General features: G+C 34.1%; 2 protein-coding genes across 2 annotated transcripts; both read right to left on the bottom strand.

Annotated features, from left to right (window-relative positions):
* Positions 1-32,688: 32,688 nt before the first annotated feature.
* LOC125676751 (uncharacterized) lies at positions 32,689-34,031 on the bottom strand. The gene is made up of 3 exons (XM_048914575.2): positions 33,531-34,031; positions 33,009-33,149; positions 32,689-32,706 (listed from the first exon to the last, which is right to left on the bottom strand). Exons 1-3 carry the CDS (start codon positions 34,029-34,031, stop codon positions 32,689-32,691), a joined length of 660 nt encoding a protein of 219 aa, XP_048770532.1.
* Positions 34,032-52,011: 17,980 nt separating this feature from the next.
* LOC125676752 (protein PFC0760c-like) lies at positions 52,012-58,668 on the bottom strand. The gene is made up of 4 exons (XM_056159002.1): positions 58,168-58,668; positions 57,790-57,930; positions 52,279-52,473; positions 52,012-52,155 (listed from the first exon to the last, which is right to left on the bottom strand). The coding sequence occupies exons 1-4, from the start codon at positions 58,666-58,668 to the stop codon at positions 52,012-52,014; spliced, it is 981 nt and encodes a 326-aa protein (XP_056014977.1).
* Positions 58,669-72,089: the final 13,421 nt, after the last annotated feature.

The following is a 72,089-nucleotide window of genomic DNA, read 5'->3' as shown; positions in this document are numbered from 1 at the left end:
TTTATTCACTAGCTGCATTGTTGGAATCAATTACTTGTGATTGTCATTAAGACTGTATAAACTTAGCATAAAATGCCAGAGACAAATAATTATGACAAGTCTGATAATTCATAAGAAAAAAATTGGTATGAAAAATTGGTACCATGAGGTATTGGAATCATATATATACAATCTGGGCTTGTCCAAAACTTCAATGAGACTGTCGCTATACCACCTCGGCTATCCATTCCTTGAATAAGTCCCGAATTTCAAGCTATCTAAAGTCACCCATCGTGGACATACACATTTTCTTGATAATACGACAAAAGTTATTCACAAGAACTAAGTTTTTTTCGTAGAGTGGGTCAAGTTTCCATACTTTTATTTACAAAACATATTTAACCTGCACATGTATTAATATATTTTACTCAGTTCACAATGGAGACTTGGCCCACTCCATATGAAAATCTGCTTGGAAAAGTAAAATTTACTGTTATTTTGTGCGTTTTTCGCGTATACGTGATTCCAAATAGGATTTTTTTCAATGTTCCTTTGAAATGGGCACATCGAAAAAGCATTTTTTGGAAACTATGGATTGATTGTTTTAACTAGAATGCATTTTTTTTCTTTTTCTGAAGAGTTTCAATTTTAGCTTTGATATTTGTCCTTCTGTGGGTTTTCGGCTCGATAAAGTCACCCATCTTCTTTAAGGTAAATCATGGTCTCTTGTTTTGAAAAGTGTAAACGATAGAAGCAATAATTTCTTCCACTCGCAGAAAAATAAATGACAAAATCTTTCGATTTATTGAATAATTACTTTTATAGGGAGAGCTTCAAGTTTTTCCAAAACACCTTTAAGATTTGCTTCATTTTATTAATTTCACCTTATTAAGAATGGCAGAATATAATAAAAATAAGTACATAGAAGAGATATTTTAAGCTCTATGAAATCTGTAAAATCCAGAAGCTTCCGGGGGCTTCGCCCCTGGGCCCCCATCAAAGATGGACCTACTGTGGGCCTCAAGGCGGGCCACACACCTCCTGCCTCCTAAAGTTGCCCCCTCCCCAACTGGAATTTCCGAATCCGCCCCTGGTACTTGACGTTGTATTCATGGATCCGTGCCTGTTGTTGGAGTTCTAGTGTTATATATCTCCCACGAATCATCTCAAAAAGATTCTCCTTTAAAAAGAGGGCGATAATGGTAGACAGAGAGGAAAGGAAGAGAAAGTAGCGGCATTCCTTTGTGAACAAATGGAAATGTTTGCTCTAGATGAAAAAATCTTTCTATCCAATAAAACATGTTGTAAAGCAATAAAACATTGTTTTCATAATAGAAACTAAAACCTACATAACAGTTTTCGTTGTTTTGGAATACCATTAATAGTATATAGCGAAACTGGAATCTAATGCTGTAATGATGTGCAATCATGACATACTTCATGCATATTCATAATATAGGTCTGTACTTTACTCAGAGCATTGGGCATATGTGAAACTTAAAATTCAACTTGAATTTACGTCCGATAACCTTGCGACAAAGTTGACTTCAAATGTATCCGATTTATATTGTACTATCGATAGCACCACTAATTGATGAATGAAAAAAAAAAACATGGCAAATTGAAACACATGGTTATTTCTTCTAAACTCTCTGTCATATATATACGTTACTACGTTGATTGGTTAGGAAAATAGATAATTTTGACAATTTGCTAATTCTAGATGAAAGGTGAAAATAACGAACAGTGATCAATCTCATAACTCCTATGAGCAATACAAAATAGCTAGTTGGGCAAACACGGACCCCTGGACACACCAGAGCTGGGATCAGGTGCCTTGGAAGGGTAAGCATCCCCTGTCGACCGGTCACACCCACCGTGTTCCTATTCATTTGCGAGTAGATGAAAGAATCGGGTTTTTTTTTAAATACATGAAAGCAATTTACCCGATTAACTCCGACATCCTTGTATGCGTGAAGCCTTGTATTTCATGAACTCATGTTTTTGAGGAGGGATACTACACCATGGAAATTTGATATCGATTAAAATTTGAGATAAGTACAAAAATATTTTTGAAATTGAAAACATTCAAATCTGCTTCATTTAGTTTAAAAATTTACTTTTAGTAGACAATGATCTGAAAAAAAGTAAAACCCCTTCTCGACGCGACCTTTCGTTACACAGCTATGACGCATTCGACACGCTAACTTACTGTGCTACCAGTTAAGCATTTTAATCATTTTTGAAATCAGGAAGGAATAGACAAACCATTTCTGTCGAATTTCCCAGCCATTGAATAGACGTACTATGTTTATCAAGATTCGCATTCATAAGGAAATGGTTATCACTGGAATTTATAGAGATCATATCAAAGGCAAAAACATGGGAAATATGAATATTTGTGTATGTTTATGGACCTTGTTATATGTTTACTTGCTCATGCGAATAAATATCCTCGTAATCTTAGATATTAGTAACGATGACATGTCATAGATTGCATGTTATTACTGAGAAGGGTGTTTTAAAAAAAACCGGAACGTACATTTGCTTGTGTTCATTTATTAGACAGATTCATGCAACGAAAAAACAAAAGAACGTTTTTTATTATGTCAAATGTAGTTTGGTAATTGCCTTCGCTTTAGCTGCATGTGTCCTGGAAAGAAAGAATTATAAATAATTCATGCATTTTGAATTTCATAAATAAAGTATTTGGATGCTATTCCAGATTTATCTATGATTCCACATGATATATTTGACAAGTTCATCGAAATCAAATCCAGTGATGTTTATGTATATTTCGTTTGCCACATGAATAAATAAATGTTCATTATTGGTTTCTGAAGAAATATATTCCTACATGTATATTGAAGTGGCGACTTCGATAATCCAAAATCCGCATTGTGACAATTTTATTCGAAAAATATGCACTTACTCCTGATCAAAAATATCTGTAATATGCACGGAAACCCTTTCGGCCTTTCCCTGAGTAAGTCCTGAAAAGGACTAGCATGTCTCTCCCGGTAGATTCAAATACACCCACAGGTCGCTTAGAACAACAGAACCTGCAGATAAACATTAGTTATTATCAGTCCAAGTCTTTTTAATTCCATATTTTCAGAATATATATATAACCATTCTACAAGGTGGACTCACAGGAAACCATATCCGCACCTATCGACATATTCGAATCTAGCTTGAAGCTGAATAATGATCTCAATAATGTGTAATTTAAAAAGGCAAAGATAGCGAAAATTGATCAATCTCAAAACTCCTATAAAGAATACAAAATTACGCGTACGGCGAATACGGACCTCTGGACATACCAGAAATGGGATCAGGTGTAAAACACCCCCTGTTGACATTCCACCCGCCGTGACATCGGAAAAGACAGAATGTAGATAGAATACTTTTAGTTTTAAACCCCCAAACAATTATATATACGTATCTATCCTTGCTGCTACGATACACCGCATTCACAATATACCTTGGTCCTGTTACAGAGAGTCTTCTGTGGCGAAGCTCAACAAAGTCCAAACACCGCCTGTGACATTGAATATTGAAATTGGAAGAAAAATACAGCCTGACGCGTCGCCCAACAGGTGCCTATAAACGAAAAATCAATGCATTTCTTTCTCACTTGCATGTATCAGAGGCATATCGTTTTAAAAACAGAAATCTTGTTGATCAGATTAGATATAATTATCATTTTCCATGAGAAAGGTAGAAACTTCTAATATATAATGTTCTATTTTGCGACATTACGTTATGTACATGTAAAATTTGTATTTGGTACAAAATAACAGTGCACTGAAACAAATTTTTGGATGTATGCATAATCATATACTGTGGAATCATTATAATTCGTGGTGGCTCAATTTTCGTGGTTACAAAGACCCCCCCCCCTTACCCACGAATTTACATCCTCAACGAATAAAGACAACTAGTATACAAGAATCTTATGACCCATGGGTCGAGGCCTCTGCTGGTGAAATGTTAGTCCCCGATGGTCTCTACAGCCCAGTAACTAAGTACTTCGTTACTAGGTTGAAAATATGGATGTATATTTAATTGCTGTTACAAAATTTAGAAATTCCTTTCAAAATTAAGGATTATCTCTCTCACGCATAGCTCTTATCCTCAGACGAATTTGACTCCACTTTTTTGGCACACTGTTTTTCCCTCTAATAGCTCTTAAACTTCATTGTTATTTCGGATTTCAAAGATTTCGGTTCAGCATCAGAGGAGAGACATTATTTGCCGAAATGCGCATCTGGTGCATCAAAATTGGTACCGTATAAATTTTACATTATAAATATATAAATCCACGTAATTACGTCCCCACGAAGCCGTAAAATTTCAGCAATGCACGAAAATTGCCCCCCCCCCCCCCCCCCCCATGAATTTAAATGATTCTACAGTATGTGTTTACTGAAAACAAAATAGATCGAATAAATATTGTAATTTACTTCAACGAATAAATTCTCAAAGTTCTCACAAAATACATTTTAAACCAGTGCATTGACTTATCCGCCATTGATGAACATTGCCAATTTATAAGTGACTTTACTACATGCATATAACTAATATTTGTAGTAATAAAATATTCCTAAGTTCTATAAAATTTTAGCTTGCATTACGTAAGCCATTATTGGACGCCAGCTTTGCATGAAATAGTAGGATCCGGATCAAAACATTACGGGTACATAGTAACGTTATTGCATGATCAATAGATAAAGAGGACGGAGCAGCTTTCGTTTGGTAAGTCCTGGCAGACTGTTTCATTTTTATTTTCGTCTTTTTAAAAGTATGGATTACAATAAACTCTTGTAAAAGTTTGACCATGGATCAGCAAACACACGTATCGTTATTAACAGATACAATTGGTGAGCACTAAAAACGTGCTAACTGATATTGCGCGTATTTATATCAATACTAAGAACAGTTAAGCTTCTACAATTGATCACAGGCATCTGATGTGTGGATAGCTTGTATAGATCTTATGTACATACTCCCCATAGCATGAAATTATTCTATACAGAACCAAATGTACCATAAATATGTTATTTCCCCACCGATCACCCTCATAAGTCTTTCTGAGTAGTCAATTTATACCTCCTGTAAGCTTTTTAGATGACCACTTGTGATATTATAATGTATGTAACTGTCATATTAAATGAAAATATGGCCAATGGCTAGACGTACATCTAGCTGTAATGCCCTACCTCCGTGATATTGCTACCATCAGAATTGTTAATCTATCAATTGTTTTTAAGAGTAATATGTTTGAGTGGTCTTGGGCCCTCACTGTGACTGTTGAAACTCGTACTAATTTGCTGCGGATGTTCAAGACAGAATCACACCCAGTTTAAAAATATTCTGGAAATGTCCCATCCGGGATTTAAACTTTATGGTTCCGTAGTAGGTCAATAATAAACGAAAACATTATATTCACTATAAACACTAAGATTACCCTGATTCTCCATGAACACTTTGCTGCTGGTGTATATCCGGGAGAGGGATACCCAGGTGACTCCAGTGATTTATAACTCGGTGACGCATATCTATACCGATTTCCACATGACGTAGAGTCTACAATGCAAAAAATACTTTTGATGATATTATCATATCGTTAATATTATATGGAACTGTGGAGATTCAAAATTGGAATTATGCAAGTAAAACTCCTCTTAATTACAAATTATCAGTTAGCTATTACTTTTAAGACATACGACAAGGTAATAAACTCACGCGGCCTGGAGTAACTTAGTACAGTGCAATACTTTCCAGTCCAACCATCAGGACATTTACATCTTGTACACTTTTTAGGATTTCTGTATCCACCATTTTTGCACTTTGACCATTTCAGTCCTCCTTTGCACCTCTCTACAACATGGAATGCAACAGTATACACATTGAATCGATTTTCTTTCGATCAGACTTTCATTTCTTATATCACCAAACATATGAAGTAACTACTCTGTGTAAAGTATTTTGAATGTTAGACATACTCTGACAATAGTGAAAGTTGGCAGCTTTGATGTCGTCAAACGATAAACCAATTTGTTGTCCCATTGTCCGCCCATAATGACGTTGTTTGGAGATAATTGTTCTTGAACCACTTTTCTTGGCAAAGGCCTATTGAATATTGTGCAAACAGATTGAAAAATAGGAAATCGTTTAATTTAAACGTGAATCAAAAACCCATAAAAAGAACAGCATTATTTTCCTGCACCATAGCTTTAACACATAATTTAGTACAGGTTGTACTTGTTATTTCATTTTCTTACCGTTTCGCTATAGTGCATGATCGATCCATAGTCGTAATTAGTACCGTAGGTTCTAGATGGTCTGATGAGGAAATTTCTTAATTTTCCCTTTTGAATGTTTCCCTTCTTAATGATAACATATTTATTTCTGTCAGGTCTATTTTGTTCATGATAAAAACCAAGAGCGTGTCCTATTTCATGAAGAGCTATGCCCACCTAAAATGCAAAATGTGTGTCAGTATCAAGCATGTTTTGTATGTAACAATATAGGGAATATAATTTATTTATTATTATTGGTTATTTATACATAGGGGAATGTTACACTATTTACACGGTCATGTAATAAGCGGGTAAATTTCTTCTACACGTACAGTTAACAATATTTAAAATACGATATCATAGTCAGTTACTGCGTATCCCCCACGCGTAATGTTGGAAATGGAAAAATGCATGCTTAAAGACCCAACTTTAAGTTAACACCCCCAAATTGTTAGCCGTCTGTCAATCAAATAGTTAACAATAGATCTCAGGTGGAGTGACATCTGCAGCTAGAGCTACCCCAGAGAGGTGATTTGATAACAATAACAGCCAGTACCTACAAACATTCTTTAGATCTTGAAGAAGCTCTGTATTCTAAAGTTTTGATAGCACTGACATGCCCACAACTACTATTTTCTTGTAATTCAATTGTTTTTAAAAAGATCCCTAAACAACACAATTTTAATGTACTTGTAATTTCCCGCCTCTATATACATGTATTATAAATTAAACAATCAGAAATCAAACAATAATTTGCCTATTAATTTCTAAATCTTCTAACTTATTGAAATAATTTATATTATCAATTGATGATAGTTCTATATTTATAAAAGAAATTATTCATTGAGCCAATGACTGAGAGTAAAAGAGAGAAAGAGGGGGTGGTGTAGACTCTGTGTCCTCTAGCCATAGGGATACAACATTATACAAACACTATGACAACAGAAACACTGCAAACGGTCCTGAGACCCTTCTTGTGTACATCAAAAGTATACAGAGCACCCTGATCTCTTGGCCAGGTAAATAACAATGACCATAGGTGAGCTCCGCCCACATCCAGTGATCCATGAAGAGACCGTACGTTATTATTTTGGGGTCTTTAACCCCTACCGTAAATAACCACGTTTACAGTGTGCAGGTGATAATGGAATATTGCTACACAAATATGGGAAGCTATACCTTAATCATGAGAACCTGAATTCATCCCCTTTTTCATAAACTTGAGATTTTAGTTTGCCGTTAACTCATAGAGTTGAGTTGTTAGTTTGTCAATAATGCCAACATGTATGTTCAGAAAAAACTAAAATGATTTTGTTGAGTATATAGTAACATGTTTTTAAAATAAGTAGCTTCAGTATACATAACATAGAGAACTCTGGGCATGCATTTTATAAGTTAGCCAATGTAAATATGAAACAAAACGAAGAGTATGTCTCTCTCTGGGAGAAACTGCAAGTTTATTTTAATAAACCTTAATTTGTTTTCAGATCCTATGGATAGGAAAAATATCCACATGTAATGTGCTAATTTTATCTAATATATACACGAAGTTGAATTGAATTTAACAATTAAAATTACTACATGGTTTGTATTTGAAGTGAAAATATCAAGTTCACTATCTTCTGTAAGGGTAATGCCTTTCATGCAAGGCATGACACTGTTATTGAACGTAAATATGCAGCTCCCTTTACATCTCAAACAAATACGAAGACCTAAGATTGATATCCAAATTTCTAGGGATGAATATTAGTTCAATACTTTATGCCACATTTTTTTTAAATTGACAGGGTGAGAATCACTCATAGATGACACCTTTATATCGTTTTTAAAAGAGGATAGACCTCGGACAAAGAATTTGATGTTGCAAGGATTTCAACAGTATCGATTGAAATCAACAATTCGCAATTTCTACCTTCGGTGTAATGATCTTATTTACAAAAACTGTTGTTAGGTTGAATGCTGATTGACGTGTTTCATATCAATTGTTAGGCCGTTCTCTACATACTAATTTTGACGGCGGATTGCTCCATTTACCTGATCAGGATAACGGGCTCACGATGGGTGTGACTGGTTAACAAGGACTGTTTCATCACAATAGACACCTGATCCCACCTTTGTTATGCCCAGTTGTCCATGTTTGACCTACTCTTCATTTGGTATTCTTTATAGGAATTAAAAGATTTAGTTCTGTTCGTTAACTTCACCTTTGCATCTCTACCTCAAAAACATAAATTTTGATTTCAATCTCAAATTTTAAGATATAGTTATGTTAACTAATGAGTACCCGCTTCAGAAATTGAACTTGTTTTCCGTAAGACAGAGAATTTAGGTTTTAAAGTCATTGCCATTGTAAATGCAAACGTGCCATATAAAATTAAAATATATAGTATTATTTCATAGCTGGTACTCCTACATGTATGTATAATTCTACAATTTTGTTCTAAGTGTCAATGCATTAGATTCGAAAAAGTCAACGTTTTTGATAAGACACTTCTTATTTATCTCTATAGAAAGACGAAAATAACGAACAGTGATCTATCTCACAACTCCTATAAGCAATACAAAATAGATAGTTGGGCAAACATGGATCCCTAGACACACCAGAGGTGGTATCAGGTGCCTAGGAGCAGAAATCATCCCCTATCGACCGGTCACACCCACCGTCAGCCCTATATCTTGATCAGGTAAACGGAGTTATCCGTATCAAAATCCGTGTATCAAGAACGGCCTAAAATTGGAATGCAACATGTCAGCAGAAGCATTGAAATACCAAGACATCACTTTTAATCTGAAATGATTTAGTGGATATGGAACTAAATTATACAGAAATAATGTATCAACTATGCATGTATAAACTTTACGAAACTATGTGAAGATACTATACTTCAAAACTGTAGCAGTACAGGGTAATGCACGCGCAGATTGATGTATTTCAAGGCAAACCCTTATGAAATCTGTCTGACCAACCGTATCTGATCCCCCAAATCAAGCTCTTATTCCAATGTACGACAAAGAACCTTCATTGTTACGGCCCTGCATAGGTCATAAGGTATGACACTTCACCCCTGTATACACATCCAGATGAATAACTATTAAACAGATAATAACACTACCATCAAAGTACACTACTGCGCCTAGAATTGTAATTTGCATGATGACGTTTAATTTGTTGATATTAATATCCTTTTCCTACTTTAAAACTCATACGTAATAAACCCAGAATAGGACTTTCATCCCAAATTCTTACTATAGCATTGCTCTTTGAACCCGGTTTTGCATTCTGGGTATCTTAATCGAAATCAAATGATGGCGTATCTGCGTTGTAACGTTATATTTGTAGTAAAATATGACAGTGGATGTCAAGGACTAACATAAAGCTATGATACATATGAAAATAGGATTGTATTATTGCAAAGCGAAAAAGGCACACGTACGCTTTGACAACCCTTTCCAAGGTTAACTGTGTTTCCAAATGCCAATCTCCCAACATTTGCCCAGCATCTATAATATATATTTCATAATTATGAATAAAAGCTTTATGCTTTGGTTCTCGATTACAATCAATCTGTTATCTATTTGCATACAATATATATGTATTCGAAATAGAAAAAAGGGTTTTACACTGATTTCAACTTCTCTAATCAAAGGGCATCTTAAAAGACTTACCCTTTCCTGTTTCCTCTGAAGGTGATTTTTGGTGGCGAAACTATCCGTGATTTCTTTTCTTTAAATTGTATGCAAGTTTCCCGTTGCCAAATCCGTATTGCCTGTTTTATCACTGCCCCTGTTTAATATCATCGGTATTCACATAGGTATAGGATTAAGTATATCATTAAGTGATAGTTCATTTCTGATTTTTGACAGCTACTGATGCATTGATGCCATTAAATTCGTGATGTATGGTAATTAAGATATTGGCATATCTTACTGTTTTTTGATCCTGTTTTGTATTTGTATCTGATCGGCATTTTCCATTTTCGAAATCGTTTCTTGGTAACCTTTCTTTTATCCGTGGTATGTGGAAGCTACGCACATGATGAAATACCAAAATAAATCACAAAAGATAGATTTAGAATTTTTTTCTAATTTGAATACAAACTGTACCATATCTGCAAACTGTAGCCTTATCAGCCCAAAATAAAAGAAATCTGTCATATAATGCTTGGGCATTTTCAATCACCAAGGTATTTTCTAGTTTATATATACATTTGACATCTCTATATTTTCTGTCCTGCAACCTGCAACAATTAACAAAAGAAAACTTTGGTTTAAATTTGAAACATTTGTTGATATCTTAGAAAACATGTAGGAATTATGTAGTATTATGAAACCAAATAGAATGATTAACACAACCATTATAATGGACATGTTTTGGATAGGTAATGATTTTTGTTATTCTCCTGACTGTGTACCATCTAGTGTTTTAGATCATTTCAAACATCTTACTATCTTGCAGTGAGAGTTGGATAATATACTATATCATATACAATTGTAAACTTTTACGATGGTGGAGCTACACAAGACTGCGATTTTGTTTTCACCAAATATGTAGGATCGGAAAGATTATCAATTGGTTGCTTTTATACAACCAATTCATATCAGAATTACATGTAAGTGCTTCTCAGTTTTAGATAAAGAAATGTTTATAAGTTACAATGTATTAGACCTTGGATTTTTGGCCACTCAGATAGCAGTAAATTATACATTCATACTATATCGTCCCTTGATTCAAGTATTGTGCGATGTCCATCGGATGGGACGTTAAAGGGTGTCCCGTGTGAAGAATCACAACCCCCTTGGCACGCAAAAGATCGTTTCCCTGATTTTCGAAAAAGAGTAGGCTCATTGGGGGCCGTCAGAGAGAATGCTTTGTTTTCCTCTTTGTTTGCAGAGTCTGGGTAACTCTTATTGAAAAAGGAAAATAATTACTAAAAAGAATACGTATAAACATTATCAATTCAAGAACACTTTAGTAATATCTAATAGATATATAACAATATATTATTCTGGTAGTCTTTGCACACTCCTTCATTAAATTTGAACGACTATTAGAGGACAAGGTCCGTCTATGCTTTGATTTTTACTTCATTAAACTCTAGTTACATTAATATGTTTGCAACAGTAAGGTAAAGAAAATCGGCATGTAACGATGTTGTTGCGATAAACGCATGTTTTCTCCATACTTTTTAGAAACATAGATAGTTGTAGACGAATGTACATGATCACTTTCGTTCAAAGAAAATGACAGTATAACACAGATCAATGCTAAGCTGTAATTAGTTTCATACATGTACACTGTACCTACATAACTTACATTACCTACTACCGGGTACTATTTACACGTAAGAACACTTTGCTAACAGTTTTCTATTTATATAGTTCTAATTCGAAATAAATTAAAATATCAGCTCACATTGTCCTTTCCTTTGGAAGTTTACACGGACTTTCTCATCACCGTTTCTAATTTTCAATTCTCATCACGGAATGTTGTTTCTAATCAGCTGTGGTTCTAGCATTTATACTGTTTACAGTAGACCTAAGATATTACGTCACAGTTTTTCATGGAAAACTTGTACAAACAATTTCTATACTTACAGAGGCACTTGTGACATTGTTGTCAAGATTTAGGTACTGTGGATTTCTCTTGTAAAAATCTACAAGTTCCGCAGCGGACTCTTCCTCTAGTTTGATATCCCCATCGATCATATCTTTATCTTCAAAACTTCTCTTAGAGGCCTATGAAAATATATCACTGAATTCATTATATTATCTATATTACATGTAATATGAATCCCATCATGACATTTAAAAACATTATAAAAGTATCATTTATGATGAATTCATGCTGTAAATAAATATCTGCTTTATCATCATACATAACTCTAAACACTTTCATGAAGTATTTCTTGAAAAAGCACGAAAATATCATTGAACTCTGAAACAAATATCACTGCCCTAATTAAAGAAATATTTAATAAAGCACAGACAATTTAAAAGTGGGTATCCAAATAAAATTTGCTGTTTTCTCTCTCTCTCTCTCTCTCTCTCTCTCTCTCTCTCTCTGTAAATATTGTACATATACAGTAGTTTAAAACGTTTAAGTACCTCTTCTGGTAATCCTGGATTAGCTTTCTTTATCATATCATTAAGCTGAGACAAAGAGGACTCTAAAGAATTTCCAACAACGTGTTCAGTCTCAAAGTCATTTAGGAAACTTTCGGATTCACTCTCATCTTCTTCGTTAGAGTTATCTTGGATATCATCGGAATCATCGTCAGGTTCATCTTTAAAATCATCAGAATCACTGTCAATTTCTACATCAGAGTCATCTTGGATATCATCGGGATCAATCTCATTTTCTTCGTCAAATTCATCTTGGATACCCTCGAATCCTTTCGCAGCTTTTTTCGAAAAATCCACCAGATTTAAATTTTCATTTCCATTTACAGCTCTTTCTTTTTGTTTGAGAAACAAAACTTTAGTGTTGATTTGGGTACCCTTCGGGTCTTCCAGAAGTTTAGCTCGTTCTGAGCTCAAGGCACCCACACTTACAGTGGTCAATATTGCTACAAATGTAACTATTCTCAGCATTTTGATTTTGCCGTAGAGTCAATTGAAATGATCCTTAAATATACTCAACTACGGATGTTTACAGAATTCCAGAAAAATATTGTTTCCCCAAATTTAGATTTTAAAAATGATAAAAGGGACTGATTCAAAGTTTTGTCAGGAATGAAACCGTTATCTTAGTGTGGAAAATGAAGGGGGATTTTAGATGGGTTTTTTTTTTGTTTTGCACCTTTGTGTTCACTACTATGGGAAAACTAAAGATCATTATATGCTGTTGGAAGTTCCCATCTTACTTGAGAAGATAAATGACCTAAATAAAAACATTTCATTATCAAATAATGAAATCGCTCACAATGCATTACTATCAGAAATATTTAACGATTTTTTTTTTTACATTTATTTATGTAAAACCCTTCTCAAGTTCCCGGACTGTACTCTAGAAATTGTTACGATTTCGATTAAATACACCATCTTGAAACTCGACATTTCAGTGACTTAAGTCCCGTAATGGTCACCGCAAAACAGCTGATATCAAACTGCCATTGAGTATCTTTGAAATCAGTACATCTACTCATTGAACATTCATTGAATTGAAAGAAGTTATTTTACCTACTATATGTGATTCTAGTAGCAGCTTTTCACGCACACGGTTTTTCAAGCTTTCAACATTTACTAACTATGATTTTTTCCTGTATTATTAGTGCATAAATTTCAAATGATATCAATGATAAAAGAAATCGAAAGTATGTTATTGTCAATTAAAATTTCAAATACCTTTGATGATTTGTATCATTCCAATCAAATATGTGAGGACTTCCTTGTTTAACAGATGTATGTAAATATTCGATGTAAAAGATACAATATACATGTACATTTCACTTTAGTTAGGTTCAATGGGAAGAAATAGGGGAATATAACATTGTTTATATTGAGGACAAGTCATACTGATTTCCAATCCTACTAATCACGATAATGAAAAACTACTTTTTAAAATCATAAATATATGTTTCTTAAGATAGAAATTGAACTCGGAAATATACATATTTTGTGATCGGTCATCTAAAATTTTACTCTGCTAAACACCATTCTAATTTTGTGTAAGGGCTCTAGATCTGAAGTTGATATAAAAAAAAAAGCTGGAGTTCCCAAAACAATATCTTCATAGTCTTTGGTGATAAGGTCTTCCAATAAGTCGTTAGAATTCCATGGATACAAATCGTGCTATTTTATTAGCTGACCTGTTTTCGTATTATAATGAGGCGGAATCTATTTTTGTTTTACATGAGAAGAAACAAATGTTTTGCTTCAGAACAACATTTAGATACAGCTATTATAATTTATCTATCAAAATGTTTATGTTCATTTATATGTCAATTTGATGTTTCCTTTGTAAGTTTGAAATAAGATACGAAACAACATCCATTATCATATCCATCTCATATTTGTATGTATCACTGAACATTAACGCTAACGGCACATTAGTAAACTTTTATGACAAACGGATTATTATTTCATCTTCTCGATCGACATCTTTCCATATTTATGCAGCAATATTCCATTATCAATTACATATGATGTTTATGTCTCAACGAATTCGTTAAAAGAGTTCACGTTCTGCGTATGGACTGATACAGAGAGTTTCACAAATCTTGTTTCAAATTTATGTTTCACAAATTCTATGGTCGTTATAATGATCATATTTGTAAATGCAACCCGTCAATTTGAACATTCTTTTTCTGATGCGTTTCTGAATTAAATGCTTGGTCATTCTCTACATGCTAGTTTTGACTACGAATTAATCTGCATACCTGAGGAAGATCCAGGGATCACAGCGGATGTAACCTATGAACAGGGGATGCTTACTCCTCACATGTACCTGATCGAAACACTGGTGTCTCCATCGGCCGTTGTTGTCCCATCCTGTTTTGTATTCTTTATTAGATTCAGGAGACTAATCACTATTCGTTATCTCCACCTTTTTATTTTTGATATCTTAAGTTATATTATGACACGACTGCATTTCCTTCGAAGAACATTTGAAAATTTACGATCATTTCTTTTTTCATCATGTAAAACTTATACGGTACCAATTTTGATGCACCAGATGCGCATTTCGACAAATAATGTCTCATTTCAAAACAATTCCGTATACCAGTGGGTTTTAGCAGTAGTATAATGAAAACACCTCTTTGTGCACCTCCATTGAATAAGCAATCAAGCATATATACGAAATCAATTATATACAGATACATTTAAGTATATCTTAATTTCATTATTGTACAGAATTAGAGTTAACGTTTCAAAGAAAAACAAGATGTCAACTTTTCATGAATTCTTTAGTTTTCATAATTGAAAGAAGATTTTTTACCAATTTGTGTGACATACTATTCTCTATAGTAAAGAGGGGAATCCTCAAAATGTCCATTATCTGACCGAAATAACTTACCGAAGACCGGGTAATCATTGCATACATTGCTAATGTGATGATAGGCAGGTGAAAGCATTTTTTAGATTATCTTTTGAAATGATATGCTACTTTTTGAATATTGAAAGAGCCTGGCCCAAAAAGTGCCAAAAATGGCCCATGCTTAAAACAAATAAATATTACTGTAAAATACATCTAGAGACTTCAAACTTTCTTTAGCTATCTTTCATTTTTCTGATAACGCTAAAGTTTTCTTTGTAACCGGTCTTCAAAATACCGTGTATTACAACGATTTTGTCGTTAAACGTCGCAATTGAACAAAACGTCATTACATAACGTTGTCAACGCTTCGAAGTTTTCATGGCTATATTGGGTTGGTTATTTCTATGAAAACAAAATATTTTGAAAATATTTGATATACATTTACGTTGAACTAGTTGATAACAGTTACCAAGACTACTGATCTTGGATAATTTCAAATCGGAATATGAACGAGTTTTGGTACGAGTAAAGCCGATACCGCATCTAGTGGAATGTTTTTTTGTTTTGTTTTTTTTTTTAGATCGAGACAGGTAAGTTCAGAACATTGCATTATATGATTAGTAATTCTTCGGTATATGAGCAATTACAATTTATTGCAAGTTCTTTATTCTGTATCTTATTAAACCTGTATAAAACGATGCTTTGAAAACATCGGACAACGTGTCTATTTTTCACTTTGTAAGAGTCGCCATATATGCACCACTCGGAGGACGATTTTGTCAGTTTCAATTCTCAGATCACCAGAGACATTGCCACTGATCTTAAATCATAGCAATGGCGATCTGAATCATGGATAACTGTGAAAGAGTTATATTCAAGTGCGGCATTTACTCACATGTAACACCCCCTCCACCCCCCCCCCCCCCCCCGCGAGACAGTTGAGAGTGTGAGAGTTGGGGGGGGGGGTATCCATATTGCTATAAATACAAATAAGAAATTAATTTTGATAAACAATATTCATAATGTTTAAATGGGTACGTTATTTTTATATTAGATTCATGTGGGCCAAGCAAAACCACATACAATATACATTGTACAGAAAACAATTACTACACGCACACACCTCATAACACATACCCCCCCCCCCCTCCCCAACTCTCCCCTAGACTCTCATCCTAACAAACATTTACACATTTTATAATTACAGTAAGGTCCTTATTTTAAAAAAAAACAACCTGGTGCTTTGTTAATATAAATGTTTTAATATCTCAGCACACCCCAATCCACGTGTTTTATAACATGATACTCCAAGAAGTAGAGAAGTATCTTATCAACCAAGAGAGAGAGAGAGAGAGAGAGAGAGAGAGAGAGAGAGAGAGAGAGAGAGAGAGAGAGAGAGAGAGAGAGAGAGAGAGAGAGAGAGAGAGAGGGAAGGGGATTATTATGATGAAACTTGATATATGATAAAAATATTGAACAAAATTCCAAACTGTGAATATCATGAAAAATATATATTGACATACTATTGTACAGATGTATTTTGACATGTATGTACATTGTATTGAAATCCGAAATGAAATTACCGGTACTCAAAATAAATAAAATTTTAACTTGGGAAACATCTCAAAGTACATGTGCACGTGTATTCTAAAGGTTGCATTCCTGATAAAGCAAGCAAGTACATGTGAATTCGAAGAAGTGTTTTATTTATTTCAAGACTAGAAGTTCAAACATCTCCTTTGTGGTGCTCTCATCAATGTCGCTGTCTCAGTTTGACTCATCGTCTGTTGTAGCGTCATCCAGATAACACCCCCACCCACACCCACACCCCCTCCTGAACACATATTCTATCATCTCCACATGGAAACATTTTCATCTAGCATTATATTGTACTTTCTTTTCATTTTTTATGAGTGGATATATATTTTTTAATTTGAAAAAAAAAAAAATCAAACACCTAACGCGTGTTTTATTTAATCAATATGCAAGATTTACGGCTCGTTTTCAATAAAAAAAAATATAATAAAAACATTTGTATATGTTTTATAACGAGTAAATATTTTTAATTGCATTCTTTAAAACACTTAAACACCTTAATTGTGTTTTACTTAAACATGATGTAAGATGACAGGATTTTTAAATGAGTGGTTTATTATTATTATTATTTCTTTATTATCATTATTTGTATTAAAATGTTTCATATTTAAAAACATTGTGCAATATTGCAGTCTCATTTTTAATAGTAATAATATATTTATGCATTGCAAGACCACACCTTTCAAAATAGCTATGGGCGATTCCTATGTTTGAGTTGCTTCCCCTTTAAATGAACGTGTTGTAGTATTCATTTCTCTATTCATTAACTTTATTACATACCTATTTATAATTTTACATTCAAGAATAAACTATTTATGTATTTTTATGTGATGTTGTTCTATTACTTGCGGTTTGATAGATTTTGAATAAAGTCGTATGATGTCTCTCTTCACATAACTTGTACAATGTTTTATGCAAAGATACATTACCAAATAAATGCCATTGCCAAGTTTTCATTCATCTGTTACGTAAATAACAATGGAAGGTACATGAACATGTATATAAGATAAATGCGATTCATTATGATGGTGTGGAATGGACGTTAATTTGATGTGGCGTTATGTTTCTTGTAAGTTCATGGTTAGGTCCGCTTGGCCTCTTTTCCATCAACACAACACAGGGTCTACGACTGCGGATTGGAAATATATTGTAGATAGTAAAAATGTCCCACGATAGAAGAAACTGAGCTTGGGAGATTTTTCTTTATTTTGGAGACAACCCGTATACTATATCCCATATACATCGCCCCCCCCCCCCCTTCCCGAATTAGAATTTAACGCCGTATGTTATGCTTGTCAATACTTTTTAATGTTTTTCTTTTTGCTGCCCCCTCACCCTTTTTTTGAAAAACGATCAATACGTGCCTCTGAAATGATCATTGAATACTTGTTGTAAATTTTAATGTATATATATTTGATTATCATAACCCTCGTAAAGAATGTGTAGTAAGTCGATCACTACACACACAAAGGAATCTACTAGAGGTTATTGAAGTTAACCATTATTGAATGTTTTTACATAGATAATTTGCGATAAACAAGAATTGCATCTACTAATCAATTTGTGTTGTTTTTACAGCATACAATATTTTGGTATTTATTTTCAATGAAAATCGGGGCGTTATCTACATTTGTTCTCTTTCCTTTTCCATGCATGTGTAGCAATATTAGGTGATATAGGTCTCCATTATGTGACGTAACGTACTTTCTTTCGAAATGGAATGTTTACTGTTGTACAGAAATATCTCTCTCATCCAAGCAGATTCTCATGATAGTAATATATTTTACGCTATATGTACATGTATGATTATGGTATTTATTAAGTCTTTGCATATCTTATCAACTAATCGTAGGTGAGAAAAATCGCAAGTTGTTAGAACTTGTATTCGAACCCTTTGCATATTATATATATGCAATAAAATATGTTCAAACCAAAATGGATTGAAATTGACTTCAAAAATTACAATTTCAATCCCATGTTTTCAAATCGCTAAAAAATGTTTCCGTCTGTATGGCGATAGAGCTAGTACTTCAATGTTTACTAGGGAGCCCGCGCTAAGTGAGCATCCGTCTATTGCATTGTGACGTCAAATGTTTTGACTAACGGGTGAAAATCACGAATGCTATATGTATTTCTTTTCTTGCCAATTTAATGTTCTACAGTTTTATCGTATAGAAAAAAGTTGTACGGGTATGATATTTACAATATGTTTAAGTGTCTTTTATTGATATCTTGCTAAATCCAGTATTATTTACAAACAATGTTTTCAACTCTTGTCTCTACACGCGCCAGAATGATGGCAAGACGACAATAGGCTTTTATTATTCTATTTTTTTTCACATGGGGCGCGTTCTTCACGGAGGAAAAGACTTATTGTAAAAAAGACTTCTTATGGTAATACTTCGTTTTATACTTGATTTTTTCTCCTAGAAAAACGCGCCCCACTTTAAATATTGATATAAAGTTGCAAAAACACGAAAATATTCAGGAAAATTCCTATCCGTTAATGGTTTCGGCAGTTACCAATGCTTGGTAATCATCCGGTTTGACCAAAATAACCCATGCATGTTATGATCAAGTAATGTAGATTAGAAAAAGGTACATAAATTCAAAGGACACGATAATTTATTTTTCAAGAAATATATAGGCCATTTATGGCACTTTTTGAATCTAGCTCTTTGTCTACAAGGGTGGACGGCATCAGATACACGTTCTTGGACATCATATGAAAAGTTTCACCAATAATCTTTTTACGGAATCTCTTGAAGAGAAATCTTTTCCTGTGCACCAAACAAATATACAGATCAAAGGTGCACGGCGATTTCTGTAGTAATGCAGCCAAGTTTGTTAGTTTCTATTTATGTTCCCTGTTGACATATTTATCTTGCATGTCGACATAATATATAGAAAAATAACTTGCAAATAGGAGGCAGAAATATGCCACCATAGCAATCGATATATACATAAAATCTGTGTACATTTTCTAGTAAAATTTTGTACACGCTAGTTACACACTTCAGGTGTCTATATGTGTTTGCTCTGTAGATATACAACATCATAGGCGGATCCAGGAATTTATGAAAGTAAGGATGTCTAGCTATTGATCTTTTAGGTAGTTTTCACAACATCCATCCCTACGCCATTTACACCCGTCCCTTTTGTATATAACATCATATAGAGATCCTGAGACATATTTTATACATAAAAATGTAAAGTTTATTAACTACTTCTTTCCAAAGTTCTAGTCATTCTAATCGCCAATCGCCATACTCTGACGTCATTTCGCAATGAAATGAAAAAGAAGCTGATTTAAAGGTTACTACCAATAGGATACAGGCCGCCTACCCCCTCCCCCGCCGAAGCTATGTGATAAATGGTGCAAAATCCTGCATTCTGTGTATTTCCTGGCATTTTTGTCACTTTCAAAGTGTCTACTCCTAAGTAATATCAATTATATCTAAATCTGAAAATGTTGCTTTTGTGCTAAAAATGTGCTATTATAATAGTTTTGTATGTAAATTTAACCATCACCATTGATAGCATCAAAACTAAGTTTAGGATTTTATCAAAATAAAGATTTCGGTTGTATTGAATATACATTTTGTATAGTATTATTTAGAAATAATTTTTGATACCTAAAGACAATGATGTAATTTTACTTCATTCAGTGCCTCCGGATATGTTTTCTAACACAAATATTAATAACGAATTTGGCTCCACATTTTGGCATTCTGTTTTCCACTAAAATAGCTCTAAAAAGTATGTTCTTATTTCGGATTTCAAAAATTTCGGTTGAGCATCACTGAAGAGACATTATTTGTCGAAATACCATCTGGTGCATCAAAACATTGGTACCATATAAGTTTTACATACTGCTGTTGATAGATTTGAATGATGCAGTTACATGCAAGTATTAACCTTTCATATCATTTGACTCAAAGACTCGTTAAAATTGAATAACTCTTAAACTTCTTGGTCCGCATAAAGGGAGTCCGGTCCCCCTGGACCTCCTCGCTCTGGATCTGTCCTTGTGTCATGCACATACATGTTTATTAATTTCATAACGAGAAACGTTTCTCATACGCATATTGTCTTGTTTATGAATAAATCAAAATTTTCATTAATTTTTTTAGAATTTTTGTTTTGCAGTTAGGACTTTTTTGATGACTGTATATATGTTGAACGGTATAAGGAAGTTCCTCGATTCCTGATGGCGTTGATTTGGTTTAGAGAACAAAGTTCCCCGTTTTATCTACAGTTTTGAAAATGTTGTTCGTTTTGTTTGTGGAACGCGTCATGTTTATTGCATTGATGGAACATGCATTTCTACATATGCTTTCTGTTATTACCAAGGATTTCATTAACCTGGAGGAATCTTCCGAATGCGTCGTGTTGAATTTAGAATTCACAACTCTAATGCTAAGAATATATATAAATAGATTTGAACATTTCTAATTACGATAGAACACAGACCATCATGGGAATCAACGTATAGTGAATTTGCATGTCAGTCATTGTTGTATAACACGCACACGATGTACGCCCATAGTATATACACAACTTGCTCTAGTGAGAAACATATTAGAAATATTAGAAAGACATTTTATTGTTCGTGTCATTGTTCATTTCAATGCGCTTTCTAACTTTTGTACTCAGTGGCAGATTGAGTGGGGTGGGGGGCAACCGGCGCACGTCCCCTCTGACATTTCAAGGTCAATCGTGGTCTCTTGTTTTCAAAAATGTAAACGATAAACGAAGAAAAAATTTCGTCCACTCTCGGAGAAATGAATAACAAGTTTTTTTGATTTATTGAATGATTACTTTTATAGGGAGAGCTTCACTTTTTTTCAAAAGCCCTTAAAATTTGCTTCATTTTATCAATTTCACCTTATTAAAAGTGACATTATAATATAATAAAAATGACTACAATAAAGACATCTTTCAAGCCCTTTAAAATCTGCAAAATCTAGGAGCCTCCTAGGTCCCCAGCAGGGCTTAGACCTGGACCTACTGGGGCCTCAATGCGGCCCCTAGACCCCTTGTCTCATAAAGATATCCCCCTAACTGCAATTTCCGAATCCACCCCTGCTACTTAACGTTCTATTCATGGATCCGAGTCTGTTGTTAGAATTCTAGTATTATATATCTCCTATGAATCATCTCAAAAAGATTATCCTTTAAAAAGAGGGCGATAATGGTAGACAGAGATGAAAGGAAGAGAAAGTAGAGACATTCATTTGTAAACACGTGGGGATGTTCGCTCTAGAAACCAATTCTTCCTATCCAACAAAACATGTTGTTAAATAATAAAACCTTGTTTTCATAATAGAAACTAAAACCTACATCACAGTGTTCATCGTTTCATTACTAGTATATAGCGAAGTTGAAATCTACGCTGATTTTATTTTGGTTCTTGTAATAATGTGCAATCACGATGTACTCCATGTCCATCTATACTCAGATCATTGGGTATATGTGAGACTTAGAATTCAAATTGCCCGATATACTTGCGACAAAGTTGATTTGGATGTTAAGATGTATCCGATTTATATTGTAGATATCGGTAGCACCACTAATGGTATTTTCTTCGAAAATCAATTTCATATATATATATATACATATGTTACTACGATGATTGGTTAGGAAAATAAATAATTGTGACGTTTTGCTTATTCTAGATGAAAGGTGAAAATAACAAATTGTCAAAAATCTCACAACTCCTATGAGCAATACAAAATCAATAGTGGTGCAAACACGGAACCCTGGACACATCAGAGGTTGGATCAGGTGCCTTGGAGGAGTAAGCATCCCTTGTCGACCGGTCACACCCCCGTGAGCTTATTCATTTGCGAGTAGATGAAAGAATCATTTCTTTTTTTAAAATACACGTGGGCAATTTACCCGATTTAATCCGGCATCCTTGTATGCTTGAGGCCTTGTATATCATGGACTCGTGTTTTTAAGGAGGGATACTATACCATGGAAATTTGATATCGATTAAAGTGGAGAATAAATACAAAAATATTTTGAAATTGAAAATATTCAAACTTACTTTGTTTAGTCTAAAAATGCAGTTTTAGTAGAAAATGATCTGGGGGGAAATGTAAAACCCCTTCTTGACGCGAACCCGAGATATACAGCTATGAAGCATTCGATATGCTAACTTACTGAGCTATTGAGTTAAGCATTTTAATCATTTTTTAAACCAAGAAGGAATAGACAAACGTTTTCTATCGAATTCCCCAGCCATTGAATAGACGTACTGTGTTTATAAAGATGGCAATCATAAGGAAATGGCTATCACTGAAATTTATAGAGATCATATCAGAGGCAAAAACATGGGAAATATAAATATTTGTGCATGTTCATGGACCTTATTATACGCGGGTAGGTTAAGGATTCCCTTATAGAATATCACAGTGCACTTTATGCCTTAACTTCTCTGAACTACCAATACATGACGTCATAATGGAAAATGACGTCAAATCACTGCAAACTTGAGCTGCTATGACGTGGAGCGTGTCAAAAACTTGAGACCTTATTTCAAACTGCCTATAAGATGTCAGAACACTATAGCAAAATTCACGTGTCTGAATTGTATTTTAATATCTTATATGTCCGAATATTTTATAATAGTTTGTTTAATTACCCTTGATTGAAATTTAGCGTGTTTACACTGCTTTCGAAAAATATACTTTTGAAATGTACTCTGTTTTATACCAGTGATAAGACGTAGAATTTTATGATGTGTTTATAAAAGAGTCTAGCGCAGGTAGTTTATGAGGATTCATTTGAGATCTATTTCGGAAATCGTAAGAGGAGTTTGTTCTATACCAGAATCTTGCTTGGTTAAATGTTTGATGGCTTTGTTTGAATACAGATTACCATCAAATGTGTAGGTAAATGTGTCGGTACGTTTAACTTTTCATAAAATACGTGATTTTGTACGCAAATAATATTACCATTTTTCCCAAGCACATTTCGGGTACACAAGGATACGGTGAGTCCATTTATCAAACAAAAAGTTAAAAATAATTGTTAAATGAGCTGCACTGAAGCGATTTATGTGAAACACTTCAAACAATTATAAATGACCGTCACGTGATCAATGAAATCATGTGATATCATAACAGATATGCTAATATATAGCCGAGAGAACCTTCTATATAAAGTGTCTGTACTTAAGTATATAAATTACAAGTGAAAACCAAAAAACCGACCTCGCAATCCAATGTATGTTTTGAACGTATTTCAAACTCCGGGAAGCCTTAACATAGCTGCGTATGTTTACTTGCTCATGCGAATAAATATCGTGATCTTGGATATTGAGTAACGAGGACATGTCATATATTGCATGGCAAGGTGAAGATAACGAACAATCATTAATCTGATAACTCTTATAAGCAATACGAAATAGATAGTTGGGCAAACACGGACCCCTGCACACACCAGAGGTGGGATCAGGTGCCTAAGAGGAGTAAGCATCCTCTGTTGACCGGTCACACCCGCCGTGAGTCCTATATCCTGATCAGGTAAACGGAGTTATCCGCAGTCTAAATCAGTGTGCCAAGAACGGCTTAACCATCGGTATGAAACACGTCAGACAGCATTTGACCCAATGATAGGTTGTATTGACGAACTAGATCGTTATAACGACCATAGAATTTGCGAAATGCTGACTTCAATCGAGACTGTTGAAACCCCTGTACTATCAACTTGTTTGTCAGTAGCTTACCTCGATTTAAAAACTGACTATACGCATAACAAGCTCTTGCATATCGAATCAGTTGAGATATATAAACACCATATGCAGGTGATAATGGAATATTGCTACAGAAATATGGGAAGTTGACGATGGAGAAGCTCAAATCACCCGTTTGTCATAAAGTTGAGTTGTCAGTTTGCCGTTAATGTTATTACTGAGAAAGGGTGTTTAAAAAAACACTGAACGTACATTTCTTGTGTTCATTTATTAGAAATATTCATGTAAGTAAAAAACAAAAGAACCTTTTTTTATTATGTCAAATGTAGTTTGATAATTGCCTTCGCTTTTGCTGTATGTGTCCTGGAAAGAAAAAATTATAAATAATTCAGGCATTTTGAATTTCATAAATAAAGTATTGAGATGTTATTCCAGATTTATCTATGATTCCACATGATATATTTGACAAATTCATCGAAATCAAACCCAGTGATGTATAAGTATATTTCGTTTGTCACATGAATAAATAAATGTTCATTATTGGTTTCTGAAGAAATGTATTCATATATTGAAGTGGCGACTTCGATAATCCGAAATCCGCATTGTGACAATTTTCTTCGAAGAATATGAACTTACCACTGTTCAAAAATATCTGTAATATGCACGGAAACCCTTTCTGCTTTTCCCTGAGTAAGTCCTGAAAAGAACTAGCATGTCTCTCCCGGTAGATTCAAATACACCCACAGGTCGCTTAGAACAACAGAACCTGCAGATAAACATTAGTTATGATCAGTCCAAGTCTTTTTGATTCCATATTTTCAGAATATATATATAACCATTCTACAAGGTGGACTCACAGGAAACCATATCCGCACCTATCGACATATTCAAATTTAGCTTGATATTGAATGATGATCTCAATAATTTGTAATTTAAAAGGGGGAAGATAGCGAAAATTGATCAATCTCAAAACTCCTATAAAGAATACAAAATTACGCGTACGGCAATTACGGACCTCTGGACATACCAGAAATGGATCATGTGTAAAACAACCCCTGTTGACAGGTTCCACCCTCCGTGACATCGGGAAAGACAGAATGTAGATAGAATACTTTTAGTTTTAAAAACTCAAACAATAATATATACGTATCTATCCCTGCTGTTACGATACACCACAGTCACAATATACCTTGGTCCTGTTACAGAGAGTCTTCTGTGGCGAAGCTCAACAAAGTCCAAACACCGCCTGTGACATTGAATATTGAAATTGGAAGAAAAATACAGCCTGACGCGTCGCCCAACAGGTGCCTATAAACGAAAAACCACTGTATTTCTTTCTCACTTGCATGTATCAGAGGCATATCGTTTTAGAAACAGAAATTTTGTTGATCAGATTAGATATAATTATCATTTTCCATGAGAAAGGTAGAAACTTCTAATATATAATGTTCTATTTTGCGACATTACGTTATGTGCATGTAAAATTTGTATTTGGTACAAAATAACAGTGCACTGAAACAATTTTTCATCTACTGTGGATTCATTAGAATTCGTGGTGGTTCAATTTTCATGGTTACAAAGACCCCTCCCCCCCCCCCCCATCCACGAATTTACATCCTCAACGAATGAAGGACAAGTAGTATACAAGAATCTTATGACCCCTGGGTCGAGGCCTCTGCTGGTAGACTGTTAGTCCCCGATGGTCTCTACAGCCCAGTAGCTAAGTACTTCGTTACTAGCTTGAAAATACGGATGTACATTTAATTGGTGTTACAAAATTTAGAAATTCATTTCAAAATTAAGGATTATCTCCCTCACGCATAGCTCTTATCCTTAGACGAATTTGACTCCACTTTTTTGGCGCACTGTTTTTTCCTATAATAGCTCTTAAACGTCATTGTTATTTCGGATTTCAAACATTTCGGTTGATGATCACTGAAGAGACATTATTTGTCGAATTGCGCCTCTGGTGCATCAAAATTGGTACCGTATACGTTTTACATTACAAATATATAAATCCACGAAATTACGTCCTCACGAATCCGTAAAAATTCAGCAATCCACGAAAAGTGGCCCCCACGAATTTAAATGATTCTACAGTATGTGTTTTACTGAAAACAAAATAGATCGAATAAATATTGTAATTTGCTTCAACGAATAAATTCTCAAAGTTCTCACAAAATACATTTTAAACCTTTGCATTGACTTATCCGCCATTTATGAACATTGCCAATTTATAAGTGACTTTACTACATGCATATAACTAATATTTGTAGTAATAAAACGTTCCTAAGTTCTATAGAATTTTAGCTTGCATTACTTAGGCCATTATTGGACGCCAGCTTTTCATGAAATAGTAGGATCCGTATTAAAACATTACGGGTACATAGTAACGTTATTGCATGATAAATAGATAAAGATAACGAAGCAGCTTTCGTTTGGTAAGTCCTGGCAGCCTGTTTCATTTTTATTTTCGTTTAATTTAAAAGTATGGATTATAATAAACTCTTGTAAAAGTTTGACCATGGATCAGCAAACACATGTATCGTTATTCACAGATACAATTGGTGAGCACTAAAAGCGTGCTAACTGATATTGCGCGTATTTATATCAATACTAAGAACAGTTAAGCTTCTACACTTGATCACAGGCATCTGACGTGTGGATAGCTTCTATACATCTTATGTACATACCCCCCCCCCCCCCCCCATAGCATGAAATTATTTTATACAGTACCAAATGTATCCTAAATATGTTATTTCCCCACCAATCACCCTCATAAGTCTTCCTGAATAGTCAGTTTATACCGCCTGTAAGCTTTTGAGTTGACCACTTGTGAGATTATAATGTATGTAACTGTCATATTAAATGAAAATATGGCCAATGGCTAGGCGTACATCTAGCTGTAATGCCCTACTTCCGTGATATTGCTACCATCAGAATTGTTAAACTATCAACTGTTTTTAAAAGTAATATGTTTGAGTGGTCTTGGGCCCTCATTGTGACTGTTGAAACTCTTACTGACTTGCTGCGGATGGTCAAGACAGAATCACACCCAGTTTAAAAAATATTCTGGACATGTCCCATCCGGGTTTTAAACTTTATGGTTCCGTAGTAGGTCAGTAATAAACAAAAAAAAAATCATATTCACTATAAACACTGAGCTTACCCTGATTCTCCATGAACACCGTGCTGCCGATGTATATCCCGGAGAGGGATACCCAGGTGACTCCAGTGATTTATAACTCGATGTCGCATATCTATACCGATTTCCACATGACGTAGATACTAAATGCAAATAAAAAATATTTTTTAATATTATCAAATCGATAATATTATAGTGAACTGTGGCGATTCAAAATTGGAATCATACAAAGTAAAACTCGTCTTAATTACAAATTATCAATTAGCTATTATTTTAAGACAGACGACAAGGTAATAAACTCACGAGGCCTGGAATAACTTAGTACAGTGCAATACTTTCCAGTCCAACCATCAGGGCATTTACATCTTGTACACTTTTTAGGATTTCTGTATCCACCATTTTTGCACTTTGACCATTTCAATCCTCCTTTGCACCTCTCTACAACATGGAATGCAACAGTATACACATTGAATCGATTTTCTTTCGATCAGACTTTCATTTTCAATATCACTAAAGATATGAAGTAAATTCTCTGTGGAAAGTATTTTGAATGTTAGACATACTCTGACAGTAGTGAAAGTTGGCAGCTTTGATGTCGTCAAACGATAAACCAATTCGTTGTCCCATTGTCCGCCCATAATGACGTTGTTTGGAGATAATTGTTCTTGAACCACTTTTCTTGGCAAAGGCCTATTGAATATTGAGCAAACAGATTGAAAAAAGTGAAATCGTTTAATTTAAACGTGAATCAAAAACCCATGAAAAGAACAGTATTATTTTCCTGCACCATAGCTTTGATACATAATTTTATACAGGTTGTACTTACCATTTCATTTTTCTTACCGTTTCCCTATAATGCATGATTGATCCATAGTCGTAATTGGTACCGTAAGTTGTAGATGACCTGATCAAGAAATTTCCTATTTTTCCCTTTTGAATGTTTCCCTTCTTAATGATAACGTATTTATTTCTGTCAGGTCTACTTTGTTCATGATAAAAACCAAGAGTGTGTCCTATTTCATGTAGAGCTATGCCCACCTAAAATGCAAAATGCATGTCAGTATAAAGCATGTTTTGAATGTAACAATATAGGGAATATCAGTTATTTATTATCATTCGTTATTTATGCATGGGTGGGAAATACACTATTTACGTGATCATGTAATAAGCGGGTAATTTTCCCAACTTACAATTAACAATATTTGAAATAAATTATCATATTCAGTTACAGTGTATTTCCCCCCACGCGTAATGTTCGAAATGGAAAAATACATGCTTAACCCCAACCATAAATAACCACTTTTACAGCGTGCAGGTGATAATGAAATAATACTACACAAATATGGGAAGCTGTGCGTTAATGATGGAGAAGCTGAATTCATCCCCTTTTTCATGAAATTGATATTTTAGTTTGCCGTCAACACTCCATTTGTCAGAGAGTTGAGCTGTTAATTTGTCAATAATGCCAACTTGTATGTTCAGGAAAACTAAAATGATTTTGTTGAGTATATACATGTACAGTAGTACTGTAGTAACATGTTTTTAAAATAAGTTGCTTCACTATACATAAAATATAGAACTATGGAGATACATTCTATAAGTTAGGCAATGGAAATATGAAACAAAACGAAATTCTGTCTTTTTCTAGGGGAAGTGCAAGTTTATTTTAATAAACATTAATTTGTTTTCAGATCCTATAGATAGGCGCTTGCATATTGTAAAATATATCTAGTTTTAAATGGAGATACGCTTCTGACAAAGAATGTGATGTTACAAGGACTTTATCAGTCTCGATTGAAATCAGCAATTCCCAAATTCTATGGTCGGTATAATGATTTTATTTACTGTTGTTAGGTTGAATGCTGATTGTCGTGTTAAATATGGATTGTTAAACCGTTCTTTATATACTGATTTTGACGGCGGGTTGCTTCGTTTATCCAATCAGGATAAAGGACTCGCGGCGAGTGTGCCGGTCAACAAGGGCTGTTTAATCACAATATACAACTGATTCCACCTCGGTTATGCCCAGTGGTCCATTTTTTACCTACTCTTCATTTTGTATTCTTTATAGGAATTGAGAGATTTAGTCCTGTTCCTTATCTTCACCTTTGCATATCTATATCAAAAACATGATTCCAATCTCAAATGTTAAGATATAACTATGTTAAATTAACGAGTACCCGCTTCAGACATTGAAATTGTTTCCGTAAGACAAAGAATTTAGGTTTTAAAGTCATTGCCATTGTAAATGCAAACGTGTCATATAAGATTAAAATATATAGTATTATTTCGTAGTTGTTACTCTTACATGTATGTATAATTCTAAGATTTTGTAGTAGGTGGCAATGCATCAGATTCAAAAATTCAACGTTCAAAATAAAACACTTTTTATTTATCTGTATAGAAAGGCGAAAACAACTAACAGTGATCAATCGCATAACTATCGCAATCGTAGAACTTATGCAGCGTTATGTTTTAGAGTGAAAGGTGAAGATAACGAACAGTGACCAATCTCATAACTCCTATAAGCAATGCATAATAGAGAGTTGGGCAAACATGGATATCCTGGATACCCCAGAGGTAGGATCAGGTGCCTAGGGGGGAAAAGCATCCCCTGTCGACCGGTTACACTCACTGTGAGCACTATATCTTGATCAGGTAAACAGAGTTATCCGTAGTCAAAATATGTGTGCCAAGAACGACCTAAAATTGGAATGAAAGAAGTCGAACAGAAGCATTGAAATAGCAAGACACCAACTTGAATCTAAAATGATTTTGCGCATATGGAACTAAATTGAACAAAAATAACATATAAACTATGCTTGTATAAATTTCCCCAAACCATGTGAATATGTTACACAAAGTAGCACAATGTAATTCACTCGCAGATTGATGTATATCCTGACCAGCCCATATGAAATCCGTCCAACCGTATCTGATCCCCCAAATCAAGCTCTTGTTTCAATGTAAGACAAAGATCTCTTATTGCTACGGCCTTGCTAATGTGTGGTACTTCATCCATAGCTGATAATGCATACTTCAAGGTTATAGACTTGTATGGGAAAATATGACGACCGAGATTTCTGGCGCGTAGACGTTCGCGACAAAAACGAGGTCGTCATATTTCCCCATACAAAGTCTATAACCTTTTTATTATAGACTTTCAATTTCATTTAGAAACTAACAATAATTTTAATTTTAACAATTTATCTATTGGATCAACTGAGTGAAACACGAAAAATTTGAAAATCAATGTCGTAGTTCCGGCTTGTGTATTGATTGTGACGTAATGTTTGCGGGCCGGAATGTTTCCGGGCATATATCGTGATATATATATGACCGCGAACTTTTAAAGAAAAAAGAAGAGATGAAATTGAAAGTATATAATACATATCCATTAAATAGATAATAACGCAACGATCAAATAGCAGTAAATTACTGCTCCTACAATTGCAACTTGCATGATGACAATTAATTTCATGACATTAATGAAAGGTGAAGATAACGAAAAGTGATCAATCTTATAACTCCTATAAGCAATACAAAATAGAGAGTTGGGCAAACACGGACCCCTGGATACACCAGAGATGGGATCAGGTTCCTTAGAGGAGTTCTTTTTCACTGTTTTAAAATTCATACATCATAATATGTAAAAGTAATAAACTTAGAATGGGGCTTTCATCCCAAATTCTTACTATAGTATTGCTCTTTGAACCCGGCTTTGCATGGGTATCTAAATCGAAATCAAATGATGTCTTATCTGCGTTGTAACGTTTTGATATTTGTAGTGGTATATGACAATGGATGTCAAGGACTATCCTAAACCTATGATACGTATGAAAATAAAATTGTATTATTGGAAAGCAAAAAATGTCACACTTACACTTTGACAACCCTTTCCGAGGTTAACTGTGTTTCCAAATGCCAGTTTCCCAATATGTGCCCAGCATCTATAATATGCATTTCGTACTTATGGGAAAAACTGTTATGCTTTGCTTCTCGATAATTGCAATAAATCTAGTTTACATATAATATATATGTATTCGAAATAGACAAAAAAGGTTCTACAATTATTTCGACTTCTCTAATCAAAGGACATCCTAGAAAACTTACCCTTTCTTGTTTCCTCTGAAGGTGATTTTTGGTGGCCAAACTATCCATGATTTCTTTTCTTTAAATCGTATGCAAGTTTCTCGTTCCCAAATCCGTATTGCCTGTTTTATCACTGCCCCTGTTTAATATTATTGGTATTCATATGGGTATAAGATTAAGTATATCATTAGGCGATAGTTCATTTCCGATTTGTAGCAGGTATCAATGCATTGATGCCATTAAATTTGCGATGTATGGTAATTAAATTATTGGCATATCTTACTGTTTTTTGGTCCGGTTTTGCATTTGTATCTGATCGGCATTTTCCATTTTCGAAACCGTTTCTTGATAACCTTCCTTTTATCCGTAGTATAGGGAAGCTACATACAAATTGAAATACCAACATAAACCATAAAACATATATTTGGAAAGGTTTTTCTAATTTCAATACAAATTGTACCATATTTACAAAATATAGCTATGTCAGCCCAAAAACGAGGGAAAACCCTGCCATATAATGCGTGGGCATTTTCAATCACCAGGACTTTATTAGTTTAAGTATACATTTGACGAATCTATATTTTCTGTCCTGCAACAAGTAACAAAAGAAAACTTTGGTTTGAATTCGAAACATTTGTTGATATCTTAGAACACATGTAGGAATTATGTAGTATTATGAATGCATATGAAATGATCAACACAACATTGTAATGGATGAGGACTTGTTTTGGCGACGTATCGAAAACTGGGGAGCGGATGGAAGATCTAATTTTAATTACATTGGGCATGTAACGATTTTGTTGCGATAAACGCATGTTTTATCCATACTTTTTAAAAATATAAATAGTTGTAGACGAATATACATGAACACTTCAAACAAGATGACAGTAAATCACAGTTCAATGCTAACCTGCAATTAGTTTTGTACATAAGTAACTTATATTACTTACGACCGGTTACTCCTTGCGAACAGTTTTCTAATTATATAGTTCTAATTCGGAATCAATTAGAATATCAGCTCACATTGTCATTTCCTATAGAAGTTTACATGAACATTCTCATCATCGTTTCTAATTTTCAATTCTCATCACGGAATGTTGGTTTCTAATCGGCTGTTTGCATCAGACTTACGATATTACAACAAAGTTTTGGATGCTAAACCTGCTGAGATATTTTGAAGATTTTACTTGTACAAACCATATCTATACTTACAGAGGCACTTGTGACATTGCTGTCAAGACTTAGGTACTGTGGATTTCTCTTGTAAAAATCTACAAGTTCCGCAGCAGACTCTTCGTCTAGTTTAATGTCCCCATCGATCATATCCTTATCTTCAAAACTTCTTTTAGAGGCCTATAAAATCCAGTATATACTCTATATTACATGTAATATGAATCGCATCATGACATTTACATACATTCTAAAAATATCATTTATAATGAATTGATCTTGTAAATAAACATCACATCTGATTTCTCATCATACATAACTCTAAACACTTTCATGAAATATTTCTTGAAAAAGCACGAAAATAGCATTGAACTCTGAAATAAACATACCTGCCCTAAGGGAAGAAATATTTGATAAAGCACAGAAAATTTAAAAGTGGGTATCCAAATAACATTTTCTGTGCTCTCTCTCTCTCTCTCTCTCTCTCTCTCTCTCTCTCTCTCTCTCTCTCTCTCTCTCAATGTAAATATTGTACATATATAGTAGTTTAAAACGTTTAAGTACCTCTTCTGGTAATCCTGGATTAGCTTTCTTTATCATATCATTAAGCTGAGACAAAGAGGACTCTAAAGAATTTCCAACAACGTGTTCAGTCGCAAAGTCATTTTGAAAACCATCGGATTCACTCTCATCTTCTTCGTTAGAGTTATCTTGGATATCATCGGAATCATCGTCACCTTCTTCGTCGGGTTCATCTTGGATATCATCAGAATCACTGTCATTTTCTACATCAGAGTTATCTTGGATATCATCGGGATCAATCTCATTTTCTACATCAGAGTCATCTTGGATATCATCGGGATCAATCTCATTTTCTTCGTCAAATTCATCTTGGGTACCCTCGAATCCTTCCGCAGCTTTTTTCGAAAGATCCACCAGACTTAAATTTTCATTTCCATTTACAGCTCTTTCTTTTTCTTGTTTGAGAAACAAATCTTTAGTGTTGATTTGGGTACCCTTTGGGTCTTCCAGAAGTTTAGCTCGTTCTGAGCTCGAGGCACCCATCCTTACAATGGTCAATATTGCTACAAATGTAACTATTCTCAGCATTTTGATTTTGCCGTAGAGTCAATTGAAATGATCCTTAAATATACTCAATTACGGATGTTTACAGAATTCCAGAAAAATGTTTTCCCAAACTTAGATTTTGAAAATGATAAAAGGGAGTGATACAGGGTTTCGTCAGGAATGACACCGTTATCTTAGTGTGGAAAATGAAGGGGAATTTTAGATGTTTTTTGTTTTGTTTTTGTACCTTTGCGTTCACTATTATGGGAAAACTAGAGATCATTATATGATGTTGGAAGTTCCCATCTTACTTGAGAATATTAACGACCTAAATAAAAACATTTCTTTATCAAATAATAAAATCGCTCACAATGCATTACTATCAAAAATATTTAACGACTCTATTACATGTGTTTATGTAAAACCTTTCTCAAGTTCCTGTAGTGTACTCTAGAAATTGTTATGATTTCGATTACATACTTCATCTTGAAATTGGGCATTTCGGTGACGTAAGTCACCTAATTGTCACCGCAAAGCAGCTGATATCAAACTGCCATTGAGTATCATTGAAATCACTATATCTACTCATTGAACATTTTTTGAATTGAAAGAAATTATTTTACCTACTATATGTAATTCTAGTAGCACTTTTCATGCACATGGTTTTTCTAACTTTCAACATTTACTAACTTTGATTCTTTTCGTGGGTGGTGTGGTACTTTATTGCCTTGGACGACATAGAAAAGAACAGAGCGATATGAGCTTCAATTTATCATGTACATGATGGAATACAGTGTGCTTAACGCATATATGCTATCCAGGAAAATTGAATTATGTACATCGCAATGTATGAAAATCAACAAAACAAACATGCGCATTTACTTTAATGTGCACAGAAGTTTTGAAAGAATGAGTAAAACATTTTTATAGATCAAGGTTTATCTCCCTCACGCATAGATCTTATCCTTAGACGAATTTGACTCCCCTTTTTTGGCACACTGTTTTCCCTATAATAGCTCTAAAACTTCATTGTTATTTCCGATTTCAAACATTTCGGTTAAGCATCACTGAAGAGACATTATTTGTCGAAATGCGCATTTGGTGCATCAAAATTGGTACCGTATAAGTTTTACATCTCTCAGTTCTTGTCAGTCATTAAGACGTACTGGAACATCATTCTGATAGCTGTGAGTCAGCGTTATCATCATTTTATCAAAACGTCAAGATAACGAACAGTGGTCAATCGTGGAAATATTTTCTCTGTACATGTACTTTCAAAATGTATCGACCGTATTGTTAGCTCCTTGCATATATATGTACATTGGTTGACAGTATATACATATGTGAATCATACTCTCGATTTCCACGTATGTCTTCAGTTCATTTAATGAATTCATACCAACATTGCAATAGTCTGCTATAAGAGGAAAACGTTAGAACTCTTACAATGAATATCCTCATTTTGATTGGTTACTTTGATATTGAATGTACAAATGAAATAGATATGGAGATTGAACTTTCGCATTATGTTATTATGGAGTAGTAGTTAAGCGACATCGAAACCATGACAACTATGTGGTTACCTTACAAATTACTTTTAAAGTGTTTGTCTCAGAGAGAAACGGGCAAAATCAGAAAAATATTCCAGAAGGGGGGTCAAAACTTTTCAACTTTTGATGCACGGTCTAAAGTGAGTCAATTGTGGGAGAAAAATATAGGTCAAGTTCATTCTATTTATACTAACACGAGCAAACTGCATTTCGGTCAATCCCTACATAGAAAATGGTATAAAATTACCGATTTTTGTGACAAATTGAATTAGTTAATATTAGTTTTATGAAGTAAAACTTATTGATATGTTGAAATATACAGTGTAATGTATCATTTGCGACTGTTGAATGATATATCATTTTGACGCATTTAAATGGGGGATGCGACAAACATAGTTTACTATTTGAGATGTTCAAATTTAGTAAACTTTGAGCACCTGTATCGTGTAAGGTAGACAACTATTTTAATCGGTTGTATTTTCATATTTTGTTTTAAATACTTAGGATATATTAAGAATTGTATTATGGGGCTTGTCAAATAACGAGAAGTAGCTGAAAATTGCCAGAAATGGTAGATACATTCCAACTGATTTGAAGAAAATTAATTTGGTTGTAAAATCGTTTTTAATGCCTTTTTTTATAATACTCATGAAAAAAACATTTATTATCATTTCTAAGCTCGGAAATAGTAAAACAAAAAAAAAACAAAAAAGAAAAAGGTGGAAAAAACAAAATAAATACACTTCTTTCGTATTGAAATCAAAATGGGGAATCCCTGTGTAACTTTTCAAATAAGGAGTCTCAAAAAGTATACGATAAATGCTGGCATCGTCTGACTTGTAATTTTTGCAAAAGTTTTGGAAATCATAGCTTTATTTGTGGAAATTTTGATCAAAATTTCGAAGATTCTAACACTTCATTGTTGATTGCTTGTAAGAAATATACTTCTGCACACCTATGTTCATCAAACAGTTCGAAGTATCCCGATTGATTCTGTACCAGACCGGAGTTTTAAGCGTTACCGGACATTTAAATGTGTCAAAAACAACGAGACCATTATGGCATATATTAGAAAAGCACACGGACAAATGCAGTGTTCTAGACAATTCCTCTTCCAGAAAGGCGAAGGCAGATTGAGATGCATCACCTATGTTTTGGTATCGGTCAAGGGAGGCAATTCAGGTTGAAGTTGGTAAGGAAACTTTACATAAATTTGCGTAATGTCCCACTCCTGGCTCTGGCTCCCCGAAAAATAGTAGCTGGTTTTTTAAAAATGTTTTTTTTATAACGTGTAATGTCAAATCTGTGCATTTGGTAGCAGTGATTAAGTGGTGAAAAAAAAAGGATATTTATGTATATACTGAGGAAATGTTCATGTAGTGTTATACAGTATTACAGAGACCTTCCATAGGCTAAATTCTAGTACTATAAAATCTTCAGAGCCAGGGACGTTTTTTGTCTAACACTCAGACAGTAAGAAAAGGAGATTAAAGATGTGTAATTTATTCCAAATTTTAAAAGCCAGTCACATTCCATTATTCCAAAAGTGATTGGGGATGGGGTCGGTTGAGAAAGAATAGAGGAAAAAGTCCAACTCCCACAGAAGGTGGAAAAAATTTGAACAGGAGATATCATTAATTCGCTTTCGGTCATTGAAAGGTGAAGATAAAGAACAGTGATAAATCTCATAACTCCTATAAGCAATACAAATTAGATAGTTGGGCAAACACGGACCCCTGGACACACCAAGGGTGGGATCAGGTGCCTAGGAGAAGTAAGCATCCCCTGTCGAATAATACATTCATTCAAGGACAAGTGTAGTGTAAACCTTTTTAATGCACTGCTTTTGTTTTTGCTTTGTTTGAACAATTAACCCGCCATGAAACATGATGCGGAAAGTAGGTAAATTCCCTAACTGATAGTATGAATAAAGAAAATATCTTATTGCAAGTACATGTATATTCCATTATCACTGAGAGCCCGCGGACATATTTATTCATATAGATAGTGTATGTATGGGCGTTCTCTAACAGCTGAAAACAATTTTGATTGAATTTTAAGCACTACGATTAGACTGACTGGTGTTTGAAAATCAGTGATTTTGCCAATTTCTTCAAATTCTGGAAATTTGTTACCACTATATATGCTCCTTAAGACAGTTGAAAAATTGAGAATAGGGGGGGGGGGGGGTAACCAAATGACAAACTAGTTCCTTATTCAGCTGTTTGAGAAATTTCCATTTCTTCCCCCCCCCCCATATTTTAAGATAACAAATAATTTTAGTAGGATAATTGATGGTTATTTTTAATACACAATATCATTTCCAAACACAACAAGTTACACTGGAATGAACCTGAATACATTATCATTACAATGTTTGAACAATATATAAAAATATTTTTCGAATGTCGGTGAATTTTTCCAATCAACAATAAGTACAAAATATATCAATATGTAATTTTGAGAACAAATATGAATTATATTCTTATAATTTTTGTAATTAATCAGTTTCCCCCTACTTCTTTAAAAATTCTTTAAAATGTAAACTTTACATATATTTCAACCTTTTATAACTTTTCTGTACTTCTAATGCCAACCAATTTTGTTTTACAGATACAATATATAGATGCCACCCCAACAAGAATATAGTTTTCATTTTTCCAAAGGCGGTTGTAGATTTTAATTATGTAGCGATAAACTTCTGCTATTTTTGAAAATTAGTAAGTGTGAAAATTTATGTTTTATCCAATGCAAGGTGAAGATAACGAACAGTGATCAATCTCATAATTCCTATAAGCAATACAAAATCTAATTAAAATTAGATCCTTTGATCCGCTCTCGTATATCGCTACACAAGGATCTAACGAAACCGCATACGGAGGTCAAATCTAGTGACCTTTTAATCATGCATATTTATATAATAATAATACCATATTTATATAGCACCCTTTTCATACACTATGTACGCTCAAAGGTGCATTACAATGCATACATACCTTACAACAGAATGTAATACACATAATACATAGAAAATAAATAAAACATTAAAAGCTGTACCTATCCTCATTGTACATATAAAACATGAAAACACAAGATACCATAAATATGCTAGATAAGAATAAACATCAGTTTCAGGGTGTATTAAAATAATAATAATAATAATGAAATACACACACGCACACACAGCATATAATGTCTCGGGTATAATACATTAAAACATACAATTCCTTTTTTTTTATTTATAAAACATCACAAAATGGTACTCGAAAGCTAAGACACACAGTCTTTAGTTTTCACAGTTTTTTACAGAATCTAACCTACACGAATGACTGAAATGATAGAAACTAGTCCTGGAAAACTTGATGGAAAAAATGTGTTTTCAGTGACTTCTTGAATGCACACAGTGTTCTACAGTCCCTTACATGTTCTGGAAGGGCATTCCACAGTTTTGGAGCTATTGTTCTGAAACACCGATCTCCGTATGTTACGGTTCGACTTTTTGGAATAACTAAAGTGACTGATTGTTTTATAGACCTAAGATTTCGGGTAGGCTTATATACCTCTAGTAATTATTTGATATAAGTTGGGCAATCATCATGTAAGGCTTTGTAAGTATAAGTAAGTATCTTATATTGTGTCCTATACTGCACAGGTAACCAGTGTAGTTCTCTTAGTATTGGAGTGATATGGTTGTAACGAGAGGTCCTGGATATGAGACGTACGGTAGTGTTCTGAATATGTTGGATCTTGCTCAGGACTTTCTTTGGAACACCAACCAGGAGAGCGTTACAGTAATCTAACCTTGATGTAACTCGGGAGTTCACAAGAGATTTAGTTGCTTCTGTTGTTAAATATTTTCTGATGTGGCCTATTTGCCACAACTGTGCATAACAAGATCTGCTGACAGAGTTCACTTCTTTCTCCATATCCATCTTGGAGTCAAACATGACACCAAGAATTTGGAACGCAGGTTGACGGATTGATTTGAGTCACCTACTGTCACTGGAATGTTTCTAATGAGGTTTGCATTTCGATCAGATGCGAACACAATGACCTCAGTCTTATCCGTGTTGAGTTTCAACATATTGCCATGCATCCAAAACACGATGTCACATAGACAAACCTCAATACGATGTAATGTATCTGCCTGTGTAGCTATGCCCCTAGGTTTAAAAGACAGATAAAGCTGAGAGTCATCAGCGTAATAATGGTGATCAAGTCTATGATATCTACAGATGGAACCAATTGGTTTTGTGTACATTGTATAGAGTTTGGTATCCAGCACTGATCCTTGCGGCACACTGAAATTCATTTTCACTGGCCTTGACTTGGCACCATCTATGCAGACCGTTTGGTGACGGTCACTGAGGTAAGATGATATCCATCCTAGTGATTTTCCTGTTATTCCGAACAGATGTTCAAGTCGGTGCAACAGGGTAGTGTGTTCGATAGTGTCAAATGCAGCGGAAAGATCCAGCATCACAAGTATAGTGACATCATTTTGGTCTAAAGATTGTAGTATATCAGTCTGTACCTTCAGTAGTGCAGATTCCGTGGAATGGAACTGCCTATATGCTGACTGGTGTTCTTCATGAAGGTTATTTAATGTCAAATGGTCTTCAATACGGGAGTTCACTACCTTTTCCAGGATCTTTGAAACAAAAGGCAAATTGGACACAGGTCTATAGTTCTTAAGAGTATTTGGTTCAAGATTTACTTTTTTCAGAAGAGGTCTTATAATTATGTGCTTTTTGAATACTGCTGGTACACTTGCAAATTTAAGCGATAGGTTTATAATGTTTGTCAGAATTGGTAGACGTTCTTGCAAACAAGATTTTAAAACCCATGTTGGTATTGGGTCTAGCTCACACGATTTATTAGGTGAATGCTTGATTATTCTCTGTACCTCCTCCTCTGTAACAGAGGTGAACTCCTCCAAGAGAGTCATGGTCGTGTCTAAGTCTGCCTGGAGATAGTGCGTACATATTTCAGGCTGAAACTTTGAATTTATATTATCTCTTATACACTCTATTTTATTGATGAAAAAGTCACTGAAGTCTTGGGCAAGCTCACATGATGCTTTGCCAGATGGTAGTACAACCGCACTGGGACCTTCCAACAAATACTTTGTTATTTTAAATAGAGTCTTTGGGTCTTGCTGACCTGATGATAGTTTTTCTGTGTAGTAATTTAGTCTAGCCTGTCTGAGCAATTTCTTCACATTACCACACTGATTTCTATAAATGTCATGATCGATTGTGAGTCTTGTCCTTTGCCATTTGCGTTCCAATTTACGCCTCAGATGTTTTGCCTCATGGAGTTCTTCAGTGTACCAGGAGCAGGTAGGTCTAATTATAATTGTTTTTGTGCGTTGTGGAGCATGCTTTTCAACAAGAAATGAAAGTTCTCTGTTGTATGTAGCAACTAGCTCTTCAATGTCCACAGATTTTAGAGAGTCCTTCAGAACTTTTGACACTTCAATGTCCTTCCGGAAAGATTCCACATTGATGGATCTGAGTTTTTCTGTAAGTAACTGTTTTCCTCAAAGGAACAGGCTTGGAGGCGCATGCGTTGAAGATTACTGCAAAATGATCACGCAACACATTAGCAGAACCATCTGATAAACTAGGATCGATCACTTCCACCGTGGAAACAATCTTGTCAGTATCTCTGGTAATGATCACATCCAATGTATGACCACGGACATGCGTTGGTTCATTCACATGTTGCTGCATGACGCAAGACTGCAGGATACTATTGAACCTCATCGTGTCTATCTGTGTTGGAATGTCAAGATGCAGGTTCAAGTCTCCCGTTATTATGATGCTCCTCTCTGTTGTAGCGCAATCTGCTAAAAACTTCGGCCATTCTTGACCCAGGAATACACTAGTGGTTAATCCATTTTTTGTGTAGGCGGTGGTCTATACACAACAGCTATACGTAATGAGTAACTATTTATAATTACATTGCAATCTAGCAACTCAAAGGTAGAATAATGGTTGTCTCTACTGGTTGCAGTTACGCGTAGATCGATGCCTAACTTGCAGATGATTCCAACTCCCCCGCCACGGTTACCTCCAGACCGAGGAACCTGCTTAATCCTGTAGCCAGTTGGAACAAGCTCATTCATGCATGCTTTATCCACTAAAGTTCCAAGCCATGTTTCCGTCAGAGCAACAACATCAAAGTCATTTGAAACAATGAATTCACATAATGAAAGTGTTTTATTTTTAACAGATCGTGGATTGATGCTACATATTTTAATGATTGTATGTCCTTTCACCACTGTGTTAGATTTGCATTTTATCCTTTTAAGGTTACTGATGTTTATAGACTCTTTGTTGGCTTTATTTCTCCCCTTTTTTATTTTTATCTACAAGTACAGTTGGGATTTTCCTAGGCAGACTTTGAAGGTTGTCATAATTTACGCCCCGTATGGTGCCCTTTCCAGCACAGAAATCGCCATGTAGTCCGATAACAGTCGATATTCTGTGGATTAATCTTCGTCCGGCCTTAGTTCCTCGCCTCGTTGATCGTTGAACGTGGTCATTAGTCAGACGACCAAAACACATCGTACATGTAGAAGTTTGGTACAAAGTCGTATTATAGAATTCGTGGAACGACCTCTCTGTGAAATTGAAAATTTAAAGTATTTCGTACGGTTAATAGTTCCTATTATAAAATTCGTTGAACGACTTCTCTATGAAAATTGAAAATATGGTAAAAGTATTTCGTTCGGTAAATGGTTCCAAGTCCTGTACGAAAACGTGGTACAACTCCTCTATAGGAGTGATCAAACGGTTTAAAGTACTTCGTACAGTTGTTGGTCACGAATCAGTGGGCACGATGAAAGAAAATAACTAAATCATTAAAAAAATCTATTAAAACATGCAAGACCCCAAACAAGAAAATGCACTAATAAAATACTTCGTGAGTCTATTACCTGTGACAAAATTCAACTCTAAATACCCAGTATTAATGACATATACAAAACTAAATTGGCAGAGGCGAAGCAGCCATGACATAGCGCTGGCACGACATCTCTATATTTATCGATATGTTTATCCAATCAGAGAACTCTTGATATATGCATTCGGTAAACGAAAAGTTCGGGGAAAACAACAAATATGGCGACAGAATATTGGCGCACGTTATGAGTTTTGAATGATTGCAAGATTCAATCTTTAAAAGATGAACAGAGAGATGTGTTAATAGCTGTGCTTAATGATGAAGTCTGTATGGCAGTTTTTTCTACCCTCCGCGCGCTGCGGTAAATTAATACCTGTCGAATCACATTAATATTTTCCTCTAAGTTTTAATTTCAATTTATATAATGTCTGTCTTTCTTGTAACAAATGAAAATCCACACAAACAACACATATTTGTCAAATCATACACTCTTTGGGGTGTCCTCGGCATGTCTGACACGTTGTTATTACCGGGATACGTCGGCAGAGCTTACACCGTCGATTTGATAGCCAATGCGCTGATTGGTTAGACTAAAAGGTCACTAGATTTGACCTCCATATGCGGTTTCGTTAGATACTTGTGTAGCGATATCAAAGTATCTAATTTTAATTAGATTGTGTTTTATCCGTTGTCATGGCAACAATTACCCTGGAAAAAATTGAGTGTTTGTTATTTTATTTTTAGAAATGGGTAGATCTTTCTGAAACAAAATCAAGTAAACAAAATAACATCGAATATTTACTTACAGGATATATATCCCCATAAGATAGCTAAAAATCATTGATTTTCACAAGGATTTGTGCACCCCTTGCTACGAAAATGAATGTCCTTGGATTCCAGACCCGTACTGCGTCCAAACTAATTTCAAAATCTGTTTTTGTATTAAGTGCGATAAAATCAAATGTATATCAATAGCTTTTAAAAACAACATTTTTTTGGTTTTCATGAAATGCTTGATGTTTTCTGATTTTGACTCTTAACAACAATAACTTTCATTCATATGTCGATTCGAAATATTCCTCCGAGCTCGAAATAAAATACACCACAAAGTTATGCACGCTTGCTTCATACTTAGATATTTTATTGAAAGTAGATATTAACGGCAAACTAACAACTCAACTTTATGACAAACGGGATGAGTTCAGCTTCTCTATTGTCAACTCCCCATATTTATGTAGCAATATTCCATTATTGCGTACAGAATCATGGTGTTTATATCTTTCAACTGATTCGATATGCAAGAGGTTGTTCTATGTATGGTCAGTTTTTAAATCGAAGCAAGCTACTGGCAAAGACGTTGAGGGTACAGGGGTTTCAACAGTTAAAGTCAGCATTTCATAAATTCTTTTGTCCTTATAACAATCTAGTTCGTTAATAAAACCTATCATTAGGTCATATGCTGTCTGACTTGTTTCATTCCGATTGTTAGGCCGTTCTTGGTACACTGACTTTGACTGCGGATAACTCCGATTAGCTAATCAAGATATAGGGTTCATGGCGGGTGTGACCGGACGACAAGGGATGCTTACACATCATATGCACCTGATCCCACCTCTGGTGTCTCCAGGGGTCCGTGTTTGCCCAACTATCTATTTTGTATTGCTTATGGGATTGATGAAATTGATCATTGTTCGTTATCTTCACCTTTCAAAGAAGAGCTATATCTGACGCACAGGACGATTCAATGCTAAGAAAGATCTCTACAAAAATTCATAGACGTCCATATCACAATACATAATAATCAGACTAATATGTTCAAATATGTTCCTCTGTCTTCCTGAAATGTCATTATTACTATTCATTGTATCACAAAATCACTTATGTTCATTGTAAAACACAAAATCCTTATTTTATAGTATGTTTTTGTCGTCACCCTGTATGACAAGTACATGGAACATTTTATGTTTTTAAAAGAAATTTCACATAAATAGCTTTTACTGTGTGTAATTTCATGTATCATATAGAAATAAGGAGGGTGTTGTCTGATCACTGGTAGGAATTCGTGTAGTAGCGTAGAAAAAAGTACTAAGAAAGTAGAAATTTCGAAGTCGGTTGGTAAATTCAACTTTTATTTTGAATGCGTTATCTTAAAGGCGTTATTTCAAATGTAATGGATAAAACCTGTCTAACCTACTTCTTTTAAATAGACCAATATGTGAATCGCCGCGGTGGTCTAGAGGTAGATCCCCCCCCCCCCCCCCAATCGGGTGATCGGGATGAACATTAACGATAACGGCACATTAGCAAATCGTTGACAAACATAATATGATCTCATCTTCTCGATCGACATTTTCCCATATTTACGCAGCAATATTCCATTATCAATTACATATTATGTTTATCTCTCAACCATTTCGTTAAAAGACTTCAAGTTCTGCGTATGGACTGAGACAGGGAGTTTCAAAAATCTCGTTTCAAATTTATGTTTCGCAAATTATATGGTCATTATAATGATCATGTTTGTAAATGCAACCCTTCAATTTGAAAAAATTTTGTCTGATGCGTTTCTGAATTATATGTTAGGTCATTCTTTACATGCTATTTTTGACTACGTATTAATCTGCATACATAATGAAGATTCAGGAATCATGGCGGATGTAAACTATCAACAGGGGATACTTACTACTCCCATGTACCTAATTTAACCACTGGTGTCTCCATCGTCCGATGTTGCCCCACAAAATTCTTTATTAGATGAAGGAGACTTCTCACTATTCGTTATCTTCACCTTTTCATTTTTGATATCTTAAATTATATACACGGCTGCATTTCCTTCTAAGAACATTTAGTTTGAAAATTTACGAGCATTTCGTTTTTATTATTTCAACACAATTCCGTATACCAGTGGGTTTTAATAGTAATATAATAAGAACACCTATTTGTGCACCTGCATTGAATAAGCAATCAAGCATATTTACCAAATAACTTTTACGCATATGTTAACTTATTATGGTACAAAACTAGAGTTAACAATGCAAAGAAAAAAAAAACACGTCAACTTTTCACGATTTCTTTAGTTTTGATAATTAAAAGAAGAAAAATATAATTCCTATTCATTGTTTACCAATTTGTGTGACATACTAACTATTATTTATAGTCAAGAGGAAAATCCTCAACATTTCCATTATCTGACCGAAATAACTTACTGCAGACCGGGTAATCATTGCATTTATTGCTGATGCAAAGTTACGATAACGAACAGTGATTAATCTCATAACTCCTATAAGCAATACAAAATAAATAGGTGGGCAAATACGGACCCCTGGACACACCAGAGGTGGGATCAGGTGCCTAGGAGGAGTAAGCTAGTGCCATAGTAGACTGGGTTTTTTTTTAAAAGATTATCATTTGAAAACGTATGTTACATTTTAGACATTTGATTGTTGTCTATAACAATGGACAGCAACAAATACATGTTCTTGTAGATCATGTGAAAAATTTAACCTATCATCTTTTTATCGAATCTCTTGAAGAGAAATCATTTCCTGTGCACCAAACAAATATACAGATATAGTTGTTCATTGAATTAAAGGCTAAGAATATAAAAAGGAATAATTTGATATTTAACTAATTTGCTTTTTTTTAAATTCATAACAACAAATCGTTCATCAACATTATACATAACAACACACCTCTATGCCATCCTTGCAAAGACAAATTTGTGTATTAGACTATTTTCGCCATTTTTATTAACACGCCATAGAAATCATATGGTCTAAATGAAATTAAAATTCAGATTTCGAATGCTACACAGGTGATGATGTTAACGGTACCCCTTCTCTCCGTAGATACATGTATCATGTTTGTTTCATAAACTGCTCATGAATTGTTTTTTTTTTAATTGATAACGATATTAAGTCTGCGAAATGGATGTGAAAAGATATATGGAACAGAAAATTGTTACCAGATTATCGTTTCCGATTCTCCGGATATATGACGTCATAAACGTGTGAATCACAACAAGGACACGCGCATTTGTTGTACATGAACTTCATTTTGATATCAAATCTTCAATATTACATGAGGGATGATTTTTCTATCACTTTACTTTAAAAACATTACTTTTATTCTTTTTAAATTTGATTATTTCATTAAATATAGATTACCTCCACAACCTCTGCATATCTACCGAAAATTGGTTTATTTCACTTGATATATTAACTTAGAATTTCAATATGATTCAATCATTTTCTTTGGAAAGGTGGTGAGGGGTACTCTTACCAACGTCAACATATAAATCTGGTCTTCTTTAATCTCTTCATTGATATGCGAGTCTTTAGTATTTAGACAAAGAATTCTGATCAGAAAAAACCTTTCTGTAATTCTCGTAATTTGTAATTTTTTTTATTCTTTATTCCATCAAAAGAAGTCAATATTCTGAAGAATTTGCCACTCTGTGCCATGCTACAGACACGTGGAAGTATGAAGATTAGGCCACGCACACTTTTTGGCAATGAACATTAGGCCTTTCTTTTACTTTCACATGCAAATAAACATGTGTTTGGTGACTATTTATGAAAATAGTAGTGAATGCGAAAAATGTAAGATATGAATTGAACCTATATACAATATAGGTAAGAATGTGTGTTTCCCCCTCCCATTCCTTTCTGTACTCTCCTGTAACAATTTAGGGTTTGCAAGGTTGCAATTGGGCAAAACGTTTCTTTCAATTGTTAATAATTTTAGACAAGTTAACTCCCAACATCCCTCACACACACTTTGAAAATCGATGCTACGTACAAGTGCTTTATCCGTAGTCGTAAATAGTTGGAATTGCGTCTGGTCGAAGATTTAGTTTCTTATGTCCACTATTTTGTGTTGCCGAAAGAGTACATAGAAAACTACCACGTCCCGTACAATGATTGCAACACAGTTTTGAGTTTTGTGTGACTTTGAAGTGATCTCGGTGTAGATTTTGCACTTATATCTTTTTCAACGGTAGATCCTTTGGACACAAGAACTTTCAAATAACGCTCCGATCTCGTATAATACAGCATATTTTCAGGGTTAAATGTCCCCGTTATGAGTATTGAGCAAATAAAGAAGTTTTGACGCCATCAAGCAAGGACGAAAAGTTATCAGACTATTTCGACACTTCCCTACCAATTTTTACAATCTGCAGCGTCCTTTACCTTCCCTTTGTTTTCTGAATGACCTATTTACATATATCAAGTAAGCAAAGAATACATTTTCGTGAGAAACAATCTTTTAAATCGTCTATATGACATTTCAGATGGTGAAAAATACTGGGTAGGACTCCGTTGAACTGACGAAGGTTGCAGGCTCTCCTCCTAGACACCTGATACCACCTTTAAGTGTTCCAGAGGTAAAATCTTCACTTTTTATATTTTTATAGAATTGATGGTTGATTCTTTTACCTTAGCAAATATATACAATGTATTCCAATTTATCAAAATGAATGATTATCCCATTTCCATTCTGCCGTGAGGATTCGGGTTATAACAAGCCCTCAGTACCCCTTGATTATCACAAAAGGCGATCACATGGGGTGGTCCATTAGATGAGACAACAAAAACCGAAGACCCATGTCAAAGCAGGTGTGACACGATCAAGACCTCCCCCGTAAGCAATGAACATGGACCTACATTTTTGCAGCTCTCCATCGGCAATGGTGATATCTCTCGATATGAGTGCTTAATATAAAGATTCCCTCACCTAGGGCAGTTAAGTTTATTTCAATTTCAGTGCTTAAATAATGTTCGTATTGGCCTTTTATGGGATACTTTAAGAAAATAAGCGACTAAAATGAACAAAAACTATAAGTGTTATTGAGAAAAGGACTATAGTTTTCATTTTCAACATCCGTTTTTCACCATAAGTGTATTCCTTTATAAAACAATGAAATACTGTGTCTGAAAATGCTTTTTTGTTGTTTTATTAAAAGTTAACATGCAACAAAATCGAACATGACAATAGTTCGAAAGATAAGCTCTGCTCTGACATTTGATGACGTCCAGATGTAGCTCTCTACACCATGCATGCGTTCTGAAAAGAAAGTATCATAATGAATAAGACATCTTAATACTTTGTCATATACAAATTCTATAAATGAAGTTTGGGTTGTTTCTCCTGATGAATATGTGATACCGCATGATATTTTTGTCAATTCATTTACATGAAAGGTGAAGATAGCGAACAATGATGTATAGTAACCTAATGAGGATATGATTTTATGGATATGACTCAAATAAACAACATCATACCTATCTCATTTGTCCTATCAATCAATCCCCGTCTTTGATTTATGGAAAATATAAAAGATAAAGTAGTGACTTTGACAATCGCACATTTATCTAGCAGTATTCCACTGTTACTTTTATCTAGCAGTATTCCACTGTTACTTTTATCTAGCAGTATTCCACTGTTACTTTTATCTAGCAGTATTCCACTGTTACTTTTATCTAGCAGTATTCCACTGTTACTTTTATCTAGCAGTATTCCACTGTTACTTTTATCTAGCAGTATTCCACTGTTACTTTTATCTAGCAGTATTCCACTGTTACTTTTATCTAGCAGTATTCCACTGTTACATTTATCTAGCAGTATTCCACTGTTACTTTTATCTAGCAGTATTCCACTGTTACTTTTATCTAGCAGTATTCCACTGTTACTTTCATATGGTGTGATAGTCTTCCAGTTGATTCGATACACATGTGTATGTTCTACGTATAATCAATTTCTAAAATGTGAAAGATTGCTGACAAACACTTTGATGTTGTATGGTTGTACTCGTTTCGTTTATATCAGCATTTACCAGATAATGAACGGCGTGTTGAGTATTATGACTGTATTTGCAAAATATCACCTGTCGTGGAGTTGAACGTTTTATGCCTTGTTTCATAAATACTCATATTATTCATATTGAATTTAACAACGGATTACTTCGTTTCCCTGATCAAATCAGAGGCTTACAGCGGTTCAGCAGAGGATTTTTACTCCTCCCAGACACCTGGTTTCATTTTTCAGGGGTCCATGTTTACCCTGTTCTGGATTTTGCCTTAGTCAAATGTGTAAGATATTAATTGTTGTTCGTTATCATTACTCCTTTCGTTAAACCAGTTCCAATAGAGTAACGTCTACTTACCTTTCCTCAGATGTATTTATAATATGCACGGAAACCTTTTTCGGTAGCCTTCGAGTAAGTCCTAAAAAGTATCAACATGTCTCTTCCAACTGAAATCATTGAATTTGGACGTTTATAGCAACAGAACCTGCAAATAGAGATTAGGTTAAGACGTTATAATCATCATTTCTTGTTATTGACAGAGGAGTGGTCTGTCAGGGGAAACACGTGGATGAGTAAAAACAATAAAAGAAGCATATGCTCATTGTTTTCACCATTTCTTTCTGATATAGCATGTCATGACCCATTTATTAACCTGGATAGATTAAGTCAATCACTGCCTTAAAACGTTTAAAGATATCGGGATCACTTTGAATCTGCTTACATAATAAAGTGAAGTGTTATATGCACATCTTTTTGTCAGTTCTCGACAGATTCTTTGGAACACCGCAATTATTGAATATTGGTTTTCAAATTTCCAACTCAAAGTCATATAACCCCAATTTCTTCTCAACTTCTTTATCATCTTATGCTATGAGGATCCGGGGTAGAACAAATGTTCAGTGTTCTTTGCTTGTCGTAAGAGGCGAATAAATGGGGACGGTTCTTCAGATGAGACCACAAAAACCGAGATCCCATGTCACAACAGGTGTAACATAATAAAGGTAGCTCATTGCTCAATGGTCATTAACGCCAAACATAGGCCTAAATTTCTAGTCCTTCACAGTCAATGGTGACGTCTTCATGTGCGTGAAAGATTCTTGTGAGTGGCATTAAGCAATATACACTCAAACAATCATTTTATTTCTTGGAACATGTATCTCTTAGGACCTCTCGATACAAAGGTTGATATTTTGTTTAAAAATAAAAAAGTTAAACAAAAGAAAACCAATCTGAAAATTACAAGCGTGAAACAAATATCCATAAGGAATTAAAAAAATTTATCTACGTGTCAATATCTGTGGCAAAGAGTCAATCATTTAATAATATGTTCATGTGTATGTACATGTATACCTTGGTCCTGTGACAGAGAGATTCCTGTGACGAACTTCTACAAAATCCAAACAACGTTTGTGACATACAATTCGAAAATTGAAAGAGAAAAACAGCCTGACACGTTTCCCAACCGGCGCCTGAAAAAAGATTCGCGCAATTAGTTTCACAGGTATTCTTAGCGGAAAAATATTTTTGACAGGCAAATGATTTGATTTATGTATAGAGTCAGTTGTTTTGTTTTTGTAAGATGAAGTATGTGAATTTGATAATAATACAATAAAGCAAACTTTAATTTTAGTTGTAGGTGTCTTTAAAACTTAAACTGATATTGAACGGAATATCCTGGCATACTACACATCTCCAATTACAAAGAATGGATGCAAGGTGAACGTAAACTTTCAAAGTTAGAAAGAATATTGTGAATGAGAATGGTTTCCCCTACATCCTATTGGTTAAAAAAAGTATGTCACGTTAACAAAGATTGCGATCTATACACGTCTATAATGCTGCCTGTGACTCTATTACTATGTATCTATCATTGACTGTTCGAGAGATCTACTGAAGTATTATATATCTCATCCCAGGACTGTTGAGAAATTATGATTCATTTCACACAGACAACACCACATTATATCAAAAGGGAAAGGAATTCAAATTAACAGAACTGTATATAACCTCTGGGTTTGGATCATGTTTTTCAACATGGTAAGAAATCAAAACATATTAAAACACATCTCCACTAGCGATACGAATTATACAAGGATTACCCTGATTCTCCATGTACATTCTGTTGCTTTTGTATATCCGGAAGTGAAATATCCAGGTGAAGTCAGTGATTTATATATCGATGTCGCATATCTATACCGATTCCCACATGACGTAGACTCTACAATGCAAAATATGCTACATACTTATATTAATAAATTGTATACATCACAGAAAATTGTGGATATTAAAAACAGGAATCGTGCAATGTTAAATGCGCCCCAAATGCAACTGAAGAATTGTTATTAGATATTGAAGACCAATGACAAGATGATAAACTTACGTGGCTTGGAGGAACTTGGATAAGTACAATACTTTCCAGTCCAACCATCAGGACATTTACATCTTGTACACTTCTTAGGATTTCTGTATCCACCATGTCTACACTTTGACCATGTTAAACCCCCTTTGCATCTCTCTGCAATATGATATGTACAACGTAACACAAATAACATATTTTACTTGATGAATTGTCATTTAAACAAGATTTAAATGTATGCACATTTCATTTCCATCTTCAGTTAAGATGAAAAGTTAATCATTTCCACCGAAAGAATGGCAATGCCATTGTTTTCTATCATAAGCAATATAAAGTCACTAATCGATAAAGAGTTTAAAAGTTAGACATACTTTGACAATAGTGGTAATTGGCAGCTTTGATGTCGTAAAACGATAAACCAATTCTTTGTCCCATTGTCCGCTCATAATTCCCTTGTTTGGCTACAATTGTTTTTAAACCACTCTCTTTGGCAAATGCCTGTTAAATATTGTGCAAATGAAAAAAAAAAAGGAATGTAAATAGAAAAGTAAAACAAATATAAGACGCATATGATATCACTTTTCTACTATATAGATTCTAACTGTATATCAGCGTTCTTACCGTGTCACTGTAGTGCATAACTGATCCATAGTCATATAAGGTACCGTAGGTTTTAGATGGTCTGATGAGGAAATTCGGTAATTTTCCTGTTTGAATGTTTCCTTTCTTGATTATAACGTAATTATTTCTGTCAGGTCTACTTTGTTCATGATATAAACCAAGGGTATGACCTAGTTCATGAAGGGCAGTCCTCAACTGAAATTAATATGTTTATGTATGATTTACATTTTTGCAGATAAAAATTGTTTTAATAAAAGGTAAAGATAAGAAACACTGATTGATCTCATAACTCTTATAAGCAACACAAAATAGAGAGTTGGGCAAACACGGGCCCTTGGACACACCAGAGGTGGGATCTGGTGCCTAGGAAGAGTAAGAACCCCCTGTTGACCGGTCACACCCACCGTGAGCCATATATCCGGATCAGGTAAACGGAGTTATCCGCAGTCAAAATCCCTGTGTCAAGAACGGCCTAATCATCGGTATGAAACGCGTCATACAGCATTTGACCTAATGATAGGTTGTATTGACGAACTAGATCGTTATAACGACTATAGAATTTGAGAAATGCTGACTTCAATCGAGACTGTTGAAACCCCTGTACCATCAACTTGTTTGTCAGTAGCATATCATAAGATGATAAATATAAAAAAAAAATCACACTTACACTCTGACAGCCTTTTCCAAGGTTCAATGTGTTTCCAAATAGTTTTTTACCAACATGGGCCCAACATCTGTAAAATAAATCATCAAATGTATCTTAAGGATATGCGGGACGATGATCACGTGATGGTTGCGAATTTATTATAAATTTAGAACCGGACGCAGCGTAGTTAACGCTTCCCGAGAAAAATCACAATGCTGTACAGACACACTATATGACGTCATAATAAAAAAAAAAGTACGTCACGATGTTGTATCGCGGGGAAAATGTCATCATTTTGTCGTAATTTGCTACCGCTGTTACGTGTAATGTGTAAATCTATTGATTGAATTCTTGTCAAATGATAATTTTTATTTTATTTCATAGTGATTACAAGTCTCTTTTTCACATACATTGCATATATTATATATATGTGTATAGTATGAGCCACAGCAATTTTGATAGTGTAGCCTATAAGTCACCGAAATCGCTCCTACATGCACATGTAACTTGCATCTCTAGGCATTTGCAAAAAAAAGTAAATCGACTGTAAACAATGACTCAGTGCTAGTGTAAGATGATGATCGTTTGTTGATATTCACTATAGTAGTGTGAAACTAGAACTGGACACACATTTCTCCGAATCTTGCTTGGGAAACGTACGAACTATTCAGGTGTTTTTATAATCGATCCTTGTTTTCGAAAAATACCCCCCCTCCCTATGACGACAATCGTTACTTTTGGTCAAATATTAACGTCCATACTAGGAATGTTTAATGTTTGCAAGCATTTTCATGTAAATATAAGTACGCTTTATCTCTCAAACTATTTCATATTCCAAATTATTTTTACTAACTTTACGAAACACTGAGCCGCGGAAATGGTAACTAATGTAAAAAATATGACACACGTCGGAATGTATGCGAGAAGCAGACGTGGGAAAAAAGAAAAAGGTGCAAAGCCACAACATGTGCGATACATAGATACCTTGAAAAATAGCTTGGAGACGATTGAGTCAAGCGACATTAGCTACCATGGCCGCGGAAATGCTGTTGATCTTGTAAAGGAAGTAGTAGCTCATATTGACGTTAACTTGACCTAACCCGTGGTTTGAAAGAAGACGTATTGTTTAGAGCTAGACTAGACGTTTTGTTCGAAGCTATGTTTAATGTATACATGTATATTTAAAAAAAATTAATGTTTTCATTAACTCAATTTTTGTTCCACAATCATGGAAATTCTAAATATTTCAAAGGGTTCAAAACAAATATAGTTTCTAACAATGTATTCCAAAACAGGCACGAAGAATAGGATGCCCCCCTCCCCCCGTCTTTGACAATTCTTTGACAATGAACTTTTTTTTGTAGTGCAAATAAATTGAGACTGTCCCACCCCCATTACTTTTAACAGTAGTTGTACATGAAAAGAATATAAGCTTGAAAGTTATTAATAAGAAATATTTCGCCAAGCCTAACATATCAATGTATAACTTTAAGGACGTCTACCTCAAAATCAAGATTAGCTTCACCCTTTCATATTCCTACACTAACTTAGGTATATGAATAGCTTTTAATTGCAGTGTTTGCAAAAAAAATCATTGACAAGTTTTTGTGCAGTGCTTCATTTAGTATCTGGACTTTCCTGTTTTGGAGTACCAATTTCCACCCCAAATCCTTATATTTTCCCAATTTCTAATTATATGGTTATGTTTAAGCATTTTATTATTATATAATTTATATTTTACATATATTCTAAAGATTATTGTAAAAGATATAGATAAAACTTCCATCAAATTATTTTTTTTAATTGAAAATCGGAATGATCTTGTAAAATTCACAACTTTCGAAAAGGGGGATAATTCAAAACTTATTATCTCCCTTGTATACCTAGAAAGTGGTCATGAAATTTATACACTTTGTACAGGACATCCTGATGGTGTTTCATGAAAAAAAGAAAAAATATTCATCATCCCGCATGTCCTTAAGCTTCCAATTTTTACATTGCTTCAAAACTCCAAAACATACCTAGGTGATATTTTCTATTACATCAATACACGTCAATTAAATTTTCTATACTAACATGTTTACCTTGATCAGTTAAACGGAATAATATGTAGTCAACGTTAGTATGTAAAGAACGGTCTATCAATTGTTATTCAAAACTTGATCCTATGCAGATCATGTTTTCGCGTATTGAATATGTTTCGAGATATAAAAACACTATATACTGGTGATAATGGGATATATCTACACAAATACGGCAAGTTGACGATGCAGAAGCTGAAATTATCTCGTTTGTCATGAAGTTATAATGTTAGGGTCCCGCTGAAATTTATGATCAATAAAATATCTATATATGAGGCAGATGTAAAAGACTGTGGTGTTTTTTATTTCTAGTTCACTGTGATAAATCGAATCCACATACGAATGAAAATGAGTATTGTTATTTAATACATCGTAGATGTATCTTAATGTCGTGTCATAGTTAAAGTAAGACAGTTTTTCTTCTCATGAAAGGCGAAGATAGCAGTGATCAATCTCATAACTCCTGTAAACAATACAAAATAGATAGTTAGGCAAACACGAACCCCTGGACACACCAGGGGTGGGATTATGTGCCTAGGAGGAGTAAGCATCCCCTGTCGACCGGTCACCACCCGCTCATGTAATACCTTATGAATAAGTGTTGCCTCAGAAGAAAACAAAAGGAGGTCAGCTAATAACAGAGCACATGAGATGAGTATTCCAACAGATTGTTGGAAGATCCGATCACCTAAGACTACGTTTTCGATGAAGAACTCCAGTATCTTTGTAATATCAACCTCATAGCACATATGCGTAGAATCAGAGTAATGGGTGCTGTTAACAAAGTAGTTTTTAATGACTGAGCACAGGATATATTAATGTTTCCATGTTCCTTTTTACTGCAAAAGCAGCCGTCTATGATGTCAAACAGTCTGGATTTTACTTAGCATAAGGAATAGTCGTGTAAAATGTTGAGAGATCGTACGTTTTGATTGTGTGATTTGTGAAGATTTGTGATTTTCCATTTACCGAAACTTCTTTGGACATTTTGAAAATCCATATTTGATTCATACCACTTCTCACACATGTTGTGGCACAATATCTCTGAGGATTCTCTTTCACAACAGTTAATATTTTGTGAGATGGAAATGTGTGGTTTTGGAAAAAACTTATTGGATCCTGAAATGTGTTTCTCTTTCTAAGGATTTTGTGTAGTTTTGCATAGTAATAGATATCATTGACACCAATATATCTAGATAAAAATATGTGGTGGAATTCCTTCAAGCATATACATACCTGTTTCCAGATCCCCTGATCGTAACTCCTGGTGGAAAAAATAGCCATGATTTCTTTTCTTTAAATCTTATGCAAGTTTCCTTTTGCCAAATCTTCATTGCCTTTTTTACCAATACCTCTGTTTAAAAGGTTCGAAGGAAAATATTGATAAAGAAGACTGGTTCATACTGATGTATTGATGTATCCATCAATGTATGAATATCATATTTAAAAGAATTCAAAAATTGCACAATATATGAGTATATCTTACCATTCGTTTTTGACGTTTTTATCCGGTATTTTATAGGCATTCTCCATTTTGTGAAAGGTTTCTTTATGACCTTCCTTTTGTTTATAGTATCAGGAAGCTGTATATATATGTAATAAAAACTAAAATATTATATCAACGACCATACATTGTATTATCTAAAATGACTACTAAATGACTACTAATGCATGTATATGCAAATTATTTTATGTCTCACCAGTCAGATACTCATGTTCATGTTTAAGTCTTGTCAACCCATGATGAATACATTGCAATAATATGAGGCAACAGATCCCTTAGATTATTTTACTCAAGACTTTAAGCTAAAATTTATGTAGTGTAATTTATATGATTAATTGATATGGTGGAGTTTCGTTAACCAGTATCATGCAATAACTTAATGTGAACGACGTCTTCATGTATTATAATGTAACAATGTGAATCAGTGAATCTGATTATGGAGTACATATGTATATCTGAGTATCTGTGTATTGTGTATTATAAAAGTTATTGAAAAGTTGAAGTGTTTACGATATTTTAAAAAAAAAACCTGTTTAGAATATGCAACTTTATTAACAATAAACACACCTCGGCATTACCTGGTGTTGAAAACTACCTCATTGTAAAGACTTTACCGATGGATTCCTGTGTGATTGATTTTACATTATATAGTATGTTAGGAAATTATAGTGATTAGATTTAATTCATTATACTCACGATATATCATAATGTTGTGAAATTAAAGCCAAAATAGATAATGTATTCAATATACTGCAATGCTTTCATAATGGAAGTAAATTTTTTTATAACAGAAAATAACCATTTCGATTTTAATACTCTAACCAATCAAGAAATTACATTTGATTTTGTTTGCTAACATATAACCGAATAGCAGATGCACTGCTACAACAATCTTATTTAGATATATCATATATTATATCATTGTATTCATAATTAAGGTTAAGGTTAATTTATATTATTCGCAAGTCTAGATTTTAGATACTAGAATTAACATTTTCATACAGTTTTTCGTTTTCATCTCTCATCATTACGATTGTTATATGCTATCAATCATCGTTCTCGTTATCTCTGATATTGATATTAAAATTGAGGGCAATTCGTCATATTAGATTTTTAATTTCAAAGCATAAATATGATCTAAAAAACCTTACTAGACGGGGTATTTTGTTGTTATATGTCTACGTAAGGTGTAACAATTTCAATGCCAAATATGTTTACCTACATGGACTAATGTAGATGTGATTTCGAAGATTTAATTTGGCCAAAACTTAATTACTTACAGTGGCACTCGTGACATTGTCATCCAGGCTTAGGTACTGTGGATTTCTCTTGTAAAAATCTACAAGTTCCGCAGCGGATTCTTCGTCTAGTTTAATATCCCCATCGATGATATCTTTATCCTCAAAGTTTCTTTTGGATTCCTTGAATATATTTAAGTTAATCTTTATATCAAAATATGGATAATTTCCATGAAAATACTTCAAGCGCTTCTTTATATTGAAATAGAATCCATTGCAATTTCCCATGCTAAATCATGATAAAGTTATCTTCATTATTGTTTTCAGCTTTGAATGAGGATTATTCTAGATTTGAATCGTTTGAAAATTATAGATATACATAATTGTTCATATGCTAAATGGTTTATTCTGCTAAGGTACCTCAGGTAATCCTGGATTCGCTCTGCTGATCATATCATGAAGCTCGGACAAAGAATCTCTATGATCTTCTGTTCCAAAAACAGAAGTATTTTCGGGTTCACTGTAATCTTCTTTATTAGATTCATCTTGGTTGTCAATGGAATCGCTGTCGTCTTCTTTGTCAGAGTCATCTTGGATATCATCGGAATCATTCTCTTCTTCTACCTCAAAGTCATCTTGGATATCATCAGAAGCATTCACGTTTTCTTCGTTAAAGTCACCTTGGGAGCCCTCAGTTTCATTGTCATCCGATAAATCTGCACTAAGCAAATTATCATTTTCATTCAGGATTCGTTTGTTTTCTTCATTTAGAGATGCATCTTTAATGTTGGATTGAATACTATTTGGTTCTTCAAGCAGTCCCGATGAAGTATCGCGTGCTTCTCTCCCACGTTCATTCCTTTCTAGGTTATTTCCCCTTACAGCGACCAGTATTGCAACAAAGGCAGCAAGTCTTAACATTTTGACTTTGAGTTAGAGTTAGTTGATATCTCTCTTAAATATACTTTCAAGCGGATGTATTTTCAAAATTCAACCAATTTTCCCCTGGTAATATGTTGCAAAATGATTAAAAAAAAAGTGAAAACACATGGTTTTTCAAACGGAAACGCAGGGGATTTCTATATTTTTACAGCAATCGTCAAGTTCAACATCATGGAAAAATTGGCTCGGAAAATCCCGTATTTATTAAATAAAACATACTTAGATAAGCAATATGAAAAGGAAAAGAATTATATCAAATGATAAAATCTTGGTAATATATCGTAGTATCTCCCACGGTGTATCGCCATGTAATGTCTATCAGCTGGAACAATCTTGATGTAGTTATATCTGACAAATTGTTTACACACCTGAATTATTTGCAATCACCAAAATATAGTATTGTAAAATTATATACGAGAGTACATTGAACAAAGCAATTGTTCATATTGTTTAATTTTTTCCTAAATGCATACGGAAATATCAAACACAGCCATTAACTAATCATGTAAGTAATTACACGGCATGGAATAACAGAGGTGGTGGGAACATTTCGCGGTTTTCGTTTTAATTAGAAGTTTCATTCGGACTGACTATCGTTATACCAGTGGTTAATATACCCATTATTTCTTCAAAAAGATAGTAATCCTGGATAGGGTTATCTTTTTATTAGAATCCAAAATCATTAAAAACTATCATTTAGCATGTAACTGTATGATTCTTTTCCTGGCATGAACAATCATAATCCAGAATTGTTCCCAATAAATGACTACATTCACTTTTTCTAGACTTGGCTATACCCTCGTATAATATTATCTTTGAAAATGTGTTATGCTCCAACCTTTGAAAACAAATGAAACAAGGTCAATATAACGAACACTGGTATAACAGCTATAAGGAATACAAGGTTCAGAGTTGAGCAAACACGAACCCCTAGATATACCAGAGAAGGGATCAGGTGCCTTGGAGGAGTAAGCATCCCCTGTTGACCGGGCACACCTGTCCTGAATCCTATATCCCGATCAGGTAAACGGAGTGATTTGTAATTAAAATCAGAGAGTAAAGAACGATCTAATGATTAGCATGAAAGACGTCAGACAGCATTTGGCCTCATGATAGGTTGTATTCGCAAACTAGATCGTCATAACGGCCTTAGAATTTGAGAAATGTGAGATACCTGTGTATGATAGAATATCTGAAAGGGTCTTTAAACTTGCCACTTTGAATGCGATTTTGAAAGTTTATAGTTCATTTCCATAATTGACTATAAAGTAGATTATTTTGTCCTTTCATGTTATGTTTAAATGTTGCATCCCTTGCGTATTTAGTTTCAATAGATAGGTTTAACGTAATGTTTGATATTTAAGGTAGTACTCTACATCGTCATAATTGCTGACTTCTTTTAAAAACATGGATGAAAAAAATCGATATCAGCAATATATGGCTTTTCCTTTTCGATTTAAATACCTAACTGAGTAGCTCAGTAGGTTAGAATACCGACTGCTGACCTGTAGGTCGGAGGTTCGAGTCCAGCAGGGGTTTTAATTTTTTTTTAAGATTACCTTCCACTAAAACTGTTGGGTTTTTTTTGACAAAATAAAGTAAATTTGAAAATTTTCAACTTCAAAATATTGTTGTACATATCCTCCACTTTTCATTTACGTCAAATTTCTCTGGTGTAGCACACCTCCTTAAACGACAGAAAGTACTATGGACATGTGCATGATAAACAAAGTCGCCACAGAAAGATACCATCACATGGCCTTTAGAAACAGATAACGAAAGTGCCTTTTAAAAACGAAATACTGAAAGCCGGGCTTTTATTATAACATTCTACACTGCATATGTAGATTTTTAGCCATCTGAAAAATTCTTGAGACAGATTTAGACCAGAGAGCTACAGATCTACTCTTTGCTAAAACCGTTGAATTACGGCACACAAAAATCTGCGCAGAGTTGACGCCTTATGTCACTGTATTCTTGCATCACCGTCTCAACATTTTTGAATTAAAAAAAACTAACATATTTTCTCATTTTCAGGTTCAGACATACCTCCAAACATTTATTAAAGCAGAAAACTCAGAGCTTTAAATAATTTGATTCCTTTGACCACTCGATAAGTACGGTCCAAGGACATCAACAATGTAGCTGTTTGTTGTTTATAACATGAAAGGTTTCACCAAATGTTGACCACAATAGGAGAGTCGCAGGAATTTGTACGGGGAGCGTTTTTTTAATGTATATAAGTACCGTCTAGTGCTACAATGAATCAAAGTACTGAAAATACTGGAAAGCGCTAAGCTGACTTCATGAATTCTGTATGTAATGTTTTAATGTATATAAGTACCGTCTAGTGCTAGAATGAAAAAGGACATGAAAAGAAAATATAGCCTATCAATTGGTATGAAAGAATCCAGGCAGCATTTCACCCAATGATAGGTTGTATTGGCAGACTATATCGTTATAACGACCATAGAATTTGCAAATTGCTGACTTTAGATGAGACTGTTGAAACCCCTGGACCATCAACTTATTTGTCAGTAGCCTGTCTCGATTTAAAAACTGACCATACACAGAACAAGTTCTTGCGTATTGAATCAGTTAAGAGATATAAACACCATATGCAGGTGATAATGGAATGTTGCTACATAATTATGGGAAGTTGACGATGGAGAAGCTGAAATCACCTCGTTTGTCATAAAGTTTAATTAATCATATTTGATAATGATGTCGTGGTAGTGAGGTTTCTTTATTGTGTTATGCCTAGAGTGGCAGGGAATATAGATTTTTAATGTCAAATTCGAGAGATCCATGGCTTTCACTTTTTTCTTGAATTGGCGAAAGAAAAGTCATTACCTGTGTTAAAACGGCTGCATTGTTACGTGGCGTCAGGATCGAGAATGGAACTGGTATAGCTGGGCTACTGCAACCTTTGCAGCTGATGGACATTGACGAAAAGTGAGGATAACGAACGGGGATCAATCTCATAAACCTCATAAAGTATACAAAATTAAGAGCAGGACAAACACGGGCCCCTTGTCCTGCTAGAGGTGGCATCAGGTGCCTATGTCCATGTCCTGACTTCCGGTTTGCTAATGGCAAGGTGAGCACGGTGTATTTTGACTGTTCGAATACAACTGATTGTGTTTACTGTGTATAGTGAACCACTTGACTGTGTCTTCCATAGGAAGACTTAATGTATATACTTTTGTTTATTTTGCTTGTTTTGTGTATATTGTGCTGAAATAAGACAGTGTGAATAGTGATACGAATACGAGTGTGGATGGCTGCCACGTCAGGCGGCCGCCATTTTGGCGGATCCAAGAATTTGTTTGCTGACAGAAAATATTGTCGAGAAAATACTCTATTTGTGAATGTTAAAGATAATTCTTCTGTTAAACCTGAGAAAATTATCGAATTCATCCATGACAACTGTGGAGTTGGTAGTCTACTGACATGTGTACCAAAATCAGGGAATTTGTACGAAATAACATTAGATGGGAAAGCCCCCCTATAGTACCTCTTAGAAGGGATAAAAATAGGCAACAACACTTTCGAATGTCATGAAGTAGTACCTAGCTCGATTGTGGTTAGTTTCATGCACCTGCCTGCTTATATCGATGACAATGAAATTGAGATGACATTAAGATCTATGGGAGTTGAACTTTTATCACCGATCAACAGAAGATGCTATCCAGGTACGACAATAGCGGACGGCACGCGTTATGCAAAAGTCAGACTACCAGACAACATGACCTCGTTTCCCTACAAAAAAAAAATTCCAAAAAGAGTACTACAGGTGTATCCATAATGGTCAATTAAAAGTGTGTTCGTTGTGCTATTCGAGTGAACATCTTTTCAGGGCATGTCCAGAATTCACCTGTTTTAAATGCAAGAAACAGGGACACTATGCAAAAGCATGTAAATCTACCAGATGTAAACAGTGTGAGGAATGGGAACACAGATGTTCGTGCCGGGTGAGTGACCACGGAGACAACGAAATGAGTGAAGGTGAAATAGATGCATGTGAGGTGAATAACGGGGACGACAATGATGTACACAGCGACGGAGACGCGGAGGCACCAGAAGGGGACCAGGAAATCGATGAGCCGATAAAACAGGCCAAAGAAGATGAACAAGGTGTAGAGAAAAAAGACACAGATGAAACAGGGACCAGTGATCAGAATGAAAATGGTGATAACAAAGAAAAGGAAGAAACAACAACTGAAAACGAACCACCGGATATTACAGATACCGCAATGTGCGATTGTGAAGAGTCTTCAACCGTAGAATCGGAACTTGATACAGAAGTGACCGTGAAAAACGTCAAGAAGAGGAAAAGTAAAGTGAAAAATAAGAGCAAAGTAAAGAAGAACAAATAAAATGGAAAGCATCATTAACTTTTTCATTTTTACAATGGTTTTTATAACCTCGTGGAATCGTAACGGATTGTGTGACGTTGATAAAATGAAAATGGTATTTAGCTTATTTGATGATAGAAAATATGACATGGTAGCTTTACAGGAAACCCATTGGAAAGACAATTTTATTGACAATTATAAACACTTATGGAATGGTGTTATATATTATGATAGTACAAATATGTCCTCCAAAAGTGTAGCATTTTTAGTTAAGAATAATATCAAAACAAACATAGAAAAGGTAAAAGGGTTTGATGGGAGGTATTTACATATCAAATACAAAGAAAATGATAACAATTATGACATAATAAATGTATATGCGCCAAATGATGTAAAGGAAAGGGTATTGTTTTTTAATAATATTATGGAAATAATGCCACGTTCTACAAGTTTAATTATTATGGGAGATTTTAATAATACTCTTGCAGACATAGATAGGTGTGGAAAAACTGCACACAAGTATGACCAGAGTTACAAAGCGTTGACAGATATGATGAATGAACACAATGTGGTTGATGTTTGGAGAAAAAGAAATGAAAGGAAAAAGATTTTTTCAAGAAAAGTTATTAGAGAAAATTTGCTTGTACAAAGTAGAATTGATTTTATCTTGATCACAAAAATTATATGTGTTTATGTTAGAAATATTTTTTACGTGGAAACGACAATGAGTGATCACTCGATGATTGTTATGAATTTCAATATAGATGTGTCTGAAAGAGGTCCAGGTGTTTGGATACATAACAATTTACTTTTGAATGACGAATATTATGTAAACAAAGTTCAAGAAGTAATTGAAAACGAAAAACAGTGCATATTATTTGAGCAATCAATTTTGGTATGGTGGGATAATCTAAAGTACAAAATCAAAAAATTGTCACAAAGTTATAGTCAGAATAGAGCAAGAGAAAGAAACAGGGAGTATTACAGAATTCAAAATAGTTTACAAAGATTGTCAGAAAGAATTGCTGATGGTGACAGTATTAATATTGAAAATTATGAAAAGTTGAAAACAGATCTTAGTGAATTTGAAAATGAAAAATGTAGAGGTGCTATACTAAGATCTAAAGCACAGTGGGCCAATGAATCGGATAAGTGTACGAAATTTTTCTTGAATTTAGAAAAGAGTAGACAAGAATCAAATACTATTAAAGAATTAGTAGATGAGAGTGGAGAAGTTATGGAAAATACAGATTCTATTTTAAATCTGCAATATGATTTTTATTCCAAATTGTATTCATGTGTAACTATTGATTGTGATAGTAAAAACCAGTTGTTATCATTAGTTAATACAAAGCTTGATGTGAATGATGCAGAATTGTGTGATAAGTACATTGATGTTAATGAAATTGAACAAGCTGTGAAAGAAATGGCCAGGAATAAGAGTCCTGGTCCTGATGGATTGACTGTTGAATTTTATAGGAAGTTTTTACCTCATTTGAAAACTATATTGTACAAATTATTTTTAGAAATAGAAAAGCAAGAAACATTGTCACATTCTATGAAGATGGGTAACATAACGTTATTATACAAGAAGAAAGGTGATAAGAGGTTGTTAAAAAACTGGAGACCAATTAGTCTTTTAAATGTTGACTACAAAATAATAGCAAGAATAATGTCAAATAGACTCAAACAGGTGTTACCAAATGTTATTTCTAATGATCAAACATGTTGTATTGTTGGAAGAGATATTGCAGATACTTTAGTAAGCATAAGAGATATCATAGAAATGGTTGAAATGGATCAAATGGAAGGCTATATCGTAAAAATTGACCAAGAAAAGGCGTTTGATAGAGTTAGTCATGAATATTTATTAGATGTGTTACAAGTATATGGTTTTGGAGATTATTTTAGAAAATGGGTTAAAATATTTTATACAGATATCTATAGCAGTGTTAAAAACAATGGTCATTTGACAAAATATTTTCCAGTTCGAAACTCTGTTAGACAAGGTTGTCCAATATCTGCTTTGTTATATGTGTTATGTTCAGAACCTTTGAATTGTGCAATTAAATGTAACAAATTTATTAGAGGAATAGATATTCCTATGTGTGATAAAACAGCTTTAGTTTTTCAGCATGCAGATGATACAACGATCTCAGTATGTGATAAAAAGTCTATTTTTGAATTACTGAATGTTTTTGAATTATATGGAAGAGCGTCTGGTGCCAGAATCAATGTACAAAAATCTGAAGTTATGTGTAAGGGACAGGAAAATTGTTACTAGATGATAAAAAACTTCTCAATATAACAGAAACAAATGTCATGAAAGTTCTTGGAGTTTATTTTGGTAAAAACAAATTGGAATGTGAAAATCTGAACTGGAGACGCAAAGTTCAAAATATCAAGCAAGTTCTTAATATGTGGAGACAAAGATTGTTGACAATACAAGGAAGAGTTAATGTTATTAATACATTACTTATGTCTAAATTATGGTATTCTTTGTCTGTAATTTCTATTCCATTTTGGGCTAGAGATTCGATTCAGAAAGAATGTATTAATTTTCTTTGGAGTTATGGTACACACTTAGTGTCATATAAGACAATTGTCGGAGAAAAAGAAAATGGAGGTTTAAAAATGGATGATATTTATTTGAAAATGCTTTCTTTTCGATTAAAATTTTTAGCTAAGTATCTTTGCACAAGAAAACATTTTGCATGGAAATATTTTCTTAGCTATTTTTTATCAAGAATATGTGATTTGAAAGGAGGAGTGGAAATGTTTTTACTACAGTTGAACAAAAAAGATTTACAATGTTTACCTTTGTTCTATACAGAAATGTTTAGTGCTTGGTATGCTGTGAAGGATAATATTGAGTACAATGAAAGTACAAATGATGTGTTTAATTACTGTTTGTTTTTTAATCCCAAAATTGTCAATCAAAACAAGACACTATTGTGGAAACATTTCATAAAAGCGGGGATCACACATATCAGAGACATTTCATATGAAGTTATACCTGCATTTTTACCTGCATCTTTTATTGTAGAAATAATACATGAATGTGATACTGAAATTGGTGCAAAACGCATCAAAAATGATTACTCAACATTATTATCGATTATTCCAAAAGAATGGGAAAATGTTATTCAGAACAATGTTTATAAAAAAGAAGCATGTTTACCAATTTTTTCACTTTGTGTCGAAAATACAAAGTATGATTTTTCTTCATGCACTGTAAAAATATTTTACAAATTGTTGATTCAAAAAGTGTTTAATCCTCCAAAGTCAAACCAATATTGGTCAGAGAAATTTAAAACAAAAGATACAAAGATGCTTGACAATAGATGGATTGTACTTAAAGAAAGTGGAAAACCTCCTGATGTTGTGGAGCTTGATTTTAAAAATTTTCACAATGCAATTTTTACGTATAAAAAATTGTTTAAAATTGGTAAAACAGATTCAAACAAATGTCCACTTTTTTCGGTAGAACGTGAAGATTTAATACATATGTTTGTATATTGCACAGAAATACAAGATTTCAAAAGCAATTTTATTATATATCATTTGGAAACATTGTTGAAAGATTGTGAAAATAGTGTATACAATGTTTTAGATTTTGATGAAATATTTATGACTGCTTTTCCAAATCTTATGAAAAATGTTAACACATTTTTTGTTAATTTTTTTTCTGTCATTATGTAGATTCACAATTTACAGAAGGAGACAACTATTGTTGCAAACTAACAAAAGAATACATTTGACAAGTTTTTGCAAATATTTGCTTAGACATTATATTTATTACAATTACCATTATTTGTGTATCGAGAAAAACAACAGAAAGATGTTTTTTGAAAAGTTTTTGAGGAGCAATCCGCTATTGAAAGAAACAGATGGGATATTACTGTTTATCTTTTAACATGGTTTTATTGTAAAATGTTAAACCAAATCTGAAACTGTGATATTCATTGTGATGACTGTTGTGGTGTAAATTGTATGCTGATCAATAAAAGATTAAAAAAAAAAAAAAAAAAAAAGAATACCGACTGCTGACCTGTAGGTCGGAGGTTCGAGTCCAGCAGGGGTTTTAATTTTTTTTTAAGATTACCTTCCACTAAAACTGTTTTTTTTTTTTTTTTTTGACAAAATAAAGTAAATTTGAAAATTTTCAACTTCAAAATATTGTTGTACATATCCTCCACTTTTCATCTACGTCAAATTTCTCTGGTGTAGCACACCTCCTTAAACGACAGAAAGTACTATGGACATGTGCATGATAAACAAAGTCGCCACAGAAAAATACCATCACATGGCCTTTAGAAACAGATAACGAAAGTGCTTTTTAAAAACAAAAACGAAATACTGAAAGCCGGGCTTATATAATAACATTCTACACTGCATATGTAGATTTTTAGCCATCTGAAAAATTCTTGAGACAGATTTAGACCAGAGAGCTACAGATCTACCCTTTGCTAAAACCGTTGACTTACGGCACACAAAAATCTGCGCAGAGTTGACGCCTTATGTCACTGTATTCTTGCATCACCGTCTCAACATTTTTGAATTAAAAAAAAACTAACATATTTTCTCATTTTCAGGTTCAGACATACCTCCAAACATTTATTAAAGCAGAAAACTCAGAGCTTTAAATAATTTGATTCCTTTGACCACTCGATAAGTACGGTCCAAGGACATCAACAATGTAGCTGTTTGTTGTTTATAACATGAAAGGTTTCACCAAATGTTGACCACAATAGGAGAGTCGCAGGAATTTGTACGGGGAGCGTTTTTTAATGTATATAAGTACCGTCTAGTGCTACAATGAATCAAAGTACTGAAAATACTGGAAAGCGCTAAGCTGACTTCATGAATTCTGTATGTAATGTTTTAATGTATATAAGTACCGTCTAGTGCTAGAATGAAAAAGGACATGAAAAGAAAATATAGCCTATCAATTGGTATGAAAGAATCCAGGCAGCATTTCACCCAATGATAGGTTGTATTGGCAGACTATATCGTTATAACGACCATAGAATTTGCAAATTGCTGACTTTAGATGAGACTGTTGAAACCCCTGGACCATCAACTTATTTGTCAGTAGCCTGTCTCGATTTAAAAACTGACCATACACAGAACAAGCTCTTGCGTATTGAATCAGTTAAGAGATATAAACACCATATGCAGGTGATAATGGAATGTTGCTACATAATTATGGGAAGTTGACGATGGAGAAGCTGAAATCACCTCGTTTGTCATAAAGTTTAATTAATCATATTTGATAATGATGTCGTGGTAGTGAGGTTTCTTTATTGTGTTATGCCTAGAGTGACAGGGAATATAGATTTTTAATGTCAAATTCGAGAGATCCATGGCTTTCACTTTTTTCTTGAATTGGCGAAAGAAAAGTCATTACCTGTGTTAAAACGGCTGCATTGTCACGTGGCGTCAGGATCGAGAATGGAACAGGTATAGCTGGGCTACTGCAACCTTTGCAGCTGATGGACATTGACGAAAAGTGAGGATAACGAACGGGGATCAATCTCATAAACCTCATAAAGTATACAAAATTAAGAGCAGGACAAACACGGGCCCCTTGTCCTGCTAGAGGTGGCATCAGGTGCCTATGTCCATGTCCATCCCCTGCTGACCGGTTACACCCACCATGCATACTTTATCTTGATCAGGTAAACGGATTAATCCGTGCTAAAAATCAATATGTAAAGAACAGTCTAACAAGGGCAGACAGTTTTCTACCTAAAGACGGCTTATATTTACAAATAAGATCGTTATAACGACAGTCAAAGTTGCACAATGCTGACTTCAAACTGTTGAAATGTCTGCAATATCAGTCTATTTGTCAATAATCTGTCTTAATTTAAAAAGCATGCTCGTACATATCGTATATATCATTCGGTACATGTATCTATTTAATGACCGCTCATTTAATAGGCAACAGCTATTTTTCCTGGATGGACGATTTCAGTAGCACTTTTGATGCATGAAAGGCCAAGATAACGAACAGCGATCAATATGGCATTAAAGCATATTGCTTTCAAATCTTCAACATGTGTATTGAATGACTCAATATTAAAGGTAGACATATGTGTATATATATACTATCATTATGTTCAATATACAGTGTAAGATATATACTGTTCCAGTAACAGCCATACTATGACAATTGACCGAAACTCGAAATCACAATTTAAGCATCAAATAGCAACATATACTGTATATATTTCATAGATTGATATGCGATTTCAAAATAATCGATGTAATTATACATTCGTATTTTCACCATATATTTCTCTGTACTTGTGATTCAACAAGATATCCATGGGACACCGTAATTAACATTATGTCGGCAACATGATTGTTTAGCGTCGAATTATAGTGTAAACCTGATTGTTATTTCGGTATTATGATGTCAGACTATTTCGTTTACACATATTGGCATACCTCTACTGTGATGTAACGTGTTTTTTTTTCCTTCAGTAAATTAATGTACTTGCACGCTATTTTTGTATTGTGATGTCACGCCGTCCCGTATCATGTTCCTTTCAAAAGTATTTTATTGCCAGATTACTTTGAAATGACGATGTGAATGATCTTATTAATAAATGCTGTACTTCAAATCATGTTCGTTATTTATTGATCATACCGATTGTTAGGCCCTTCTTGGCATACTGATTTGAATACTGGGCCCTGACTATACCTGTACTAGAGATGGGATCAGGTATCCAGGAGGAATAGGCATCCCCTGTTGACTGATCATACCCTCCGCGAGTCCTATATCTTTTTCAGGTAAACGTAATCCGTATTCAAAACCAGTGTCCCAAGAACAGCCTAACAATCGCCATGAAATAGGTCAGACAACATTCGATCCGATGATAGGTTCTACTGGCAAAGTAGATCATTATAACGACCATAGAATTTGCGAAATGCTGGCTTTAAACGAGACCGTTGAAACCCCTGTAGCATCAACTTGTTTCTCAGTAGCCTGCCTAATATTTTTAATTTTTCGCCAACACATTGTACTAACATGCAACATCACGCACTAAGTTATCATAACATAATGTCAGGTAACATGTGTATTCAAGAAAAAATATATATGTGGAATGAATACGAAATTAAACTTTCGGTTTGAGTCGTTTCAACTCAGAGACCAATCACCACTAAAACATGGACATCGATAAGACCAATGTGAAAAACAAATACTTTAGTTAACAAAGACAGGTAATCAGTTTCTTGTGGCTATTGAAATCAACTATCATGGATGTTTGAACTGAAACTATCGTGTAAAAATATTTGACGATGTTAAGCAATAAGGTATCGATTGGTCGCTGATCTGGGGTGACTTAATGGGGGTTATGGAGTAAAATCAAAACAGTCATAATACATAATTATATATGAGGATGGATTAGGAACTTGCATGAACATGTCAAACGGCGGGAGCGAGGGCTGTCTTGACTGACTCGTAGCCCAAGGCGTCCTAGTATATTTGCATACAGTATGCTGATCATATCTAACAACCAATAGAAGTCTAAACCAAATCTAGCACACTCGAATATTTAATGCTAGGGGTATTCTAAAGGGGGGGGGGGGGTATCACAGAAATATACCGTAATGTAATGTACAGCGATTAGATCAACATCTGAATAAATTAACCCCTCGCTATTTAGTTTATTTATTGCGTTCACATATACCCAAAATGATATGTTTCTATTGCAATAAATGCATTAGGAATTCTTATTTCAAATTATTTTGCCTTATATTCTGATAAACATTATTGAAAATTTACAATTAATGAGGACAAAAAAATCACCGATCATCTTATACCTTAAAAGAAATTTTCAAACTTTCTGCATGAAAACAAAATGTTGATGAGTGGATCAGATGAAAATTAAGATATATGACTCGCGGATTTGGGAAAATAAAAATCACCTGGGGATTCTATAAGTAATATTTTAACGTCATGGATAAGATCTGTAAAATGTAGATAAAATATAATTTTACTTTGCTTTAAGACAAAATCCATGATAAAACTAACTTAATGATACTTTATCTTGTATTGAACATCGTGTATACATTTGATGTCCCGTATCTTTGCAATAAAAATGTGAGGATTTCCTTGTTTCACGGATATAAATATTTGATCAAACTGATTTCAGTATCGTTTTGCTTCATTAAGAGTAGAATGATTTTTTTTAAATGTTATATTCACAGATTTCTTCTCATGATTTCCACTCCTACTAATCAATTGTAATGTATATTCATTGCCTTGGATATTGTAATTCATTAGGAAAGATCATTTTAGGTTCTATTAAGGTAACTCCATGCTCGCATTATTATCTGATAAAATTATAGAAAGTATATTTATTTCCATTTATTAGAGTTGAAACTAAACAAAAACAGAATTATATATCAACGACAGAAAATTGAAATTTTCCTTAAACAGCATTATCCAAATTCCCCCAAAACTGGTTACGACGATATAATGGCATTCGTAACATTTCCATGAAATTGCTTCTTTGCATAATTATAAAGAATATAAACATGCCTGTGAAAAATAAAGGAGATACACGCATATCGCATAATGCACTTAAAAGAAATCAATAAAAACAGAGGCATTGCTTTTGGATTCAATATTTTGAAACATATGATTAATTATCCATACATAACTTAAATTGTTGAAATATTTTACTTTTAAACAAGATATTTTACAATAACTATTGGAAAATACTCCAACAGAATTTATGTTCCTATCTTGCATAAATCTAAATTCATTATAAATCATTGCTTTTGCAAAATCACAATAGCGTGGAATTACTTTTAAATAAAGATTAGGATTTGCTACGACGGGGATTTTTATTCAACTGTTCACATGTTCATTTATTCATTTCTTTATTTTCTTCTTGTTTTTCATTTCAAACCTTCCCGACATTTTAGTGCGTCAAAGAGCACGCTGGCAGTATTTTAACAAGATCACATATTTCATTACATTTACTATTGCATCTTTGTCTTAATTTCGTAATTTTTCAAACC

This window comes from Ostrea edulis, chromosome 3, assembly GCF_947568905.1.
Source record: "Ostrea edulis chromosome 3, xbOstEdul1.1, whole genome shotgun sequence".
Classification (NCBI taxonomy): Eukaryota; Metazoa; Mollusca; class Bivalvia; order Ostreida; family Ostreidae; genus Ostrea; species Ostrea edulis.
This window is presented reverse-complemented; position numbering and strand designations above follow the sequence as displayed.

Excerpts from the sequence above, each read along its gene's own strand:
- LOC125676752 (XM_056159002.1), bottom strand. The coding sequence starts at position 58,668 with ATGTTAAGACTTGCTGCCTTTGTTGCAATACTGGTCGCTGTAAGGGGA. Across the intron at positions 57,931-58,167 it reads CGAATCCAGGATTACCTGAG|GAATCCAAAAGAAACTTTGA; the intron begins GTACCTTAGCAG and ends AATATATTCAAG. Across the intron at positions 52,474-57,789 it reads ACAATGTCACGAGTGCCACT|TTGAGGACTGCCCTTCATGA; the intron begins GTAAGTAATTAA and ends TATTAATTTCAG.
- LOC125676751 (XM_048914575.2), bottom strand. The coding sequence starts at position 34,031 with ATGGGTGCCTCGAGCTCAGAACGAGCTAAACTTCTGGAAGACCCAAAG. Across the intron at positions 33,150-33,530 it reads ATCCAGGATTACCAGAAGAG|GCCTCTAAAAGAAGTTTTGA; the intron begins GTACTTAAACGT and ends TGGATTTTATAG.